The 60,865-nt window shown below is 33.6% G+C and overlaps 2 protein-coding genes across 2 annotated transcripts; both read left to right on the plus strand.

Moving 5' to 3' along the window:
- Positions 1–13,413: 13,413 nt before the first annotated feature.
- Positions 13,414–40,633, plus strand: LOC137924490 (ATP-dependent RNA helicase DHX30-like). Its single transcript, XM_068767875.1, has 22 exons — positions 13,414–13,621; positions 14,117–14,275; positions 15,152–15,353; positions 15,930–16,150; positions 16,573–16,662; positions 18,529–18,588; positions 19,913–20,057; positions 23,729–23,924; positions 24,679–24,796; positions 26,389–26,545; positions 27,942–28,101; positions 29,202–29,356; positions 30,457–30,620; positions 30,807–30,887; positions 32,043–32,115; positions 32,745–32,881; positions 33,885–34,073; positions 35,599–35,763; positions 37,257–37,458; positions 38,629–38,818; positions 39,120–39,190; positions 39,706–40,633. Exons 1-22 carry the CDS (start codon positions 13,507–13,509, stop codon positions 39,902–39,904), a joined length of 3,249 nt encoding a protein of 1,082 aa, XP_068623976.1. The 5' UTR covers positions 13,414–13,506; the 3' UTR covers positions 39,905–40,633.
- A 3,229-nt stretch (positions 40,634–43,862) lies between these two features.
- On the plus strand, positions 43,863–45,362 carry LOC137924456 (serine protease inhibitor 77Ba-like). The gene has a single exon (XM_068767841.1). The coding sequence runs from the start codon at positions 44,082–44,084 to the stop codon at positions 45,303–45,305; it is 1,224 nt and encodes a 407-aa protein (XP_068623942.1). The 5' UTR covers positions 43,863–44,081; the 3' UTR covers positions 45,306–45,362.
- The last annotated feature ends 15,503 nt before the right edge of the window (positions 45,363–60,865 follow it).

Genomic DNA, 60,865 nt, shown 5'->3' on the forward strand with positions numbered 1-60,865 from the left:
ATCCATTTTTCGTCGCCAGTCACCATCCGCTTCAAGAATGGGTCGAGTTCGTTCCGTTTTAACAGCATATCGCAGGCGTTGATTCGGTCCAGAAGGTTTTTTGCGTCAAATCATGCGGCACCCAAACATCAAGCTTTTTTTTGTATCCAGTCTTCTGCAGATGGTTTAAAATGGTTTGGTGACTAACTCCCATCTCCTGGGCGATGTCACGAGATGCCACATGCCGGTCTAACTCGATGTAGTCCATGATTTGATCGGTATTTGTCGTCACAGGTTTTCCGCCGGCTGGCTTATCCATGGTGTCGTTTTCGCCGGCTCTGAATCGTCGAAACCATTCCTCCGCGGTTCGAAGTGATAGAGTACCATCCCCCAAAACACCATTAATCTCACGGAACGTTTCTCTAGCGGATTTGCCTTTAACGAAGGAAAACTTTAAAATAGCGCGAATTTCGGCGTTACTGAACTCCATGTTTACACGTCTATACTGTTGAACGCAATATCCAAACTAATCATGCAAAGCGTCGTTTTGTAGGTTATGTCAAGACCTTTCAAATTATGTATAGTATTGCCAGATACAAGCTCTATAGCGCTTTGTACATAGCCGCGAAATCCAAAAGACAAAAAGGCGGAAGGGAGATATTTGACAACCTATTATATATATCTTTGTATGTTAATTTCATTTGTATGTATATGTACTAAGTGTATTATTCTATGAAATATATATATTTTTTAAATTTATATACCCTAAGCTGCCACTTCTTTCATGTCTCTCATCTCCATCTAAAAGCATAATTGTAATATGTATAATTTGTTTTCGTGCATTTCCTTTTTGGTGTATTTTTATTATTACTTGGTGTATAATAAAAAGAAAATAAATAATGAGTTGTGTCAGATTTGATGCAACACTAGACTTCACATCGACTCATCGAATGTGGTTTCGGGGCTTCCATTGCGGAAGGTAGTCGTAACAGGAAGTTACATCTTCTGATGACTTTTAGAAGGTCGTCTATTTACCTTGTGGGTGGACATACTACGCTGCGCTTGCCGTTAATTCTTATTATAAAACTTCAATTCTTACATATTTTTTAAAAACGCCTAAGTCAGTCACAATCGTAATTACAATCAAAATATATATCACTTGTACAGAACCAAAAACTATGTATTAATAAAATTCAAACAAAGAATTATAAACCTTTAAAAATTTTCAAAAATTTAGGAACTTAAGACATATTTATAAATAAATATTATCTGTTAAATGTGACACACAAAAAAAAACAAAACTGAGAAACGGCCGATTCAAAAATAGAACAATAATAATACGATAATGCGAAAATAATCGTTTTGTAATGGAAAACGGTACAATATAACGTGTACAAATTCGAATAACGTGGTTGCTAGAATAATATTTACGTTGTAAACCCATTAAACATTTTTCTATTATGACTTGATATTGATTTTGTTGTACCAAAAATTTTAATAATGTAGTGTACATCTATTATTAATGTAAGCAAACTTATTACATCAACTGTAAGTTATTCTCTTCTGGTTTTTCGTATATTATTGTCGTATATATTTGGGGTAAAGTTTTTGATATGCCTATAAGATATTAAAATATGATGATCAAGATGACTTTACGAAAGAAATTAATAGGACACATAATTATAATAGAGTTAACTATGGCCAGATAAACGTATACACATTAGAAATCTTTTCCGAATTTAAAAAAAAATTAATATCATAACGTTATATTTTTTCACATAGCATATATTGTTTAGCAACCACGAGTAACACAAGACTGTGCGTTTAAAAAATTAGATTTCATAATTAAATACTCATTCAAACGATATGGTATAAAAGAAATTTTAAATATTTAATGGAATCAGGCGTTACCTCATGGAAGTTCATCCTAAGTAAGAAAAGGACCAATATTTAGCCACTTCCGTACATGCAGTGGTAGTCGTGCAATAAAATGCATCGCCCGCCAGCCTACTGATAAATGCGTATGCGGCAAACAATGCGAATAACACAACCGCCACCGCCAAACTACTCAACACGTGTTTCACCCCTCCACAGGACATCTTCAAGAGTTATGTTACACCGATTAGTGCCAAACACAGAATCAACTGAGACTCTTGTTGTTTGCCGCACACGCATTTATCAGCGGGCTGGCGGGCGGTGCATTTTATTGCACGACTACCTCTGCATGTGCGGAAGTGGCTAAATAAAAGAAATTTAATTAAATACAAAATATGTTTATTTAATCTTAACACTAAAAATTAAACGACGAGTGACTGCCTAAGCCTATAACCCTCTGAGCCTAGTCACTCCATGGAGATTACTACGTAATGATCTAAAATCTCGGCGACCTCCCGTCATTATGAAATAGAAATACCTGGCCCAAACCGAGGATCCTCTGGGAGCTTCAAAATAGGCATCAAGATAGGTGCTATCTTCGCCCTGACACTAGGAAAATCAAGTGCCACTTGGGTAGCAGTAAAAGACCACTCCTAAAAAAATTGAGAACCTTCTTTACTTCTCTCTATAATTCCCTAAAATTAAGTGAATAAATATTGACAAAGACACCATCGAATCCTGCAAAGACTGCTACACAGGGTGAAGTTTTAAGCAGTCTTCTAACTAACATTCATCATTATCATATCAGCCGTTAGTTGCCCACTGCAAGGCATAGACATGACTGATAATGCGCTGCCAGCATCCAGCGACTTCTTGAGATCTTAACCATGTCATCGGTTCACCAAATGGAGGTCTAATCACATCGCGTCTAGCCGCTCATCTAACATTACAAACATATTAATAATTGTAATGTTATTTTATTTAATTTTTACTTACTTACTCCGCTGGCTCAGTGACCCAAAGTGGGTCTTGGCCTTCGAAGCGAGAGACTTCCACTTTCCTCTATCTTGCGCCATCGTCTGCCATTGGTTGATATTCAATTCGCGCAAGTCTGCGTCAACGCGATCGATCCAGCGATACCTGGGTCTACCCACTGGTCTTCGACCCCTCGGTTTTTCCAGGTACGCTACCTTCACGCTCCAATCCGATCCCATTCGCTCCAAGTGACCAAGCCAGCGGATTCGTTGAGCTTTACATTCGCCAATGATATTTGGCTGTGCTACTAAAGTCTCAATTTTGGCATTCTTTCGGAGCCTCCAAGATCCGTCTTGATTTCTCGCTGGTCCCAAGATCTTCCGCATGATTTTGCGTTCCGTCACTAGCAGTTTTTGTTCTTCTTTCAAAGTTAGCGTCCAAGCTTCACAGCTTTATTTAATTTTTGAAGACGAAAATTATATGTTATCAACTTATTTCTATTCCTTGTGTGGGCAACCCCACATATGTCATCTAAATTTATGAGTACTACGAATGACATAAGAACGTCAGTGCGACAACGACTTAATAAGTATCGGTCGAATTAATTGCGTTCTGCAAAGATTATTAATATTAATTGGAGCACTCCACAATCTCCACAGTTGTATTAATACCCTGTCCATGACTATTATTTTTTTTTCAAATGACTTTGAGTGTTTTTGCGAACGGACAAAACATTACAGATATATTTCGCACAACCAAAATAAAAGCAGCTTTATTAGAAAAACTTCTCGCAAAGAATCCAATGTTAGGAATATAAATCGCCGTTCTAAGAAACATCATCTTGTCCTAGATTACTTAATGCTTCAATAAGAAGGTCCATGACCAATGTGTATTACCAGTAATGACTTACAGTACTGAAACGTGATCCCTCACTTCAGGTCTCATTGGCAAGCTAGCCAAGTCCCTGGCCAATTAGATCATAATCATAATTAGATAGCCGTGTTTAGAATCACCAGTTGAAGTAATCCGGACTCAGATTCAGGTCTTTTTGGCCAGCTCACCGTTGCTCAACGGACTGTGAAGATGGGTTTACTCAGGAAATATTTGCGAAATGAAGTTAGGATTTAAGAGATCTGCATACCAGATCGTACTAACGAAAGTAGCCGCCATGATTGGTACACAGGATGTCTAGTTGTAGTGACAATATATTACGCAGAAGTGATGGCCGCTGAAGCCTTAAGGTTCTGGAGTGAAGTTCACGGAACAGCAAACGCAGCGTAAGAATTCCAGCCATAAGAACTGACAACCAAAGTTTAATTTGTTGAAAGAAGCTGGCTGCAGGTCGCTTCCGATCGACCTAATTGTAAATGTATAGGGGAGGCCTATATCAAAAGTAGAAATTTTACAACTAAATTGATGATGAAGATAATTTGCTAATATATGTTGAGTATTATTGTCTAGGTTTTGAAAAAACAAACAGTCTGCATGTGGGAACAATCGATAACATTATCGCAGGGAAATTCTACGTAGTTAAAATTCCAATGAATAATATTGTGAAATTGTAATTGTACATTTTACTTTTACAATCCAATAAATAGCCGGAAGAAGGATCGGTAAGATAATGAATCACAATGTTACACATCATGATGACTAACTACAATTTGTATAATTCTTCAGGTTTAATAAGTGTAGTCTTAGAACCTAGACTTAGAAGTTACTAGGACTTATAGCTTTAACAATACTGTCAAAGCGATAGATGTTCACTGCAAGGCATACGCCCCCCCCCCCTCTCCCCCAAATTGCAATATCACCGGGATTCTCAACCATACTATGTAGTCGGTCCTTCTATTGGATGACTTAATTAAGCCGCATCTATGGGCGTCGCAACTAAAGGACATGGTTCTCCGAGTACCTTCACCGGTCTAAGCTCAAGGAGGACCCCTCGTGCTTCTGTGAACCGGACGTGGACCAGACTGTGGTCCACCTGGTAGCCGACTGTCCCGCATTCGGAGGACCCCGGGTCAACTCCGAAAGCCGGTTGGACGTAAAAATAAATGAGGGAAACATCGCCTCTATGTTAGAAGATGCCAAAAGTCAAATCGTTTCTCAGTTTTTGTAAAGTAATAGTTAAACATGTTACAAAAATAAACAAGTAAAACAGTGTAATAGAGTAAGCATAAAACTGTAAAAAAAAACGTGAAATAATGTAAACAAAATTGTAAAATAGAAAAATAAGAAGGCGATGTACGAATGAGAATTAGAACGAAAGAGAAAGATAGAATCAATTGTGGAAAGAAAGATAGGGACGTTAGAGTATGTGAAGAATGGTAGTAGAGAATGAAGATGAACTAAAGGACATTTCGGCCACAATAACCGACGATTGCACGAGCGATATGCCACGACCACTACCATTTCTGACGAGGAATTCTTTAAACTGCGGCGTTGACTTTGGTACTTCTACGTATCTCCCCACTTAGAATTCAATCTCTCCATTGTTCTGTGCGTGATTTGAAACCCTCTCATAACGCCCATCGCAAATGACATCTTTGATCCGTACATCATCACACAACACACACTGGTCAAAAATCTTCCTCTTCAGATATTGTAGGACTTTTATAGCAATTAATATTAACAAAAAATTACCAAACATTGACAATAGCTGAACTTGCTGGCATAAAAGAGAGACATGAGTAGCCCGTGGTAATTCAAAATACGTGATAATTTTTGATCAGATCTCGTATGTGACTACAACATAACATGTACATCATTTAATCTAAAAATATGCGCGGTTCTGCCGGAAAGGTTAAAAGTCATAAGACCTCAAGGCAGTCGGGTTGAATTATAATGCATTCGTCAATCAAAGGTTTATTTTTTACATAAATTGTATAATATTAACTCCCAAAATCTTATAACCGGATAATCGACATCGATAATTAATAAAACAATTGCGTCTTGTGGTCATATTGACCGCAATAACCTTATCGTCTTTTTAGAAAAAGGCAAAGATTAATATTTTATGTTATGCCCCTTCATCATCAACGTTATTTCAGCCGTAGAACGTCATTGTTGCTAGTGATGACTTATGACAATGAAACGTGGTGATTACAGACCTCTTTGGCTCAGCTTGCCATGGCTATGCCCGGGATTCCCCTATTAGATCGAATCAGGTGGCAAGTTTGAAGAACTAGCAGTAGACAGGCCATGAAGCGGGAGGACAGATGGTTACTGAAGACTTAAGTTTCTGAAATTAAGACCACGGACTAAAAGGCGCAGCGTTGTACGTTTTAGATAGATGAACAGACAACCTTGTCAAGGTCATTGTAAGACGCTAGATGCAGACAGGTTTTACCCGGTCCTATTGAAAATCTATAGGTGAATCCTTTTTACCGCCAAAGTTATTTGCAGTTAAATTGAGTAAATAGTATTTCTATTTAAAAAAATGTATTTATTAAATATTAAAAATAGCGATATAGCGAAGCTAAATATGCTATTTTAACATTTTGATAGTTTTACGTTTTGTTTATACTTCCCGTCGCAAAGAAGTCGATTAATTTACAAAACAGAAATAATATTATACAAGCTATGAAGCGTACGGTCTTATATTGCCTTCTCACGGTCACGTTGACGTCACATGACTCACCATCTCTAAAGCCAGAATGACCAAATAAAACAAACTTATATCGTTTTTGGAGCTTCTACATTAATACGACGCATTTAGTCCAATGACAAAACCGTTTATTACGGTACGTTTTTAAATTTGGAACAAAAGATTCGATTGCTTAAATACAGAACGGTTGGTGTAAAAGCTATAAAAAGTTAAATAAAGAAGAGTTAAAAGCTCATTTGCTGTCTATTAATATATGATTCGCCCTATTCAAAAATCAATTGTTTTAGAAATAATAATTAACACTAACAAAGCTCAGATATCCACTTATTAATTAATAATTTTTACTATTCGTTCCTGCAGTCTGTTCTACCCTGAGTTATTGGCTTGTCTCATTCCAATAAAAAAGAAATGAATATAACATATTTCAGAGTGATCGCTTTTTATAGAGTTATCACAAAATGTTGTAAAAAGCAACTCGAAGCTTTTCGCTGGCAAATAATTTAAACTTTCAAATCTTTAGACCTTTTACACCTGTAATAAATCATTCTGTATTATCTGTGAATATAAAAAAATGTAACACACTAATGTTTTTTTTTCAACACAACTTGCCTGCTGTATAAAGTATTGCAAAATTGTTATCAAAGCAATCGGTTAAGATAGGCTCAATAAATAGTGATTCAGAAAATAAATACAATGTTGACACATTGAATTTCCACTCGACTTTGATTAAGAAATTTCTGATTAAAAAATATTACTAAGAAACTTTTAAGTCCAGTTTCAGAAAAATTATTCAAAGCTATAATCCCGTGACATTATGCTAAATATGATCAGGTTTATGTATGAACTCTAAATAGGCACGCCAACAGCCAAACGTTATATATTTTCACATTCGATTCCAATAACCTTTGCCTATTATAACCGTATACATTCCTTGTCATAATTATACTAGCCTTTATCTAAATATTAATAAAAGAATAAACCAAAAAATACTATTTAACGACTTCTCGTACATTCACTGTCTTTGGATACACAGGGACATCATTTTTCTCAATAAATTTTCATTCAATAGTTATATTTTCATTCTCACCTTTTGTCTTGCTCAATATCTTCCACATATCTTTCTTTTATTCGTTATACCATTTATATATATCCTTTCCATATTTTATTTTACTTCTTCTCCTACATAATACCGCTTTTTAAGTTTCTATATTTGTTTAATGTTTATATTAATTTTTGTTCATTTTTGCATTTCAGTAGTTTCTTTACATTTTTCCTCTAAATAATAACAGAATAAGACAAAGATAAAGTATGTTAGAAGCAGTACTAGCTCAACAGTAAAGGACTGAGACTTGTGATCGTAGATGGCGGTTTGATTCCCGGGATCTTATATAATTAACAATTTGTGCATTCATTATATAGGATTGTCGCTGATCACAAGTTTGGAAGATGGGCAGCATCGGTCTCTGCTTACAACAATACCACACTACAATCGCCTGCCTACTAAGCGTAGGGATTATGGTATATCCTTTATGTATATCTTTGGAGGAGGCCTATACCTTGCAGTGGGCGTCTATCAGCTAAAACAAGAGAAAGAAACTATATTACATTAATTATAGCCAAGTTTTTATAATTCCCCTATTGTAATATTATGGGTTACTGTGTCGGTCATCGTGATCATCTTTGAGGGGTAAACCTATAGGTGATATGAGGCACACCTTACGTTAGTGGGCGTTCTTCAGCTGACATAATAATGATGATAATATAAAAACGAGTAAACGATTTATGGATAATGTTTAAACATTCTTTCCCTAGAAACTTCTGCAGAGCCTTAAAAAATGTATAACACTAGGCTAACGGCATCACTTAACATCAGGTTAGACAGTGCTCAAATGCTTCGCTTATGAACGATAAAAAAAAATCAAAGTCAACGTTTTGTTCAGGCGTTCTAGCAATCCAAGTCATGTTAAACAGTTAAAGCAACCCAAATAACTAAAAACAGTTATTAAAAAGAGATTAATCGTAAATAATAATTTAATGGTCTTTCGAAATTTGGCCGTTAAACTGCTCTTATTAACTTTATTGAGTGCACTTAGCTTTATTGCAATGCAATTAGCACCATTTATAAGACACAAATAACAGTTGCAAATGTGACAAAAAAATTTTAATTTTCAAATTTCTTTCCATACGTTTATTACTTTTTCTATATTATTTTAAAGGAGATCTTTGAATGAATTCGATAAATGCAGGATATGACAAGAACCAAAAATAAATCTAAATCCTTTTCTAAGAAGAACTCTAACACTTTTTTTTTTTAAAAAATGTATCATATTTCGTTAAATAAATAATTTTTGTGATCTATAAATACTGGCTGACTGTTAAATGACAGCATAAAACTGAGGCGCATAAATCGTTAAACGCGCGAAACTCAATGCAAACTATCAAACGCTCGAAGTTCAAAACGAACTGTCAAATGCGCGAATTTTGCAATTTTAATGGTCATTATATTTTTAGAAATTTTTTAAGTTTTCGCGCTTTTCTATTTTTTTCTTTCCATAAAAACCATTAGAAATTACAAGGTGAATAACGTAGAAATCAGAATCGTTCTCAAGATATGGTGTGAAAGGAAATAAGAAGAGAATAAGGAAATAAGAGTAATTTTAATATACATAGATTGTTTTAATATTTAGATAAAATTAAAACAATCTATGACTAGGGGTACGGAAATTTCGTATTTACGAAATAGATGCGAATAAATGCGAAAATTACACATAAATGCGAATAAATGCGAAATGTATGGTAGTGTTCGTATGATGGATTATTAAATTATTATCGTATCGCCAGAGTCGCGACTCGCGTCAATTGAACTTGAGTGAAGTTCGTTTTGGACGAAACGGTCGATGCACTTTTTGGACACGAACTGACTCGACAGAACGAAAGCTTTCGAGTCTCTCTTGTTCGTTGCCTATCGCTTGAGTCGGGGACGTTGCATGCGAGCACTCGAGCAGTGTTCATTTGTAACGCTTTAGGCACGCACGTGTTTTACAAATTTTTTTTGTGCTCTTAAAATGGGACGCTCTAAGAAAGATTTGATTTTTTTAAATCATCTGTTGAACGGCAACATCAAAGTTATTTTGATGAAAAGACGTCACTATGTCTTAAGGACTATGAAGGAATTGATTAGACAATGAAAATTATGTTGAAATCAGCAAGCGACAAAAGTTTTAGTAAGCTTTCTCTTCACATGAAATTAAATAAGACGAACGAGGCTATCTTTCACATTGGCCAATTGTTTTCACCATCTGCGGCTGCAAGTTTTGCCAAGCTTTTCGAAAATTCCTTTTTTCCAAGGATTTCCTTAAAAGGAGCTAATTGATGGGTATGCGCACTTTCATAGGTTAATTCTTCGGTCTGTTAATATAAATGAAAACATAAGGGACATATTGTTGGTTGTCAAATGCAACTTTCCGTCCTTTGCTGAAGCAGCATTACAGAGTATTTGGAGTCCAACCAACAGCGTGGACGCTGAACGCTTCTTCAGCATATACAATGACCTCGTAACGGACCGAAGAACGACGCTTAAGGAGTCAAATGTTGAAATTTCTACAATTTTATCTTTTAATTAATTAAAATTGATTTTTTTTGCGAAATTTCCGTACCTCTATCTATGACAAATCAACCACACAAAAGAAAAATTATTTCATTCAATGCGATGCGCCATTGTACGTACTTGGCATCAACGAATGTAGAGGTTTTCTTTGTGTCAATATAACAATACGCATTATTTCCGTTAAGTCAGTAGTAGGATGCACGTCGATTATTAAGATTTTCTTAAATGTATTACATATACAGAATAATTGGAAATAGACTTATTAGCTGCGAAGGGGTGAATGCTCATTAGCTTTCACTGGCTTTGGCAGTACAAGAGTTAAAGGTCTGTTGCATTACAATGAATAAAAAATAATTAACGTGACTTATTCAGAATGATCACTTTATACAGGATGATTGGAAAGAACTTTTATTATTGCTATAGCTTTTACAACCTGTTTATTTCCTTTTGTCTTTATATAATCTCTTTAAATATATGACTGAGTGGTCCTAAAATCCCAAGGTAAGCAAATTCAGCTAAACTAATCTAAGTTGCCCACCAGTGAGAATAACGAGTGGATCTAATCATTAGTTAAAGCATCTTTAAGATCAAGTCAAATAATTTCTTCTGGTCACGCCGTAACATGAAAACGAATCTACCCTTGGCTTTCGTTCGTCTTTTTTATAGTTATTAGTATTTTGCAATGTGCGTGGCATCCAATTTTTTAAAATCCGTGTTTTTACATTGACGTGGACAGTTCTCATGTTGTAAGAGTCTCAAAGCACCAGCGTTATTTATCTATACACAATAAAATAAAATTATACATATATTATAATTATGTTGTGTTCGAATTTGTTACTGTTAGGTAAAACAGAACTAAATTTATCTGTTCGACTTCTTAATGATAAAATTCTCACGTTGTTTTTTTTTAATTATGATTCTTATTTTTTAGTTTGGACTCTACGACCTCCATAACACGTTCCATACTATTTTTCATAAAATGGTTGACACGACTTTCTCAAAAACAATTAATGAATAATGAATGAATATTTGAAACAACTTTTTGACTTCAATTTTATATGATATAACGCCTCCAATAACTTTATTTTACATATTTAGACTGACATTTCATCCTAAAAAAATATAAATTCTCATCTAATGGAAACAATGTTCCGTTTGTTTGGAAAATAAGAGAATAATTGATATCGTTTAGATTTCGCCTTTTAATAAAGGTTATATTTCGTTATTAATACAAGTGTGTTAAAATAATTTCTCGTTTATTTCAAACATTTTAGAAGAGAGTCGCAAAAACCTAGTCAAAGTACGTCATTAATAACTAATATATCTACTTCCACCATGCAGCAGCAGTCATGCAATAAAGTGCACCGCCTGCCAGCCCGCTGATAAATGCAAAATAAAAGTACCTCATGTCGCTCGGTTTGCTGACCCCTTTACTGTACTGTTACGCATGGATTGTATCACATAACAGTAGCAAACTTTTTGCCGCTCTCTCAATAGCTCTGATTTTAAAATCAATGTTGTTCGTTTAATACAACAATCAAAACAATTGTTTGCAATTCATAAATAAGCATAAGGATTAATAATAATTACACAGTTTTGTAAAACAAGAATTTTTTTTTTGGTTGGTTAGAACGGAAATGTGTTCGTTTGTGTAAAGTCTTCTTATTATGCTAAAAAAAAACTCGAAAATATTTTACGGCAACTAAATAGACTTTTAGAATATGTATAAACTTTTAAGACATTACAATTTATAAGAGCGCCTATTTTCGCTAACAAACCGCATATAAATAATATATAAAGTTTGTCCATTTTGTATGAACACATTTTATAGTTAAGTATGCAAGGTGGTTGGTTATTAGTGTAAAAACTTTAAATTGGTGAATGTATAGCTCATTTGCTTTCAATGTATGGTACACCCTATACAAGTATCAGCGGTTTCAGAAGCAATAAATATCTTACTGATGTATTGTAACAAAAGGCCTTCTTTTGAAATTCGAATTACTTCATATTAAAATTTATTATTGTTTACTACATATTTCCTCAGACTTTGTACTACTAGACTATGTTGGCCTGTCGCATTATAATAGATAATTCAAATAAATGTATCATATTTCTGAAAGATCATCTTGTACAGGTTAGTTGGATATAGGTGTTAAAGATGTAGTTTTTTTCCTGACAAATGAGCTATAGATTAACTCCGCATCATAATTATATGAAAATAAAAAATACATAAACGGTAAGTAGAATTCTCAGAATTATTTTAGTACTTATTAGTAAGTTGGTAATCGACTCTTATCACAAGTGAGGAATGAATATATAATCATTAATTGATTACGACAGGATCTGAATTTATAATGCGCCTGACCTTAATGGAGTCTCACTGAGACTGGGATTACCCATAACGTCATAAAGTAGAAGCTCAAGTCAGAGCAATGCGAAGTTTTACTTGCACCGATAACAATTTCTTGACATGTATAAATATCATTTATTTACATATGATGAAGGATTATTTTACAACAACGTTATTAAATCTCATCTGAATATTCAATTACCCATTTAATTTAAATAAGAAACATGTTTTCCTGGGAAAGTCGGAAATATTAAAATCTCAATATAAAAATAAAATTTATAGCGTAATTTAAACATTAAAATTCGATGATAACAACTAGATAAACCGTGGTTTGGCCCTCTTCGAGCACTCTCGAATTTGCTCTGCTCTAATTGCCTAAGTTCCTCTGTTAGCGGGAGACTCCCCATTTACTTCATTCACATAAGCGTCCTAAGAGCTTGACGGAGACTGAATCCGTTTGAATGTCTAACATAATAGCCGAATAGTTGCCTTAGAGTAAGCCCTCGATAAGATGATAAGTTACTGTAAAGAGGTCTTGGCTAAGAATCTTTAGTGCTACCATTAGAAACACTAAGGAGTTGTAGACGTCAATGCGTAAATAGTCAATTAGAAAAACAGGAAGATAATATATGTGCAGTAATTTATTTTAATGTTCCTTAAGTAACTAAATCTGCTCGATTTTTAAATAATGCGTACAATGTTGCTTAGTTATTTACTCTCCAAAACTCATCAAAATTTAAAAAATGGAGGAGTTAGTAAACAAGAATTTTCTCTGAATTGTTGTGGAATATAAGAACATGTATTAATATAATACATTTATTATATAACGTTTAAATACTATATCAAAAAAAATACTACAGAAAATGATGTCAAACCGTTTATGAACACTGCCATTACGATTTAAAAAAAATAAATGTCAAATTCAAATAGAAGTTCACAATATTAAGGTTCTTCAAATTTTGTTTCCACATAATAGTTTCAAACTTATATTTTTAATATGAATATTAGTGTAAACTTAATTACAACACAAATTAAATTGAAGAAGAAATAATAATAAGTATAACTTTAAAAGTTAAACATATAGGTTATAACTTCAATTTGGATTTAATAACAATGTTTTTAAGGAAGTACCTTTTTTCCAAAGTTTATAACACTAAGAGAATTTTACCAGTGAAATGCAAGATTAATCAGAACATAAATCTGGTGCCGCACTGCAAATCTTACCATGGTGAGAAATATTTTTTTAAAATTATGCAACACATCTAATTTATTTTAGCAATATTAATAATTAATATATGTTTTACTATTGAATATTAATAGAGACAATTTACTGATACTAAAATTAAGTAATAATGTACTCTTACTATTGTGTTTTAAAAGGCGGATAAAGATAAATCATAAATATAATAAAACAAGCATATTTTCAACTAGCTGTTATTATTAGAAGTATGAATGTGTAAATGAGTGTATGTAATTAGTCGTACTAATATCAATAATATATTAAATAGTATTTATTAGGTATATTTTAGATACTTATATTGAAGATGATATTGATATTAAAAGATTCTATACAGAATTTAAGATATTTTATTTATTAAATTACATCATGAAACAGTTATGATTATGATAAAATAATCATAACTGTTATAATTAATAATAATTCAATATGGGTATAAAATAATATATTTTTATATATCAATCTTTAATTATGTTTCTCTTGCAGGCATTTGCGCTTCTCAATGTAATTTCACATGGTTTATTAAACATACAAAGCCATCATATCTACGCTCATTGTATTTAATTACTGTATATAGGAGAAAATTGTCAAATAATTTATTGGATGGAGATATTACTGCTTTAGGAACATTACAGCAAGAAAAAGGTATTTTTTACAATAATTATTTGTATCCCCCTATAGGATCAATTATAGTGATGACTATGTCAATTATAGTGATGACTATGTAGTGCATGAAGAATGAAATATGCATTTAATTTTATAAAAACTAGTATCAAATTGAGTTCTGCATTAATGAAATAAATTAAAAATTGAACTTGATTTTATATTTATTTCTATGCTGTGATCCATTCATTTACTTATAGGTAAACAATTGTTCCACTCATTTTTATTTCTTGTAGTTCATAAAATCAGTAACTGTCGTGAGCAATGATCCCAATAGTAAAAAAAAACCCATGTAATGTCTTTAAATCATCATGTAATAAATCTATTAAATTAATTAACCAAAAATATTCAAACAAATTGTATTATACGGATCAGTTTTACACAGCATCTTCCGATGATATAAGGCCATCTGTGCACCTTGTGGGTGGACATCATATAGTATTCTTGCCAATCCATGGTTTCCTCTCCAGAAACTTAAAGCCCCGATGGTCTCTATTCTAGGCACTATTTGGCTTGTCAACTGCCACTTGAACTTGCCAATCATCTCGACTGTTTGTTATTTTACTTACTTTTACAGTTATTCTCATTTATATAATACAGAAGTTTTAATATTAATTTGTGAAACTCTGGAAATTAACCTGGACTACTTTGGGAACTAAGGATTAAATATATATCACAAAATTGATGTATTTTATTATCTCTTGATTTAAAAACTTGAACTTCTTGATAAAACATGGAAGCGTATTTTATGTGAAATATTCCAAGATGTGAAATGATCATCTAAACCCTACCCAAATAACTGCAACATACATAATTTTACATCATAATGATGGTTTACAATTTATTTTTTTCTCTCAGAGTTAAAAAGGATATCGGAACTCTTCCCACAACCCAGAGTGACCCTTAACGATTTAAATAATAAAACCCCAGAGAAAGTCTTTGAAATTCACTACAAACAGAATGTTATTCCACCGAAAGGCGCAAGAAAAAAAATGACGCACGGCAATGATTGGGCGTGTACATATGCATTTGTTTGGCCGGAGAAGATTAAATTTGAAAGGTAATTAACCATCTTTATATGTATACTAGCTATGGCCGCTACTTCGTCCCTGCGGAATTTAACAATACAAAATTTGTTATAAATAATAATATAATAATAAATAAAATAAAAAAAGTAAATTTGTTATATGTATTGTAAGTATATTCATATGTACATAGTTAAAATTTGTTATTTTAATGTCACAAAAAGATACTCCAAATTTTATTTATTAGTATAGATGTACTAAATATGAATAAAATATGTTATCTGTATATATAAAATTGAAATTCTATGTCTTTTGATCAATAGCTTGAAAACATTAGATTAGATTTCAATCATAATTTTATACTTTGTAGCTATTGAGTTTTCGGTGGCATGTATTTATGAAGACATTTATATGACACCATTTTCCATCCATACTGTTTACTGCTTGCAACCAACTCATATAGATTGATCGGTGTAAAAGCTGTGAATGTATAGTTCATTGCCAGACATAGCCCTTCCGTATAGATTTCCAATTTTTGATGTTTCTTTCAAAATACTATTTTTTTACTTTATATTATTTCTTTAAAATTCAATGTTTTCTTTTAATATCAGCACAGCATTATCTAAGAGGCAGGCAGCAGAGAAATGTGCCACTCTAGCTCTACACTGGCTGTATATAAACAGAAGGATTGACAATAAAGGAAACCCTATTTATGAAAAAAAAGTTCTGGACGAAATCAGAAGCAATCTAAATGAGCCAATATCAGCAGAGATTAGTGTTAATTCTATTGAGAGAATTGAACGGATCTGGAATGACTATGAGAAGGATATTAGTAAGTATACAGAGTGTACAGGATGATTTGTTATAGATGTAACCGCTTTAGAAGAGTGTATTGCTCACTCGCTGTCAATTAATGTATGGTACAGCATGTGCAAATCAATGATTTCAGAAATAATGTAAGTAAAAATAAAAAGTTTTGAAAATTAGGATTACTATATATTAAAATTAATCACTATTTATTATCTGTACCTGCAGACTTTGTGCTGCCAGATGTTATTAGCCAGTTGCATTCTTATAGAAAAAAATTATAAACATAACATATTCAGTGTAATCACTACAAATGTAATTGCAGATAAGTATAAGATATTTAAAGTCTGAATAAGCTAATCATGCTGTATAGTCCCATGCCAGACACATATATCAGTATTGCTTGATATCCGTTTTGAACAATACACATATAGCATTGTATTTCAGAACATATCTACATGAAGGCCTTTGAAGTCGCAAAACGGAAGTTGGTCACACCCTGTATCTTGACAAAGGACTCGAGTATAGATGCAGAAGGTAAATAAAAGTTTGTTATAATTTATGAATAAGTAGTTTATCTTTTTTATTGAATTCCTCCTCCTTGTGCCGTTTTCCCAATAGTGGGGCTTCAATCTTGAAGTGATCTATGAAGAAATCTATTATTTTTCTCTATCTGTTTCGGTTATCTTATCGTTTATAGAGTATGATATCGGTTATAAAGTATGATCGTGTGAAATCATGTTAATAGTTTATTTAAAATATTGAATAAAGAGTAATATAATTTCTAAAAACAAAATTAGTACCTATATATAAATTTGGGAAGTGTTTGAAGAAAAAGAAGTTCCTGTATTTTTTGTCTTCGAGATAATTACTTATATACGCAGTATTTCGCAGCATCAACTCCGTGGAGTAGCCAGCAACATAAATATCTCTATTATCCAACAAACACATACACACACATATATCACCACTATACTATATATACTATCACTATATATATATATATATATATATATATATATATATATATATATATATATATATATTTAGAGTAAGTTATATATATATATATATATATATATATAACTTACTCTAAAATCTACAAACACCCATAGATGGCAAAAATCAAAGAAATCAAAGAATTAGCTAACTTCTACTAATGATAGCTTGCTAACCATCTAAACTAGTTGGTTGACAAATTTATACATCGGCAGATTATGCCAAGCGCTTGAAATAGGCATGACATCCTAAAGCTGTATGACCAGATGGAACTCTGAAAAGAGAATGGCTTTGCTGTCACGCCTATAGTCAATAGACAGATCGTTGATTAGTGTAGAAGAATTCAAATACAAAGTTTTCATAATTACGTTTATTATATTAATATGACAGAATCAAGTGGAGTTTCTTCTTGCTTCTTTTGCATAATTATAACACCTCGCGAAGCAGAGTAGAGTCAGAAATAAATTAAAAAAAATAGATAAAAAGTTGACGATCAATAAGAGTTCTGTTAAAATATGTGTTGAATAAACGTGCTTTACCTTTATCTTTAATACAGCGCTATTTCAACCGCCCTTTAGTAAGGTCATACTTTGCCTGGATGCCTACCAAATCTCCCGTCTCGCCTTCTGGAAGATTCCCCAATCCCATATAGGGAACACATGCTCAACCACGGCATGGTTCTCTCGTGCTAGTATAATCCGACACCTGTCTTGCTGGATGGGGAAAATGCTGAATGTCAGCCTGGTAGAGCAAACTTCTAGCCTTCTACCCGTGAATTTGATTTTTTTATAAGTGAAAGCCCATTTCAAAAATAAGACTTTAGTAAGCAAGTGAAAAGCGACATGATTGCTGTGTACATCAACAATGTACAACAAATTTAAGGATTTGTTTACATGCGGCTATTTTTACTTCTTACTATTTTAATTACTGAATGTCATTTTCATCCTGAACCACCTTGATAGAGCCGATGATTAGCAGTTTATATGTTCTTTCATCCGATGTCTTCAGAGCATTAGTAATAGAGTCCAGTTGTTATCTTGACTTGATTATACCGGTAAAGTAGATGATAAAAGACTAAGTGGACGTTCGACGTGGACCCGCTGGTCTGTTATAAACCTTTTCTTAAAATATACATTAGATGATAAAACATCAGTTAAAACACCCCGTGACCGTATTGTAAAGTCGTAATTATTGGAAATTAATTATTTTAGAGAAATGTTACTTGTTTATTAGTGATATAAATACTCGTGGATTTTAATCGAACGTAAGGAAATTCTACATAAATATTTTCTATTAAAAGTGTGTTATAATTTAAAAAATATGTCAGTGATATATGCAAATATTAAAGAATTATTTTAACTATTTCCTCATATATATGTACCAAAAAATTACTTAACTCCGCAGATAGTCTATATGAAGAATTTCAAGAATCTGAAATCGAAGACGAAACCAGTAATATATCAGGTAAAATTTTTTATTTATATATTGTATTGGACTCTAAACGTTTTTGTTACGGATTATCGCTATTTATATGAATCTGGATGAGCAGTGATAGCCCAGTGATGGAGGACTGAGATTGGCGAACGTTAGTCTCGGGCTTGATATTATATTATTCACACTGCAATTTTTATTTATATGGGATTGGCACTACTCACAAACAAATTTTCAGAAGATGGGCAGTAGCGTACTCTACGTACCATAAAACAATATTGCGATCGCCAACCCGACAGCCGAGCGTGGCGATTATGGAATATTTACCCATAGATATCTTTGGTAGAGGCCTATACCTTGTAGTGCACGTCTATAGGTAGAAAACCTCTCGTGCTCCCCTGCCCTTTGTAAGAAAAGACGTTATTTACAATAAACTTTTCACTATTTGTTTTTATATCCAAGCTCCTCTTTTTACTTTTTAAGATCTTTCATTCATTCGTCTGTTGTCCTCATTATCTTTCATTCTATACCTTGTTACCTTTCATATTTAATGGAATCAGGCGTTACCTTGCAGAAGTCCATCCTAAGTAAGAAAAGGACCAATGTTTAGCCACTTCCGCACATGCAGTCGTAGTCGTGCAACAAAGTGCACCGCCCGCCAGCCCGTTGACAAATGCGCATGCGGCAAACAATGCGAACTACACAACTGCCACCGTTAAATCACTCAACACGTGTTTCACCCCGTGCAGAAGTGGCTAAATATTGGTCCTTTTCTTACTTGTTACCTTTCATCACCCTTTGCCTTCTCTCCATAATACTAAACTGTTATCTCCTTTTGACTCATTTTTATTACTGTTCCGATTACCCTCCTGTAGTACTCTAGAAAGATCTGGCGTCCTCCCTCTTGGCTAACTATCGAGGCGATGTTACTTTCCCATATCCTTTCCTGCAGTAATAAGTTTTCATAGGAGGGGCAGCAGCGTCCGATGCGTACCATGTTTCCCACCGTAGATATCTTTGAGGGTGGCCTAAGCTTTTCAGTGTATATCTATAGGTAGAAACGATGACGTGTATCTTCACATGGTCAAATGAGCACAGACTTTGTTAAGGTCGTATGTTCTATTACTCATCAGTATAAGCCTGAAACTTAACAATGTATCATCAATGTTTTTTAAAATAAGAACGCTGTAAAGACGTCATTAAGAAAATAATTTAATAATTATTGTTCACTTCTCGTTCTATTTTGAACTTTGCGTTAATATAAAGTTGTTATCTTGACTTTCCTTGTATTTATTTAATCCGTTCTCTCTCATTCTAAACTAAGCTAAGCGTTGACGTGTATTTAAATTCATTTTAGATACAAAAACTCTAATACATCCTGTATTCGGAAGACCAGTTTTTCCACCTTCAGAGTCCCAATTAGCCAGACGAAATAGAACTTTGAAGCAGAAATTTGAAGACTACGACGAAGGGTTGTCACCTTTACCTATAGATCAATATGCGTAAGTTTGATTATAATTATTTACGATAATTTTTGTGTTGAGTCACTGAAGGTAGTCAGCGCAGAATCAATCATTGTGGTCATCTTTAGAAGATAAGGAGGGCATCTAAGGGTTATATGATGATGATGATTGTGTAATATGTTTTTGTCCTCCTTTTTAGAGACTTACAGTTCGACCGTTCTCCCTTACCATTGGTAAAGCATGAACTATTTACATGATTAATATTTTTTTCTAAATATAATTGAAACGGTACTCTCTCATCTTTCTTCATTCTTCTTCGGGATGTCTCTACGAGATAGAATTAAATAGAAATGAGGAGATCCGTAGACTAACGAAAGCTACAGACATAGCCCAAGGAAATAAGAAATTCAAAATGGCAGTACGTTGGTCACTTCGCCTTAAGTTAAGACGAAGTAAAGACCATTGTCTGATAAACGCAATGTGAGACGACAGCCCGCAAATACTATTAGACATCTGTTGGGGTGATCTATATCCAGCAGTACAAGTCCTGTGACTGAAACGATGATGATGATTGTGTTATTAATGTCTCAATTTAAAATATACATAAATAAATAACGTTTTTCAAAGTGACCACTTCGTTTAACGACTTTAGCTTAACAATAAAGGTTCAACAATAAAAATTGGTATCTGCTATGTACAATGAAAGATTCGATCGCATGTTTTGATTTATTCTGTGGTCTTTGAGGCGAAAAAAAACCATTGCTGCTTTTACTAATTTCCCTCGCAAAAATATAAAGATAACATTATATGCCTAAAGCGGATTTTTGAATTCACTTCGCTAAAAACAGTGACTGGAAAAAGGAGAAGCCGCAGTCCTATATGTCTAAACCACACTGGATACCACAGTAGCCTAAGCAATACACACTGCCGAAGACCGAAAGAACGTTCCAAAACGGGCGACCACCCTAAATAGTGAGGAATACAACGCAAGGAGGAAGAGGAGAATTAATTATATTGTCTTTAACACCCTTCCTTGTGCCTTCTCCTTCTTCTTTACAGCCGATAGAAGCCTAATACAAGACACATGCCGTTTCCTAAGATTGCCACGATAATCGGTTTTGCTACGACCTTGACTAAATCGTCGGCCCCCCTAGTAAGTCTCGTGTCTGCAACTCCAGAACATCTCAGACCCAACGTCGATCGATTACACGTACGCAAATGATCACTTTAATTGATACAAAGTAGATGATAATAAGATACATTAACATATAGCATGACAAGTATGTCTCACGATTAAGAAAATGTAAAAATAAAAGAGGATGAAAGAATGGTAAAACAGAGCAAAAGGGTAAGAAAGAAGAAATGTAGTATGACAGATAGATCGGACCGAAAGAGAATGTGAAGAAAGAAAGAAAAGAGAATGAAAACAAAAAAAATTATGTGAATAAATGGAATGCTAAAAAAGTCCCTATCCCACAATAAATAGGGGTACGAGAGGCCCCCAATAGCGGGGGTCATAAAAAAAAAGTATGTCTCACGTAGTGTTAATATTAGATTATATGTCGGCATCTTCAAGAAAAACTGATAAATCTATTAGCTTCGCTATTACTTAAGTCAACTTTATCAACGTAGGCAGAATAAACACTTAACTTCAAGAGACTTAAGTCATGCGCATTATTATATAGGGTGCTTGTTAAAGGTTTAAAAGCCTTAAAAGTGTGAATGTATAGCTGAATTATCCGCAATAACTTTTAAAATCTTTACGTCTATTTCCAATCGCCTGTATAAAGTCAACATTTTGATATATGTTACATTAATTTCTAAAGTAATGAAACGCGAATATCTTCTTGCAGTACACGCTGCAGGGACAGATAGTAAACAATAATTAATATCAATATGGAAAAATCCGAATTATGAAAACTTTTATTTACTATATATTGTCATTATGTTATTAATTATTTCAGAAATAAATGTTTTGTTTTTGCATAGGGTGTTCTATACATTATTTGACTGCAATGAGTTATATATATTCACAACTTTAAAGTTTTTCCACTATCACGCTGTATAAATAACCTTCGTACGTAAATCCGGGAAAATTGCAGAGTGCGTTTTACCGAGGCGTTATTTTGCTTCATGTTTTACCTCACATTCGTCATTTTAAATAGAATACTTGTAATATTATTTTATAAAATTTCTACGAATACTTAAACACCGTGGGTTTTCTATAACTTGTAGATTGAAGTATTAGCTCGTTCACTTCAAAAATGCTGTGAAAATTTATTTTATGTTCGGATATTATTCCGTAATTGTATGTGAAAGTAAAACAACAATAAAGTTTATTTATAATTCAAATTTTAATATTTCTTTTTGTATGATAAGCAGTATAACAATCACCTACATACCTACTTAACAGTTTTCACAAATATATCTAGTATCGATTCGTTTTTCCTTTGGAGAACATACTCTACACGCTGTAGTCGAATTTACTTTTCTAATAGTGACTATTTTTTTTGAACATGGTCTCTTACTTGTCCGGAAACCCTGGTGTAATATCTTGTTCGCTCTACTCTTCTTCCAAATCAATGTCACTATCTATGCTGTTATATTTCTAGTGTCGCATTCTTCTGATGCAGTATCATTTTCACAGTAGCCACAATTTGATTTATATATGATTCATAGAAAGATTCTTCATTACGTTCCCTGTTTTTTTTTAATTATCGAATATTTTTTTACAACAAAAGTTTGGCGAATCTTATAAGCGAAAGAAAATGCTTGTGTTATGCGGAACAATTATTGCACTGTACGGTCACCGACAGAGAAAACAACAGCGATGCGAAAAAAAATGCATCACGAATTTACTCGTGGCCGATCAGAAACGTTCGGTCAACAATGTGTTACTATAGATTTATTGACAAATTATATAACAAGAGATGTAGGGTTGACCTTAGGCGTAAACCCTTTGAGTGAATTCGATGAGCAAACCTCAGAAGCAAGCATACTTCCGATTGAGCACAGCTGTCTTTGTGATTGATGCAACTCCGTGTGTATTGTGTATAATGACTCTCTTTATTCTGTCCGGGACCAAGTGATGTCGCATGGATGCGGAGGTCTTGCGAGAACTAATCATTTCTTATTAAACACTATTTGATTGTTGTCATTTAGGATGTCGAAGAACATTGAAGGCTTCCCCAGGAATCTCAGTACGGGTCATTAAAAACCAGAACGGGAAAAAATTAATGAATGTAACATGTTTCGAAGTAATCACTTAATTTTTTTATTGATGTGAGATAAGTACTTAATTTATTTTTTGGTAATCTGACGACGTTAACGTTGACGCCTAAAAGGATTTGCAGCGCGTGAACACTTAAGTGCGAATCCGAATCTGAAATGTACGAAGTTCATAGCGAACTGTCAAATGCGTAGTTTCAATATTTGCTATATTTTTTTGGAATTTTTTGGCGTCGGTTTGTGATAGTTTAGGCCGTAGGAAGTCGCTGGATGTGAGCAGCGCAAGACCGATCGTCGTGGCAATGTTTGGGCGAAGCCAATGCCTTGCAGCGGGCGTCTATCGGCTGAAAAGAAGAAGAAAAACACATCTGCTCAAAATCACAGCTCGATCTGCTACAAGAAACTTAATAATTCTACAAATTATTAAAGATGTGTTAATTACTGTTACATTTCGATGTAAAAGGAGATTATGTTATCGGCAGAGATGAAATAACGTCCAAACTGGAGGAGTCACGGGTTGTGGTAGTGGTGGGAGCAGCAGGATGCGGGAAATCAACCAGAGCGCCGGCCGCCATCTTACGCAAGTGGGGCTCCTCGGTGACAGCTATAGTTTCGGAACCGAGGCGAGTCGCGGCGATTGGATTGGCACAAAGAGTTGCCGACGAGCTGGGAGAAGAGGTACTATTTTTATTTATTAAAAGTTTAGATTAGAGAACTTTATGAGTAGAAGTTTTCTGTCTTAGTTGAAAAATAAATTTAAATTAAAAAATTATTTATGCTACATACAACAGATTGTATCTCTTATTGACGCCAAATTGGGTCTACCTCCTGTTTGAATGAAATGCCTCACAGTAAACACCTGAGAAGAACGAGCAAAAACATAGCGGAACTACCTTTTTTTAAAATAATATAAGCTTAAGTATTTAATAAGTATTGCCTGGAGTAAAAAGGCTCAAAAGCTTTTGTAACAAACACATTGTACTTTATAAAGTGATCATTCTTCCAAAAAGTTTTTCCTATAATTTTTTGGCAGTACTGCAGGGACCCAGAATTTTAATATGTAGAAATCGGAATTTTGGTAACGCATTCTCTTATATATGTGCCGTTTATTTTGAAAGTGACATAAGTCACTTTGTTTTTAAGCCGAGATATTTTTTAAAAATGAAAAGATACCGTACAATTGTACTTAGTGTTGCCATTAACTCGATTTTTTTTAAAAAAATACACTTACGCCTACTTTCAAAATATACGGCTCTTATTCGGTTATTTCTAAAGCCATTGAATTTTAAATCAGGTGTAACATACATTTGGCAGCAATTGAGCTATATATTAACCCATTTAAAGGTTTTACATCACCAAACAATTATATATTTAATAATTTGATGTGAACCAGCTATCATTTTTTCTAATTTATGGCAACCTTTACATCCAGGTGGGGGAATCTATAGGTTATCAAGTAAGGCTTCACTCTAAAGTCCCACGGCCCACGAGCGGCGTGATCCTTTACTGTACTTCCGGCGTACTCTTGCGAAGACTTCAGCTTAATCCAGGTAGGTTTTATTTATTTTACCTGTTTTACCTACAGAATTCTAACTTACCCTTTTTTTTCGTCTTAAAAAATTATCGTAATTTTCCGTCCAACGACCGAAAAGGTATCACTTAGTATTTACAAAACTGGTATTACGTCCAACGTAGCTTTTTGTTTACATTTATTAGCTTACCGATTGCACATCCGCGAACTTGACTCCGAAGCTGTAAAAGCTAGAAAAGTTAAACACCTGTACAATACAGTGAACAAAAATGAAATGTTGTTTCTCAATAATAATTCATTAATTTTTTTTTTTCAAATATTAGCTTACCGATTCCCCATTCGCGAGCCTTGACTCCGAAGCTGTAAAAGCTAGAAAAGCTAAGCGCTCAACATGCGTCCAATATAGTGAAGGAAAATGAAACAATAACAACATATTATTTAAGCGCAAAAATTTATCTTATATTAAAAATGGATACAGACACATGATAAAGTAAGAATAAAACGTAAATCCTTAATGTCGCTTTTAAAAAGCTAATCTTCAATGGGTCTCAGTTTACGCATATAATAAAGCTCCACAAGATATGTTATACCTTCCTATTCTCAGTTTTAAATCTAATACAAGAATTTTTCCACGCAAATAAATAAAATTGGAGTGTTTGTTTGTAATACTGAAATAACCTCTTTTTATTACACTCACAAAAATATAAGGTACATTTACCAAAATTATTTTTTTTTTATTTTTGTCTTCCACTTATTCCGGCTAATTTAAGAAATGGCTGGACCTATCTTGACGGGACTTATAATAGCAGGTAGCTGATGTCATGAGCAGTTACATAGGCTACTCTTATTTTACAAAAACAAACGAAAAAAAAATAATAATTAAGTATTTTTTGTTCAATTCCACGCGGCCGAAGTCGCGATCACTACTAGTTACTTAATGAATCTTATTATAGCATTCAAGAGTTTTTAGTTGATCAAAATGTGTCGATCAAAATGTTTTGTTGACTCATTTACATGATTGATATTATAATGTACATATCGAAAATTGTTAAATTTCATTTAAAAGAGCAACTGTTGAGTTTCTAGCCGACTCTTCCCAGCAGGTCAACATTCAGAGCCTTAGCTCACCCATATGATGTTAAAATAATCGACGATTCAAAAATGCTTGCTTGAGTAAAGATATTTTGAATTTGGAACATGTCGTCGAAATGGCCGTAGTAGTGAACGAAAATATCGTCGATTTAGTGAATACAATGATGACGCTGGATGTAGACCGGTCCTATTGAAAATCTATAGGGGTGGCCTTATTTTAACAGTGGTCGTTCTATTGCTATAATGATAACGATGACGTTTGTATTAGATACGTAAGTTAATTTGTACAAAACGATCTATAAATATTCGCGTTAAGAAAATAGTGACTAGTTGTTTAGAAAACCGTGTTCACGTTCACCAGTTAAATTAATCTCTTCAAAAAAAGCGGACGTGTTTATTGTTTATTTAAAAAAAGAATTTCTCACCAAGTGAAAGTCAAGTAACGCTGACCATGCTAAGTGTTAGTCACTATTATCTTCACGCGTATGTACTATAGTAATTGTATCGATGGTCTTCCAGGGTTGGAAGGATGCACCCATGTGATCATAGACGAGGCACACGAGCGCGATGTGAACACGGACCTGACGCTGCTACTTCTGAAGCAGGCACTTAGACTCAACGCGAACCTGAAGGTCGTTGTGATGAGCGCCACGCTCGACACACAAGTTTTTACGAAGTGAGTACAAGCTTCGCTTCCAAATGTAATTATAAGCTCTTTGTACAATTTACTGGTTTTTGCTCCATCCATGCGTATGTAGATAGGTCGTTCAGTAAAAGTTCGTCGAACGTACAAGAAACACTATATTCAATATTGCTAATCAATTTGGTTCTTGATTCTCATCTGGCTCGTTGCTACGATTCTTTGTTCTTTGCTTCTATTGTTTCGATGAAGTTATTGCAGCTAGCCCTAAGGCTTTTACGGCTTCACTGAGTTCACGGAGTGATAGGGTTCGTGAACTATACTAAAAATTAAAGCAATCGTGTTTCTGACCTTACATTTAACACTGTGATGGAGGTTGAGGCAGCTAAGACCAGGCTTACCTGGTCTTGTAAATGTTAATGTTTGTGTAGTGCGTATGGTGTCAGGATTAGAGGGCAGCATAGACCACTCTGCAATCTAAAGAAGGAATCTTGGCATCTATATTTTGCCGCTATATCTATACATTTTGCGTAGTACAACTCGTGGGTGGAGTGAGGTACTAACACAGGTCTGCGTGAGGTAGGTACTGTGCGAGCGAGACAGCACTAGGGCTTAATGTTTTACATACTATGGGTTAGTTAGGCGGTTCCCATAAAGGCAATGAGTCTCACTTGTAAATTTTAACATTAAGTATTATTTTAGTCCTCATTTTAAATATTAACCTCTTAACATTTACAGAAGCGCAATGCGGCTATGCCTGTCAGGAGACCAATACCTTTACTATTCCTTCCTATTACCTTGAATGCACCGTATCGTATAATAATAATATTATTCATATAGAATGTTTTAAAGTGACTGCTTTTTACATCAGGGGATTAATTTCGGAAGAGTTCAATTTGATAGAATCTTGAATTAGATTGAACTGACCGATAGCCAGTATTTGTCGATCATTAAATAAATTTCATAATCATCATTTGAATCATACGTTCACTGGGTATAGGGCTCCCCCATAGACCTACAAAAGGACTAATATCGAGCGTTCCAGCGTCTTCCAACGACCATAACAAAGTCGTTTGACCACCTTGGTGGTAGACGGTCTTACACTTCTCTTGTCGGTTCGTGGTTAACTTATTTATTACATTAAAAATTATAAATGAAAGAAACTGTTACAAAATTATGAAAAAAATCTTGAAATATCTCTGCTTTTTTATTTTGTACATCATAGATTATAAATAAAAAAAAAAGCTATAAGGTACAAGAGGCGGTCTTATCGCTCGAGGCGATCTTTACCAGACAGTCTTTGGACGGAGATTAGAGGCATGAAGGAGAGGATACTTTCGGGTGCACATACTTACAAATACATACATTACCATACAGACATACATATACTTATTTACATATATATATTTAATCTTTTGTATAAATCTTTCAGATATTTTGATCCCTGTCCGGTAGTAGAGGTACCGGGTAGAACGTTCCCCGTACATGTGTCATATCTGGAGGATATTCAGAAGAAATTTCAACTGTCACTGCCGCAAAGCATGGAAAATTGCGAAAAGGATGATGGGAAACCACATGTTAATTGTCAAGAGGTAGGTATGTCGAGTTGTTTGTACTTACAAATATTGGGTATTGCTTATTCATTAGACAGTTTATATCTAATATAATATATAAACAAGTAAAAGGGACAGACGGTCAAAAAGATTAAAGGCCTGGACAGGCCCCCGCTAAGTAGACCGACGACGTATTCAAAGTCTCGCTAAGTAGATACAGGCAGCGCAACATCGGTCATCGAGGCAATCGGAGGCCTATGCCTTGCAGTGGGTGCCTATCGGCTGACATGATGATGAGGTATTTTTAATACTCACGTAGAGTTATAGCTTACACGCTTTAAATATACAAGCATTTTTGTAAGCAAATGAAAGAGACGGATGATATTAGAGGATGTCAGCAACAGCAAGTTGTAAAGGCGAGTTTACATGAGGCTAATTTTTTTATAGTATTGCGAATAACATTGCATTTATTTAATGTTATAATATTGAAATTGAACATAAGCAAACTTATCAGGTTGCACTATAATTTCTCTTCGGTAGTATAGTGGTAAGTGTCTTGCTCCCCGCTTTTTATTCGGGAGACTGGGATTCGATTCTCCGCCGGGGAGAATTTTTATTTATTTGTAGGATCATTTCCACGGAAAATTCTTCTCACGACCTTCACTGTAATACTATATAAGTTTTTCTGCAACTGGATATTTTCTGTATGAAATAAATAAAATATAATTTTATTGATGCAACAGTTACATGAATTAGGCAAAATTCATGTAACTGTTGCATCAATCAAAAAAGAAGCGCCAAAGAGCATTAATTGATATTATTTAACATATTAATGTGGTGTTTTACGAGTTCTATCACTTCTCATATATCGACAGTGTATAGTCATATTGTTTGCTTAAAACTTCTCTAGAAGAGTCCCTAGCTATATATAATACACGAACGGCTCTATTCTGTACAAAGACTGTGTTGATATCAGCACCATAGCCAAAAAGTAATCCGTAGGACATAATGTTGTAAAAATATCCAAAATAAACCAATATTCCTTACACATGTCACATTATTTCTATACGTATCTAACTTCTTTGTTATACTATCACGATTTTAATTATGCAGTATTCATTGTGCAGCTGTCTTTATAGGTCGTAGACGTTATAAAGGCAATCGACAAGTCGGAAGCCGAAGGCGCTATACTAGTGTTCCTCCCGGGATGGGCTGAGATAAAACAAGTGAAGTTGCTACTAGACGAACTGTTCGCAAATTCGACAATACATATGGTGTTGCCAGTACATTCCAGGTAATTATTTTTGAAAAAGTCTGCTAGATCGTTGACATATATAGGGGTAATATTATGAGCTTGAAAAATTATTGCGTTTGGCAATACTGAGAGCAGACGTCAATATTAAAACATTACACGGCAACGGTGTTGCCAGTACGTTCCAGGTAATCATTTTGGTAATAAAGTCTTTGGTTGATCGTTGACGTATATAGGGGAAATATTATGAGCTTGACAAATTATTGCGTTTGGCAATACTGAGGGCAGGTGTCATTATTAAAACATTACACGGCAACGGTGTTGCCAGTACATTCCAGGTAATCATTTTAGTAATAGTCTTTGGTTGATCGTTGTCGTATATAGGAGAAATATTTTAAAGTTACTATACTCTTGCGTTTGGCAATACTGGTAGCAGACATCAATATGAAAACATTACACGGTAGTGGTGTTGCCAATACATTCCTGGTAATGATTTTGGGAATAAAACCTTTGGTTGATATATAACATATTGAAAGTATTTTGAGCTTACTAAATTATTTTGTTTGGCAAAACTGAAATCACAGGTTATAATTGTGAGAATTCACGCGCGGCATAGTCTGTTCGTGCAACGACTCGCTCTCATTTTAAAACATGCTGAATTAAATAAATATTTCAAAAAATATTAATGAACTATTAATGAAAATTTAGTTGTCAAATAACAAAATAAATTCACTATAGAACAATTACAAAATTATCTAATAAAATAAGATTATTTAATAATGAATGTGTATTTTTATCGTATTCTGTTTTTAGTGTTGGTTTTTGCCCTAAACCATTTTTATTTTATCCTGTCTAAGTTATAAATATGACTATAATACATTATATCGCACATAGACTACCATTACAATATATCATCAACAAATTGCTAAAATAGTAAATTTAAAAGAGAGATTAGTAGAAAAATTTGTTTGATAGAATTACGTGTTATTCTCTATTCCGAAGTACTTAAGCTATATATTTTATATTATTGTAAATTCTCTGATTCAAAATTTAGCCACTTCTCTGTAGTTAAAATACCGTATTTTAGTGTTGTGGGACAAGTTTTTAAATTACTTGTCAATATATATTAAATATTTTTTAAGGTTATCAACAACAGACCAGACGAAGATGTTTGAAAAACCCGCACCAGGAATAAGAAAGATAGTCCTGGCAACCAATATTGCAGAGACTTCTATAACCATACCTGACGTGGTGCATGTCGTGGACACGGGCGCCCACAAGGAGAACAGAATAAAAGAGGGAACAGGTATTATAAAACTCAAATAGGGACCTCCTTTTCTTTTCTTTTTTTTTTTTTGGGTTCGGTATGTTCGAGATTATACAGTCAGGTTTCTTATAAAAGCTTGCTAGTTCATTGATATTTTTCAGTAACGTGAAATAAGATAAATGAACCATTTGAAAAATTGTTTGTGATATATGGATTTAATTTTAGGCACTGCAAGTTTAGAAACTGTATGGGTATCGCAAGCCGGAGCTAAGCAACGCACGGGACGAGCGGGGAGAGTGCAGCCAGGTAAACATCACTAATATTATTGTCAGTTTTGGAAGATGATATGAAAGAAATTAAATCTAGAAACTTAGCATAAACTTAACCTAAATCAATCTATGTGTCTCGAAATTTATTTGGAGTATATATACTAACGTATAGACTGAACTTAAAGAACGTATATATACTGAACGTATAGACTACTCCGATATATCCATTTAAATATTACGCCAGTGATTCTCAACCTTTTCAATGCATGAACAATTTTAAAAACTAGCGTCACAAATATACTATCTTCTAGTCGTCTAAACTAGCGTCAAAAATAAGCAATAAAACATAATGTAGCACATGCTTTTATAAATGTAAAAAAACAAGATAAAATCCTTTCTTATGTACCAATTTGAATCTTAGTTTTGCCACAGTTCGTCAACTGCTGGACATGGACTTGTATAGATTTCCAATAGAACCGGTTGGTAGTCTGCACGCAGCGCCTTCCAAAAACCTTAATAGGGTCGTCTGTCTACTTTAAGGGTTTTTGTAGAGCGTTGGGAAATGTTTTCGCATACTTGCTCTAGTATGGTTATGTGGGAATTGCACCGACTAAAACCTTCACGTTTCACCATCATCCCCATGTTGCAGCAGACAGGCTAACCCGTCTCGGAGAAGAAAAAAAATCTCATTCTCTTCCTAAATAAAGGCGTACCAGAACCTAGCGCCCATAACTTCTCGTACCTCTCAACAAAATTAGTATTGGACTACTCCGAGTCTATCATCCAAAGACCAATGGGTCTAAGAGAGCTAGTAAGAGCCCTTTACAGCTCTCTACTACGGAATTGGTCTTTGGATCTACCGCCAACCTTTATTATGACTCGGAGGACGATGCCTATCATCCCGCTCCGCTCCTGTGCATCGTAATACCAACACTCCTCTTCTTCAAGTGTCCTTAAGTTTTATGACCTTATCTTCTAAGTGACCTCTTCTCCATAGCCCTTCTGCTCGTATCTGAAGTGAGCTTGTTGAGCCCATTTCATGAGCGTGACCTACATCTCTAAATGGCCATTTAGATTTCTGACTAGGCCACGGCTACTGGCTGACCAACTGTTCTAGAACATACTATGCTAATCTGATAGTCAGTGACAGCGTCTAGTCGAACAAATAATAATTTGTAATAAATCTTTTCAGGCCAGTGCTTTAGACTGTACACACAGAAGCGTGAGGAAAGCTTCACTCCCTACACAACGCCGGAGATATTAAGGTAAGATGAAGCTATTGTATAGCTAGATCTGGCTATCTATTGTCTCTCTGTCTTTTGTAATAAAGCTACCGAGACCGCTGTACCGCTTTCTAGAAATAAACGTCTAGGTAGGGGTCGAGGAAGAAGTGTCTTGTCTGATCGGAGAGGCTGTTACACTCTTCTTTACCTCTCTCTTGCTTTTTGGCTGTAGGGGAAAAATATGATCTTAGGTAGAGGCTATGGTGTTTAAAGCAGAGCCGTAGTGTAGCCTAACATAGACGCAGACAAATTATTCGCTAGTTTTTTTGTTCCCTAAATCTAGTCAATATATCTAATCCTACCAAATATTCCTACTAATGACATCATAAGATACACGACATATATATAGAGTATTATAAAGCAATTTTTTTACGGCTGATGCCGAGAGGTATTCCTGAACTATAGGACACAACATGCAAACTCAAATATAGCCATGAAAAAAAATTCTGTTTGATATACGTACATGTATATATATATATGTATATATATACACTTTATTATATATATATATATATATATATATAGCCACAAGACAAGAAACGTAGACAAACTTTAAGCTATCTCAAATATTTCGTGTACATGATGTCCTTGTTTATTATAATTTTTTTCAGAGTACCTCTTGAACAAACTGTACTCAATTGTAAGACGTATGCACCAGATGATAAGGCTGAAAGTTTCTTGTCGCAGCTGCCGGAGCCGCCCAGCATAAAGTCCATACAATTGGCTGTAAACGACTTGATTGACTTAGGTAACAAATAGGGAATATATCAATAGATAAGAAATATTAATGACTAATACTACCTTTGAATGGCCGGCAAATAAAAAAGTAGTGAACGGGTGATCAAGCAAGGTGTTGGAAATATTAGAGGGACCGGAATGTACTGTCGTTTCTGTCGACATATTTTACATAAAAACCGATTGATTTTTAACTCTCCGGCGTTGAAAAGATTGTTGATAACGAAGGAGAATGTATTGATTAGAAATAAAAACTTGTCAAAAATGTAGTCATGTGAATTTAACTTAAGAAAGCGACAATACTTTCTGGTCCCTTAATAGATGTGCATACATACAAGAAATAAATTCTCTAGTTCTATTTTGATCACTCGTGTTAACAACACCTATTAAGAACTTTTATCTACCTTCAATAAATTTAAATATAGCATAAAGGAAACTTTCTGCATGATTTTACAATTTCAATAAATGTAATTACAAAATCATTAAATTGGACATTTTTAGGTTATGTTACACATAAACAGAAGATGTCGTATTTTCGCGACAAATTACATAGTGTTCGTTTTGACACTGTGTCCTTATCCAATCACCCTGTATAAAGAGATCACTGTCAAATATGTTACATTAATTTTTCTCTTCGTTTTTTTATTACTGTTTTATCAATAATAATTAATTCTTCATTCTACATATGTGTGTGTGTGTGTGTATGTATATGTATAATAAATGCAATAACCCTAGCTAATAATATATCAGGGTGATTGCATTTATTTGTAATTCTACTAATTTCGAGGTATTCTTAATTGTCACACAATTATACATACGATTTTGTAATAAACTTGTTGAATATGTTTCAAATTGACTCTATGTAAAATGCATTTTTACATGACTTTAAAGTTGTTAAACAAAATGTTTGCACGGTTTTTAAAAGAACGCGTCTGTCATTTAAAAAGAGTTAGGTGTACCATCTTTCACATGAGCGTCTAAGTAATAGGAACATGACTAATATTTTTACTATCAAGGAGCATTATCACCTTCGGAGAAGCTGACGCGGCTGGGCTCGTTGTTAGCCGGCATGACACTTCACCCGCGCCTTGGTTGCTGCGTGCTGCACTCCGTAGTCCTTGGCAACGCAGTGGCGGCCGCAAATATGGCGGCCCACTGCTCTGCCAGCGTCGAGTTGTTCAGAAACGCAGCAGACAGGCGAGATGGTGAGTAAGAAAAAGACCAATATTTAGCCACTTCCGCACATGCAGTGGTAGTCGTGCAACAAAGTGCACCGCCCGCCAGCCCGCTGATAAATGCGTATGCGGCAAACAATGCGAATCACAAAACCGCCACCACCAAATCACTCAACACGTGTTTCACCCCTCCACGGGGCATCTTCAGGAGTTAAATTCCATTAAATACCAGCTACCGTGACTACATTTCGCCCATATTCCCAAAACTGAACAAAAAAAAGTGAAGATTACGTAATCATACGTCTCTTTCAAGTCTAGACGTTGTACTTAATATGGAATATGCAAATTATTCCATTAGTAAACTCCCTGAGCATCTTAAATTACTATCTGTCTACATTGATAGACGTAATTAATCCAACATTGTTTTTCTTCCCTATCGAAAAGATAAATTTTCCTAGACCTCCATTTTCGCATCGTGAACCCCCATTTTTTGTCACGTCAACGTAGACCCCGTCGAGTCTACCGTGGACCCCTGGAGTCCACCAACACCACTGCTAACTAATGACCTAGATCATAAAAATCAAACAGGCCGCACTTGCAACAATAACTACCACATACCATAAACCAAACATATCTAGGACCAAACAAAATAAGACTACACAGCCCATAAACCTAACAGATCATAAAGACCACACTTACCACATTAACTACACATAAAATCTACACCAACCATAAAGGACAACATATACATAGACCGTAATTTACCACAAAGACAATACTTACATAAATACTACACAGACCATAAAGACCAAACAGACCAAACTTTCCACATGATCAATATGAACACGCAATAAAGAGCACATAGGTTATAAAGACCCAATAGACTGCTAAGAGATTACACAGGCTACAAAGACCAGAGAATGCAACCCTCAGAGTGGTTTTATTTTTGAGTTTTTCTGTTCGATAAATAATTAATTTTGAATTAAACTAACTATATCGCCTTCAAATCTGAGAACATAAGTAACGCTTGTGTATTTACTGTGCGGGGGTAGATATGAACAACTTAGTAACCTAGGTAGGTACCTAGATGAAATAATTAGTTTAAAATAGATTAATTTAGCACCCAGGTTATAATGATAAATTAAAGTGGTTAGCCATTACTTCATATACGTTATAATAAATATCGTATAAAAAATTATATCAAAGTTTACAGGTTTTTATGTGTGATGGGTGGCTCGAAAAAACCTAGACGGCATATAGAAAGACCTTTAGACCTGATATGACGAATAAACATATATAAAGTAAAAATATTGCTTGTCTTAATACTTGTCATCACTTTTATTATACCATCAGTCCAATATGGAAGAAATTTTATTGTCCGAGAGGCTACCTCTAAAATTGACCCAATAAATATATTAACTGAGCCGTGAAAATGTTTATTTCGGGCCGCACGCGACCCGCGGGCCGTGTTTTACATCCCTGCTAAAATATGAATGGGAAATATCCATGAAATCTAAATATTGGTATACGTTAATTATAATTTATTTATTTTCAGAAATTCGCGAAATAAAACGTAAATACAACGAGCGTTCAGACCATGCGGCGCTTCACTGGATACAGGATGAATTTGAGAGGAACTTGGAAGAGTTGGGGTGGAAAGGTGTCGACGGCTGGTGCAACGAACAGGGCCTGATCAAGGACAGGCTTAACTATGTTAAATGTAATTAAGTGCTGTCAATATTAATAGGATTACTTCGTCTTCGTTATTTAGGCCATCGGACGACCATAGTTGGACATAGGTCATAGATATAACTAATGAACTATCATCGTTTCAGCCTATATACGCCCACTAAAAGGCATAGGCTTTTCCCAAAGGTATGTATGGGAGATATAGAATAATACGCAAGCCACGCTTGGAGGGAACGCTGTTGCTCATCTTCTGGAAACTTGTTGGTGAAGTGTGGCAATTCTATATAATTAATGCACAAAGCGTGAATTATATAAGATTGTTTTCCAGGAATCGAACCCGCCACCTACGAACGAAGCTCTTAGTTCTCTAACTGTGCGCTGATACTACTATACTACTACAGAGATGTAAAAACAATTGATTCTCTTTGCGTATCATTCCAAATAATCCAACCCCGCAGAGTGTGGTTATTTTTAATATGCCACATCCTGAAAATGGTAGTGTTCATCTAAGTTTTCAAAATGAAAGATAAAAGATGAACGCATGTTATAGGTCCGCGGGAAAAATTAAATTTTAATATATTATGAAACAACAACGCATAAAACAAATCCTTCTATATAATAAAAATATAAATGAATTGATTAAAATTAGAGGAACGTTGACCGCCACTAAGATTTAGAAGAAACATAAACGCTTAACACAATAGTAGTGAATAACTTAACACGTGTACATTCTACCTGTTGCATAAGTGTTTTTAATTTTTAAAATTATTATCATTTATATCTAAATATATAATGCCAAAACGACCCATACTAAAGAAAAATATGCCATTCGAAATAGTTAAATAAAATCTGGTGAAAAGTCCCTTCCATCAAACGATGCGATGTATGAAATGTAACAAGGTATGAAAAGGAATGAAAGAGCTACGGAAAATTGAACTAGTGAAAGATTTAAACACGGAAAAAGATGAGAGAAAAATATAAATTATTGCGGAATTAACTTATTAAGAAAATATTGAGAGGCCCTAAAAACGGGCCCATTAAAAAAACCTAGGCATTTCCTAAGTGTTCCTATAAATGGGAAATAAATCAAAAGATAGCGCGGTGTAAAGTACAACGGACGCCATCTAGTATCAAATATAGGATCTTCATACGTATTACATTATGAGTTCTTTGTTATTTTTTAAAACCAATATTTTTTGGGTAGGCGTGTGCCATACATTAATTGATAGCAAATAAGCTCTTAATTCAAGTCAGCCAATAGCTGCACCACTGCAAGGCAAAGACATTCCCTAAAGATTGTCACAATGACCAGTCTTAGGCCCCCACTAAGACTGGTCATTGTGACAATCTTAATCCTAAGCCGCGTCTAACGTCTAACTCGTGGTCGCCAAACGAGAAATTCAGTCCAAACGGCCATAGGCTGCACGAGTGATGAAGCTATAGCTTTCACCCATTTAAAACTTTAACACCTATAAGCAAACACCCTGTATGTTTATATAATACAAGAACTAATATCATTTTCAGCGGTATCAAATCTCCACCTACAACAGCTGCTGAAGTCTGGCGCGGTTGAACCGAACCCGGACGCCGAGGAACTAAACCGGTTCTCGGACGTGGACGAACTGACCGCTGCCTTGCTGCTCTCCGGGTCCAATGCCTTACTGAAGACGAGGAAACAAGTCCGGACTAAGGGCAAACTCAAGAATGTCGTGGAACTTGTTACAAGGTGACAAGGATAAGACCATGATCTTTCTATATCACTAGCAAAAATGGCTGCAATGATAGGGAAAAACGTAAGGAAAGGCTGGTCTTTTTAATCAAGATATTGTTTGAGCGAAAAGACCGGGTGCAGGAGGAAAAGGTGCAGAAAGCCGTCGACCGCCTATTGAATTTGACATGATAGAAGTCAACCAGTATGCGGATATCCTCCTAATCCTCTCAACTCTTCAAAGGAACTTTGAGGAGTAGAGAAGTAGTAGGAAGGAAAAGAAGTTATCTTGTTTTAATCTAAGATTATGGAGATTTAACTTCTCAGCATTTAACTAATACTGCTTTGGAAGCCGGTTCCACAAACGAGCTGAAGTTAGTTCTAGACAGCTTAGTGAATTTCTGATTGAATGCGGTTTTTTCCCTCAGAAAATTCATTTGAGGAAATTTAGGAACTGATGATAGAAATCTGTCGATGAACGTCCACTGCAAGCCGTAGGCCTCACCTAAATATGGTCACTATGACCGGTTTTGTTCTACCCGCATCCAGTGAAATAAGTGGTAGTTTACGATGGGCCACAAAGTAAGAGCCAAGGTCACCTAAAAAGCCATGGAAATTGCTTTGCTCGAAGTTTCGCTTCATTACATGAATTTTCACTCTAAAGTAGAAAAAAACCTTTTTCGGAATGTTTATAGTCTTTGCGGTATATATATGCTTAATGAAGTCACCGTTCTAGTGCGTTCGCGCCGTTTACGAACAGCTTGACAATTTCTTTTTAATTAAAAATCGAATAAATAGTCAAAAATACACCACGAGCCTGTACACGCAGCGTGGGTAGGCCCCCCATTAGATGAAATAAAGACATAGTCAAGGTCGCAGGAAGTCGCTGGATGGGGCAGTGCAAATATCATGTGTCATCGAGACGACCTTTGAGGTATGTCATATACCATGAAGTAGGCATCTATTGGCTGACATGATGGTGATTCAGTCATTGCAAATACAATCGAAGCTCCCTCCTGGAGCCTTCGAGTTTCGCTACCTTAAAATAGGTCCTAGGCTACATGAAGCAGAAACTTCAAAAGCCATTTGTCAAAAAAAAATGAATCTGTATTTTTTTATGTTCAAATTATTCAAAAAAAACCATCATTGTGGGACTGACCTATTTAACAATGTTTATTCACCAAACAGTGGAGGTGATAAGGCTCACATCGGCAGCGAAAGTGTGAACTACGCGATAAAAAAGCGCAAAGGCACCCACTTGCTCACATACTTCGGCGGTTATCACTCCACGGAGCGGCGTGCGCTGGTCGTACACAGAACTTCTCTACTCTCTCCGCACACAGTCCTACTCTTCTCTAAAGGAAACGTGCAATCACAGGTAAGATTCTTGCACAGTCTCTTGTTAATAATAAAAATAAAGTATTGGAATGAATGCTTTTGTCTTTATGCCAGATTTTCACATTGAATGTCATAATTTTGTTTGAAAGAAAAAGTAATGAACCAGATCGTCAACTCGACCCGCAAACCGCAAATGTCACGTATATTCGAACAGCCACACACAGTCTCCGAGCTAGTTGTTTATTATTACATATCCATTTTTTGGGCAATTTTTCTGAACATCTGGTACACAAACAATAATATTCCTCATACAATTTTTAATTAAATTACCTTTTTCACAGAGCACAGAAGATGATGGTACTAGCATATTGAGTCTTCCGCGACACCGGCTTCATATTCACGTGCCGTCGAGGTAATAATTTGTTTTGTTCAAATATTTCTTCAATTAATAATTATTCCTTGACATTTGATAAGATCTACGTCTACCCAGGAAGGTTCTCAAATGTAAAGTATAATTTTGAAGGTTTCAAACGCTGAAATTCGTGGTGATTTAATATGCATAATTGATTATAGGTGTAAAAGTTAACAAATAAACTTAACATTCACCTATAACCTGTCATCCTGAAAATGACATGACTTGACTTGAATCAGTTTACAAGCTTGTATAATATTTTTATATATACATGTATACGACAAATTCAGACGATCTTTTTTCTAATCCCTATCTTTAATATTCTTAATAAAATAGTTACCAAATTTAAATGCAAACATTACTATCACATAACATGTAAAAAATCATACTACAGTGAAAATCCTTTTGACTGTTTATTTGCTGGAAATATACGATCTATCATTGTAACGAAATTAAACACCTTCTTTCTAGCCACTAATCAAATACTTTATCAAATAATTTTATTTTATTTTCAGCCAAATCGAGAGCATTATTAAAGCGCGAGAAATGCTCTGGCAGACCTTCCAATATTACATCGAAAGAGATTTAAAAGATATTAATTATGACGACCATGTGAACGTATCTAGATTTAAAACAAGACTCGTGAAGGCCATTGGTAGGATATTGGTCGAAGCTGATGGTGCAAAGGAGATAGAGAATAAAATTCCAGAATAATAAAAAATTAAACGTATCTATTTATTTTATATCTTATAAATCATGCAAAATGCCACGTATTCCCCAGAAATGGGGTGTTTTCATCAGATATTCATTAACAAATTAGCGGAATTAATATCCGTAATATTAAACAGTAGAAATACCAGAAATAGTCACATTACATATACAGGGTGATTGGTTATAAGCTACATGTTCGCTTTTTTAAAGCTTCTATGCATATGACCATTCGCTCTTTATATCATTACCATAGTTGTACAAGTGGTCTCTCCATACAATTACATAACTATAGGAACCATTATAATTTCATCTATAAGATGTCCACTATTGGACATAGGCCTGCTCCATAAATAACAGCCTGCTTCCAGCGTTTCCCAATAGCCAGGTTTTTCACACTAGATTTAACAGATTTAATATAAAAGCTTTCTCTACCTGGGAATATAGCTGTTGTTGCTATGTGAAAAATATTCACAAACAAATATGTACAACTTTGAGGTAATCATTTTTACATGAGCTATATTCTATATTCTGAGATAGGTTATTAGGTTGGCTATTTGGTCTTAAAAAACTATGGAGACGGCTTAAATTAGTTGCTAGATTAATAAACAGACACGTAGGCAAGGACAAACATGTACAGTAAGCAATTTCACTTGAATAGGCAGGTACAGTTTTCTGTATGGGTTCCTGAATTTATACAAGTGCTTTCTACATTAGACGGTTATTCTTTCCGACCTGTGGTTTTTTTAGTATTTTACAAATTCTTATCAATACGATTTATTTATTTAAATCATATGATAACTGGTGATTTTTTATGAATGAAAGTTTTAAAATCATCATTAAAAAAATACCAAAACATTGAAGGTACTTGTAACTAGTAAATGTATAATTTCATTGTACATTGTTATTGATGTTTACTTTATTTTGTTTTATTAAATTATTATTTTGTTTTATTTAACATTTCCTCTAGTCAATCCAATTATTTATCCACGGTGATGCTATTCAAAGTTTATCATAAAATACATGTTGTTTAATAAAGTGTTTAATGAGATATAATTTGTATTGTAAAGTTATTCTAAAAACCATAAGACTGAATAAGGTAGTGATAGTGTTAAATTATCAAGTATAAAAAGTCACATCTAAATATTTATTTTATCTGAAAGGAATTACAAAGCATTACCGTGGTGCCTATTTTTGACTGGTATTATTTTTATATTATGTTTATAACATATGTATATATATAATTATCTTATCTTATATTATTATACATTATATTAAAGCGGATTGTTATTAAACAATGAATAAGTAACTTAACGGTTTGTACGGGTAAATAAATTTGCACAGAAACCTGTAAATTTTCAGAAAATAGAATATTTATAAAAAAATAAATTATGCTATTAGTTCGCGCGTTTGACATTTCGCTTTGCACTTCGCGTTTTACAAATCAAACTATGCAAGTTTTTATCACGATATAACAGCTACATCGGTCAGTATTTATTACAAAATTTGTTTCACGTTTAAACAACAAAGCAATTACTGAATTACACGTGATAAATAATTCGTAACATCGAATTATTTATTTGTAATTAGAATGCGTCCGGTAAAAATTAGTAGCACAGTACAGTACTACAAAAAGTAGTAGTAGCAGTACAGTCCAATCGGAAGCTTCTTTGCTTGAAGTTAAAAAAATGATAAAATAGCTAAAAGATTCAAATTGAAAAGTAAAGAGATTAAAAATAATATTTTTTCCTCGTCCTCAGGATTATACACGTGTATACGTGACAAAATCTCAAATTAAATTTTAAGTTCTCCGAAATGTCAAAAGAATCGAAAAACCGGAATAAAATAATCAGAAAACTGTTTCACCTCTCACATGATATTAATGTTTAAGAGAATGTAATAAGGAAAAAAATAATTTATTAAGATTTTTTGTTAGTGACAATCATAATTAAAACCATTTCTAATGTTTTTGTTTGAGAAGAGTTTAGAATTAAATGAACCGATTACAGAATTCGGTATCAAATTATTTTCTTTCTTATATAATCTTTATATATATATATTTAATATAAATATATAATAGGCTATATTCTAATGTTGATGCGTGCTGTTAGCCGTTTTGGCTTTTACAGCTTCATCGGACTTCATAACTTAAGCTGTAATAAAATAAGAAGCCTGGCTCCGCTGCTCTACCAAAATGAATCTACATCATGTTGTTCGATCGAATAACCGTGGAGCGTTATCCACCACGCTAGCCAAATGTACTGTCAATATATAAATCAAAGTTAATGGCCTCTATTTCACCTATTGAAAATAATAACTAATGAAACTAACTTAACTGTCTTAAGGTGACGAACACAAACGGGAGGCTCCGCTGATTTATGTATTTTTAAAACCACAGGAACATCACATTGTAACGATCGTGGCATGTTATATTTGAGCTTTCTCAAAATTAGCGCAAGGATTGAGTTTGCCGCCATTTTCGCAGTAAATTATTGAGTCGAACCAAACTGTATAGTTTAATGTATGTACAAACGCAACTTTATACTATTCATTTTTTTTAATCAATTACTGAAATTTTGGTCCAGAAAGTGTTTTAGCTTCGTTAACATTAAAAAGATTATCATATAATACAAAGAGAAACGCCAAATATACTGCGAGTCTAAAAAATCCATTTAAATATAAATATAGAAACAGCGCGTGAAAACCTTGGAATATCAATTTGACGAAGTAAACAAGAATTGCTAATCATAATATCAGCAGCTTATACTCACAAAAGATTTGTCTCTCTGATGCATAAAAAATTGATGACTAATCGATTACTGAGCATGAACATCAAAGAGAGTGCGTGAAATGAATTTTTGAACATCAACAAGATGCAAAATGTTTGCATAGAATCAACACAATCTAAGCGATGAAGTACACACTTCGATAGCTTTGTTAATCGCCTTATTTAATGAACGAACTGCTTTCTACAAAGGCTAAGCATTAGTTGTTTTTGAAATATCGTTCAACAATGAAAACATGTTATGTCATAAACTACTCCATTTTTACTAACCCTAAACTCTCAGCAGTCAAATTATTTTTTTAATAAATTGCTATAAAAATGGCGCGAATTCTATATATTGGTATACCTTAATTTAAGCTTTATCTTCAGGCTGTAAAGAGAAATAAAAATATGTACCTAATTAAATATTTAACTGTCTTAAACTACACGTAACCTCGGTAAACGTATGGGAATCCCTAACGAGGCGTTATTAATGCAGCCACACAATCACTGAAAATATATATGTAATTTTCCTGTATCTTTTCTTTCACATAATTTTATTATCAATAACAAATAATTTACATGGCTATGACGTAATCAAATTTATAAAATCCGAAACTTATATACGTACATATTTAACATTATTAAAATTTGTACCAATTTTGAACCATTAATGCTTTTAACGACTTTAGTTTTACTTAAAAAAGATTAATTTAGAACATAGCAAATTTATAAGGATGTCGAAAAATATTAAAATTTCGTAGATTAAAATAACGTTCCCACTGGAAACCTATCAATAAACATATTCAGCTTGTTTGGAAACTCCAATAATCGCGTTAAAATTTTATAACTGAAATATCGAAAGTGTTTACGTATGCAAAATAAAGGTATCGAATAGTATTCAAAGGTAATTTAAAAACAATTATTTCGTTTAAACTTTACAACTTATTTCAAAGATTTTAATCTTTAATTTCGCGATCCTACTACTTTTATATCGCATAAAAATATGAGTTAAAGATACATCCACAGTTTAATAAAGCTGCTAATAAGACTATTTCAAACCAAATATGAAGAATATCAAAAAAGGTTCAAGATTATTCAAAAACTGCGGTATAAACAAAGTTTTTATCTGCAATTTGTTACTTTGATCTGTCATATGCAAATTTCTTTTGTTTGGCTTTTGGCTGTGCTTGCCGAACTGTAAGATCATCTCGTATTATTTATGTAAATATTTATCAATAAAAGTTATCATTAGTGGGGACCTATTACATATTAACCGTCGGAGCACGCAAACCGGTCAGTGAGTCGGTTTTCCTCGTCTAACGTGACCCAGTCGCGGTCATCTCTCGATCGTGGAAGTCGTGTCGAGCAATGATATTGTGAGAATTTTTGCATTTATCCGAAGTTAAAACTAATAAAATGCGTCTTTTTATATTAGTTTCGTTTTTAATCGTATCGTGTTACAGTCAGAGTGATGTTAATAAAAATAGTCTTCATAATGGACTCACCGAAAGAATTGGTAATTTCTCCATTGAACTTCTATATCATACAACTACAACGCAAGGACATGTTCAGAACTTGGTGATGTCTCCGTTTACCGTATGGACAGTACTGGCCGTTATAGCAGAAGGTGCTACGGGTAATACATTAAAACAAATTAGTCACGCTATCCGAGTTCCGCCAAAACTGAGATCCAAAACAAGAGAAGATTTCCGTCAAATCGCTCAGTGGCTTCAAGTCAACACCACAACAGTGGACCTAGAGAAATTTAACGCCATCTTCGTCGATGAACGAAAATTGCCACTTAATGATTTTATCTCAATAGCAAATCAATATGATACTAAAATGGTTAAACTAAATTTCACGGGAAGTGAAACTTCCGATTTAATAAACAGGGCTATTGAAAACGTTACACATGGAAAGATACCACACTTAACAGACAGTGGTGATTTTGGTGAGACACAAATGGTTATCACCAGTGCATTGTACTTCAAGGGACAATGGACTGTTCCATTCAACAAGAGCTTTACAGCGATGCAACATTTTTATGATAGTAATGGGAAAAGGATTGGTGAAGTAAACATGATGTACAACAGGTATCACTATCCATTCTCAAACATTATGGAGCTGAATGCTAAAGTTATTGAAATACCATATGGTAAAGAAAACCGACTCTCTATGCTCATAATGCTGCCTAACCCTGGAGTGTCTCTACAAGATATGTTCTTAAACTTCAATAGTGTACCATTAGATATTATCTTTGAAAACTTAAAGCTGTCCATAGAGGAGTATGGTGATGAGGAAGTTGATTGTTTTATTCCTCGTTTCAAAATTGAATCTAGTCTTGATCTAACAGATACCTTAAAAAATCAATTTGGTATCAAAGATGTCTTTGATGAATCGAAAGTGCGTTTACCACATATGTCCCGTATACCAATGTATGTGACAAAGATTTCACATAAAGCTGCAATAGAAGTAACAGAGGAAGGGACAGAGGCAGCTGCGGTCACAGCTGCAGAATTTACCAACCGGATTGGTGTTGCAAGATTTGAAGCCAATAGACCGTTCTGCTATTTAATTATAGAAAAAACCACAAACTCTATAGTATTTGGTGGATTTTATCAACATCCAACATTATTTTAATTATCAGACTTATCTACAAGGGTCAAATAAAAATAGAATTTAATTATTGTATCTTGCTTATCATTCCAAAGTTAATAATATGTTTTTTATATCTTACAGATGAAAAATGACACATTTAGCATTGATAGCTTCTGTAATTTTTCCTCATCTTAATTTTGGATACTTATTTTTGTCTTAAAACTTGTAATAACTTACAATAAATTACTTACTAAGCCAGTTTACCAATAAGACAGAATTAATTGTTATAAACTATTATAAATACCTTTTAAGTAAAAATGTAAACCTGTCTGATTTGACACTTGTGAAATTTAATGATTGTAATATAAGTGCCTTGCCTTTTGTAAATTAGAACCAGTTCTAAGTTATTCATAATTTAATTACTTGTATTTCCAAAACATATTTTTACTTGCTTGTATGACTTTTTATTTGCTTTATTTAAGGAACTTTTATATTTATCATCATTTTCAAGTGTTGTTATTATTTGCTAGTTCGCTGAGTTTATGATGACTGAAAGCTGTGTTTGCTTATGTTGGTAAAGGATCATCTATGATGATTTTTAAATAATGACAAAATCTATTTTAATTGGTTTCTATTTGCTTTCGCTTATATACTTATTAATTCTGATAAGCACAACTAAATTAAATCTTTAAATTCGAAAAAATTTTAATTACTTTTAATTTATTTATTTCATTGAAGATGTGTAAAGAACTACATTGAATTTATATCAAGAGATTAGTTTGTCAAACAGTTAAAATTACTTAATAAAATACTTATTTATCATTTACATGTAAGTTTTATATAGATCTGTGATAAATATAGAATCTTCATTTATATTTTTTAAGAACAGCCTTTAATAAATTATATATGTTACCTATATCTATGATGTTTTAATTGCGTCGCACACGTCATCACATAAACCGATAGACGCCCGCCGCAAGGCCTGCCTCAAAGATATTACCAGTCTAGTTGCCCGCATCCAGTGAATTCTGGAGACTTTCTCTATGTGGTTGTCCATTTTTTATTTATACAATTATATGTATAAATAAAAAATGTTCAATTTTATGTTCCATTTGTGTTGCTTGTCAAGTTAACTAGTCTCGCATCTAATTTTGGACCTAATACAATTGTATGTATAAACAAAATAGAATTAAAACAATAACATAAAAGTGACATCTTTAGTCTAATGACATTCCGCGGTTATAGACAAAATGGCTGTATTGGTTGCGATTTAGTTTTTAGTAAAGGAATGTCAGCCGACACGAAAAAAATGCGTTATTTCCTCAAACCACTATAATTTAAATAATTGCACAGAAACTTGAAAATTTTCAAATAATATTATGACTATTAAAACATAGCGAATTTGGCAGTTTGCTTTGAATTTCGCGTTGATTGGCGGCAAATTTATACTGTCAGAATTGATCGATCACAAAATTACTTTTTTTGCATTTTATCAATAAAATAAATGGTCACTCTGAAATATTTTTTTATTACAATATTATGATTTTTAGCAGTACAAAGCCTGCCGAGACTGTTTTAAAAAAAGTTTTAATAACAAAATTAAATGTAATTATCTAATTTTCTCAACTAAGTTTATAAAATTAAAAAAAAACAGATTTAGCGTGATGTCCGCTATAATTGGTTTTAATAAGATGACACTTTTCTTGAGAGTGATTAGCAAAATTTTTATTAGTTTTTTTACAAAATCTCAGATCCTAGTCTATCCTAAACAAAAACGTTGATATAAGAGACGACGTAGTACATCAATAAAATATTTTATATAACTTCAAAATATGTTTATAACGATAAGTAATAATCTAATATACCTTATACAGTAAACGTAGCCGTGAGGCCGTGGCCTGTGTTTTTTTTCGTACAAGAAATTGAGATAACTTATATCTGTGAAACATGTTAAATAACATGTTAAACATAGGTTTAGAAGCTCACACATACATTCCATAATGATCGAAAGAAAATGGTCAATGCATTTCAAATGACAAATCAAGCCGTTCCTTCGTAAAATATTTTAATAGCCCAAGGTGAGCTTGCTGAGGAAGACCTCAAGCTAAATTACTTTAATTAGATTTAGGCTAAGCGCGTTCAGCTCTATGTTAAGTCAAACCAGATGAAACAATAAATGGTAATAGGTAAACCGTATTGTTTCACAAAAATATACAATTTCGCTACGCTTACGAGAAATTGTAGGGAAACAGGCATATCTAAACGGCTGAAAAAACTATGAGATATGAGACTTTTCGGTAGTTCAGCGTAATAATAAGCTATCGAACATGGAGTACTCTCAATACAAGCCGCTTCTTACGGGTCTACGGCTGAATTTATGACGATACGAATATTTTTAAAATCGCGTGGTCAAATAACATGTACAACTATGGTAATGACATACAAGGTTATTGATCATAAGCGTGAATGTCTCATTAGTCGGCAAACAGCTTTAAACCTTTCGCACTTATAACCAATCATAAAATTAGATTTGTTGGTATTTCTACTATATCACTTTGAAGACTCGAACTGCGAAGAGATTAATATAAAAAAATATATGTTACATTTGAGGGGTATGATATTAAAAAGGTTGGGGAACACTGTCTATAGTTCCTTTTTTAAGATGAAATTCTAGAATTTCTTCAATAATAAATAAATCTTATAACAGCATTTAAGAATTTTTAGTGGATCGAAATGTGTGGAACTTGGTTTATATCTAATAGATTCAGGCGTTACCTTGCGGAAGTCCATTCTAAGTCAGAAAGGGACTAATATATAGCTATTTTCGCTATGTATGGAACTTGGTTTATGTTACTTCCGCCATTTACTTAATAAATGTCAGATGTAACTGTTTTAGGGTGTGTATTGTTGTAATCAAAACTATCTGACTATCCGACCCCAATTTCGGACGAATACGTGTCACTTTACCCTGAATTAACAATGGTTGATTGTCATTTAATGTTTTTATATAAACGATGAAACTAACCCCACACAAAGATTGCACAATGCGAGAGAACCGGACGCGCTTTGTTAAATTGAGTTTTGTTTAAATAAACACGATAAAATAAACAACTATTATATTCAAGTTTTGATTATTCTCTCTTCACCGCTGCATGTTCAAAAATTTCTTCAATTCAGTTATCACAGGCGTGGGGAAGACAACTCTAATTATTAATGCGTAGCTAGATTTTCCTGATGTATCCCAACGGCTTTGCAAGTTGAAGTGGCATTGGGGACGCCGCATAGCGCGCAGAACATATAGCCGCAGGAGTTTTAAGGTTCAGGAGCGCAGAGTACGACGTTTACTCACAGAGTAGACATACGACTTTGTTAAGGTCTAAGAGGATGGATGTAGACTTCTTCTGTAAAGTCCTATTGGATATCTGTAAGGTGGAGAGGGGAGGGGAGAGGAGCTCTGTGTAACAATGTACATCTTACGGCTGAAATTAAGATGATACCAGTGTTTTTTTCACTACTTTCTCTCAGCACTAACACTTTTCAAAGTGGTTGAGATGTTAATCGGGCAATAGCAATCGACCAAGAACAAGCCTAGCTCCACTCGGAGGTCCTTGCGCCAGGTCTTTCGATAGATCCTCTGCCTATGCGATCTAAAACATCGGCTGCCTCTTAATCCGGTAATGAAAATAATAAGTATAGGCCCACGCCGAGGCTCCCGCAGAAGCCTTCAAATAGATAAATAAATACATGTAACGTATATACGAATGTTCACTTTGTACACGTTCATTGGAAATAGGTGTAGATATCTTTTTGCTTACAAATGTTATACATTCAATCCTTTAAAAATCGAAATCTTAAATCCTCTTCCTATCTTGGAACCAAAATTTATAACATCATTAATAGTTACGGTAAAATGAAAAGAAATTTAATTATTTTGGTAAAAATTAGATCCGAAATTCACTTTACAGACAATCAAAATGCCATTGTATAACAACCATAACGTATCAATAATATAATGCGTTTATACCTACTAAATAAGTCAGTAACTTCTTATAGCAAAGCGTAACGATCTCACGTATCGAATATACGCCAGCGGTTGTAAACAATTTTTTTAATACTAACAGGGCATTCACCTGATGCTAAACGATACGTGCCTCTTTTATTCTCATGGAAATCCTACAAAGTGTACTCTTCTATTGTGGATATAACGAAATCGTTGTCTCTATAGATTCCTTTTGGCTAAAATTCCACGATCTGTTTTGACGCCTTTTATTTTTTAATGGAATGGAAATTTGCGGAAGTCCATCCTAAGTTCTTACTTACACACATTGACATATCTCTGTGTTTGGCACTAATCGGTGTAACATAACTCCTGAAGATGCGCCGTGGAGGGGTGAAACACGTGTTGAGTGATTTAACGGTGGTAGTTGTGTAAGTCGCATTGTTTGCCGTATGCTCATTTATCAGCAGGCTGGCGGGCGGTGCACTTTGTTGCACGACTACCCCTGCATGTGCGGAAGTGGCTAAATATTGGTCCTTTTCTTTCTTACTTGACGGCTTTTGTCAAAACTCCGGAAATGGTCACCCGTACTACCGCCTACTGGCTCGGCCCAGTACCTTAGCCCCCAAAGGTGGACTTATAGGGGTCTACGGGAGACTCGACGGGGTCTATATGACTAACTACGTGACAAAAAGATGGGAATTCATAATTATAAGCGGAGGTTCAGGAAAAATTATCTGCTTTCAGTAGTAAACTAAAATATTGGTTTTATAAATACTTCACGTATAAATATAGGAAGATAATATTTTATAAAGCTCAGGGACTCTTACTGCTAAAAATTGCATATTCTACTAGACACAATGTATCGAGACATGCAAAGCTACTCTGCTACGCTAGTTCACATGCATAGAGGAACAAAATATGACTTGTGGTGTATGTGCTTGTACTATTAACAAGTGGTTGGAACTCAGCTGTCACGCAAATGTACATAGGTGGATCTAATGTCCACATTTCTTATCGAGTTTTGAATGTACGGTAGAAATGTATCTTCATAGAGTCCACAGGAACCAAAAAAATTTTTAAGCTAAAAAAATATTGGTAGTGAGGCACTAGGCTCATAAGTTATAATAAGGACGTGGTGATATCGCTTACAACAGAAACGTTTTACTTTGTCATTTATGCGTTTAGGTGATGGTTGGAAACTGTCACCCCTCCACGTATTTGCTTCTCAAAAATTAGCGCAAATGCAAAGACGATGTGCCAGTGGCGTCCGAATTCAAATCCTCGTATTATTGTATCCACAGAATATTGTAGCTAGTGGCCAACAATATGAAGCGTTCTTAAGTGAACGCTACTCTTACATTAACGACGTCAATTTACACGTCAAATATAACGCGAGTGTCTTAGAAATAAGACCGAGCAACTACAGCTGCCACACTAGAACCTATATAATATGTTTTAGCCCTATTATTAACCGATCGCGAGACTATTTAAGTGAAGAGAGAATACCCATGTTGTCGTTCAACAGGAAATAGGTTGAAAAACATCGTCACAACGTATCATTTATACGCCGCGCGACTGTAGAAAGTGTGAGATATTATTCACGGAGGTTTTTAAATAACTATGTAATTTTGTCTATAAAAGCCTTAAATACTAGTACACTTTACTGCCAAAGACTTACAAGATGGAATCTCAAGGAAAGGTTATTCTAAAATAAAAAATACTTGTTTAATCATCACCAACTGGGCGATCAAAACAAGGTTTTTGTTTTATTTCTATAAAATTTAATGCGATACATTTAAATATTAATTTTTTATGACTTTTTTACCATAAAAGAAACAACTTCGTATGAAAATATATAACATCGCCTTTAAATTGTCAATAATCATTTGCTAGACTGCGCGTCTGTTTCAAGGAAAACTTGTTTACAATATATAACATAGACACGCACATCTAAATGTTATATTTAAATACAGGATGATTTATTTTACGCTTTAAATAAGTTAATACATCCTATACAATAAATGATTTTGGAAATAATCAACAACGAAATGATAATATATTAAGAAAAGGTATTTTTAAAATTCGAATTACTACATATTAAATTAATTATTGTTTATTTTCTGCAGTCTTTGTACTACCAGAAGTTACTGGCATGCAGCATTTTAATATAAAAATCAATTAATGTTACATATTTCAAAGTGATCACTTTATATAGAATGATTGTAAATTGGTGTAAAAGCTTTAAAGCATTTTGCTGGTAAATGAGGTATATATATTCCCCTATTTATACTTTTATACTATTTGCTTATATACCTATAACCAATTGAATATCACCTGCATATTAAAATAAGTTTTGCTCGGAACAAACTACCTGATTACTTTGTAATTTGGTGCGAAAAGGAGACATTGTTAATTTATGCAATTTTTATTTATGAATAATAATAACTCGTAAATATTCATAGCTTGTTATCGATACAAATTTTATATAGAAAATATTAATGCAGATATTTAAGTTTAAATTCAAAGTTTAAGTTAAAAGGTGAGCATTATTAAAGTAAATATTGACATCGCTTACTTGAAGTGAATTAATCTGTGATGTAAACATCCCCTTCAAATCTTTTATAAACTACATGACCATCCTCTCTATTTTTCCTTATTAACCAAATTCATCCATATGCTAGAAAGAATTGCTGGAATGAACATCCGTTGCGATAAAACCACCCTTGGTAATGTTTTGCCTATCTCGTCTGATGTATGATTTCTTTCCCATGTCCTTTGTCTGTCCTTTTGATTTACATCATCCTATCATCATTTCAGCCATAGAACATTCACTGTTGAACATAGACCTCCCCCATAGATTAAAAAGTAAATAAAGTAGGAACGAGAACCAGTTCAGAAGATATATATATATATATATATTATCTTCCGCGTCGAGTTTTCAGCCCATAGACGCCCACTGCAAGGCATAAGACTTCCCCAAAAAAATATATAGGGGGATATATCATAATTAACACATTAACACATTAACGCTAGGCAGGCAGGTTGGCGATGATACGCAAAGGACGCTGTTGCTCATCCTCTAGAAACTCATTTATCAGCAGTGGAATGAATTACGATGGCAAGTCTCATTTCTCCACAGCTGGGCTACCACTGCGCCACTCTTTTTCAATATCTCCTTAGCAATACTCACCAGTAAAGTATACATGTGGTTTTATACATAATTGTGCTCAACAGACCATCGCCGTGACAACCGGTACCTCACTAACTTGCCAATCATTTTAATTCAAAGTTGATTACATTCATTCACAACGGCGGAAGTTAATTATTTTATTGTTAGCTTTTTCCGTTATGCTGGTAATCATTGACCTTAGAACTATAACCAGTGTTGACCGGTTTACGCTTGTTTTTATTCAAAAGGTAACTTGACGATGTGAATCAAGCTAACAAGGCTACGTGTCAGCACGTGTAGTTCGCTACTTTATTACAGTGCTACCGAAACCTCTGTGCCGCGTTTTAGGTATGACCGCGGGGAGACGGAGGGAACTATCGGCCGCTCCGTTCCGCAATACCGTCGTCAACGGCTCATCTTTTTTCCTCAACCCTCGCCGCTATTTCCTAAGGCGCGGTACAGCGGTTTCGGTAGCATTATTACAAATCATGCTCTTTCAAATATTCAAGTACTTACTTAAATATAGTCAAGGTAGTGGAGAGTCGCTCGATGCAGGATCAACCAGTCATCATGTTGGTGACCTTTGATGGAGGTCTGTTTTGCAGTTGACCACTGTCAGCGGACGTGATGATAAACATAAATATAACAGTGTCCCGGATTTAAAGTACTCAGTAATTAAAGTGAGAAGCAATACAATGCATCTTCGTAATTAGAGGATGGTACACACGCTAAGTGACGTTGGAACAATGAGATATCTAGTTTTTATTGTAATATAAGTTGTTTTACTAGTTAAACAATGAGTTTTGAGAAATATATGAAAGGTTGCAGCATTGATTGACATGTATATTATCCTGTACAACCTTTCCAAATATCAATGGTTTTAGAAATAATCATTAATGATAATATAGTTACAAATGCGTTTTCAAAATTCAGTTTACTTACTTATATAAATAATATAATAAAATAAAGTAATTTTTGCTTTAAGTCCCTGCAGACATTGTACTTTTTTCCTCTCGTTACCCTTGCTTTTTGTATGTGCATGGACGTCACAATATCTGGCTAAATATTTTTTTCATTATTAATATTTTTTATATAAGTTTCTTCTTTCATCCTTCACAATTTCTTTTTCATTTTCCGAACAACCTTTTCAATTTCTTTCATTCATCACATTTTGATCTTCTTTCGCACATCACCTAATTTCCTTTATCTATATTACTTGTTAAATTTAGTTGTTATTATAGCATCTTTTATATTTTATTTTCTTTATTAACTGTATTTAATTTACAAATTTTTATTTGTAAATTTAACACACTTTATATTTGCTAGAAGTTCCTGCTGCGTTTTAATAAAAAAAAAAACAAGTTATTGTAACATATTTCTGAGTACTTACTTTATGTACATATATATACATATATAGAGATATACATACAAATATATATATATAGCATTCACCACTTTAAAGCTTTTATTCGTATTACTAATCACCCTGTAGACGCAGGATCAAACTACATGTATATTATTCTGTACGTCATAGACGTAGTTATTGTAAAGAATAAGTTCAAAAAGTTTTCAGTTAAGTCATGATAAAGCTTGGAAGTGAATTGCTCCAAGTATCAATAGATAAAAACTATTGAGTTTTAAGGATAGCTGAGAAAGTGATCACATGAGAATCCCGACTGTGTTTGTTGTAGTCTTTTCTCTACTTCTGGAAGTATTAAGAATTAAACGATGTACTGGGGAGCACAAAGTTTCACTCAAATAAAGTTTTAAGCATTCTTACCATGACATTCAAAAGAGATAACTGTAACTGATTGAAATGAAGCAATTTAACGACATCCTTCAACTTAAAGCTTCATGGGTACCAAACGTACCCTTCTTTAAAACAGCCAACATACTCGTAAAATCTAAGATTGCGTACAGTTTATTTTGTACTAACTTTTAGAAATGTCGTTAACAAAGAAGAGTATGTCATTCACAAGCTGTATTATCGCTTACACAATTCTTTAAATATTATTTATTGACGCAGAAAGTTACTAATTTTTAAAGCCTTGAGAAAGGAAGAAACTTTTTAAGTATATCCATTTTTCTTATATTTATTTATATTCAACATATTTAAGCTTTTCATTGCGATTTACGATCGTATGACTATAGTTGGGTTCCCGGAATACAAACTACTAATTCACACTTTGTGAATTATTTATGTAGGATTCTCACTGTTCACAAACAAGTTTCCAAAGGATAGGCAAAGCTGAAAAAAAAAAGAAGAAGAAAGGCTTGCCAATATTAAACGTAGAACAAACATTTTGGAAAATTGTTAGCTCTCTAAAGTTTAAAATATCGTTTCAAAGATATCTATGGGAGTATATACCATTATCGCCACACTTGGCAGGCGAGTTGACGACCGCAGTATGATTTTATAGTATGCAGAGGGCGCTAGTGCTCTTCTTCTGGAAACTTGTCTGTGAGCAAGGGTCAACCCTACATAATTAACGAGAAAAGTGTGAATTATAAGAGATTGTATTCCGGGAATCGAACCCGTGAACTACGATCGTAAGTCACAGTTCTCTAGCGCTGAACTATGACACCGCCGTTCACATTACGTCATTTATTAAAAAAATCACGTACGAAATGTATTAAGTAATTTCCCTTCTCCATTTGTTATAGCATTTTTGACACATATTTAATAGATAAATATACAATGAATTAAGCCTTTCCAATCTAATATTTACTTATAGATGTTTTTTGTTGCAACCTTTTGGGAAATACCGACCCTGGTATTTACGCGCTTTATTGGTATGAGTCAACTGTGACGTCAGAGTTGTACAAAGAAGTCTGCGCCAAAGCGTAAATGAATCGTGCGGTCAATGACGGCCATTTTGTTTTTTTATTATTTAATTTACTTCAAGATTGTGCATAGATATAGCTGCACGAGAGAGCCAAACCACTTTATCGTACAATTTAATACGTTTTATTAATTGCGAATCTATCTACTTTGATCAATCTATAGTATATATGTAAGCTAACATTGTATGTGGAGGTAACATTGTAACATAAATATTTCTATTTCAGTCGTAGAATATTCTCAAAAGGACATATATCACTCCCATAGATTTCCAACAGGACCAATTGGAAGCGACCAGTATACAATCATTCGACAACCTCAACGAGGCTATCTGTCCATCTCAGACAAGAGGACAGTTCCCAAGAGAATTAGAACGTAACAGCACGGGGGAAGAAGATAAAAGAAACAGTTTTCAACCGTCAATGTTTTCGCAATAATATAAATAGACTTACTATACTATATTTGCTAGGCAGTTTTAATATAATGTGCGTACATCTAACTTTTATGTGGAACTCTTCACTTGTCGTTCCGTGATCTCTACTACAGGATTTAAAATCCCCAGCGGTATGTACTGCCCGCTATGTGATCTGCCCACTATCATTGCAATCATTTAGGCTACATCCTTATCCTCCAATCGTCTACAGATCTCCTCATCCCTAATTAATAGACAAACAAAAGTAACCGAACGACATGTTTGACATTATTATAAACAATATAGAAAGCTCTATAAATAAATAAACCACTTTTTCCAAACAGGTTCAGAGAAAACATATTTATTTATTAATGAAATGTTTATCTATGCTCGACCGTAAACAAATTGCACCGCACTGATTCAGGTTTAGTGAGATCTAAAGTAATAAATAACTTCATACATTTAACGTAAACAGGTGTTTAAAATGCATTTTAAACAAGCTAAAGTACAGGTTAGAAAGTAGAGAGTCAGTGATATGATGATATGAAGAAAATCAAAATCGATTTGACAATTTACGTACAATTGAAGAAAAATAAACGAACATCATAAGTAACCAATATAGCTAATTAGCAAGTCGAAGTGACAATGGTTAGACTAAATAGTGCGCAGAATTGTTGCCTGTTTGTGCCTTAAGATTATGGAGTAGAGGCCACGGACTGAGGCAGTGTAATACGTCCGCCCACAGGTGGACAGGTGACCTTGAAAATGTCGTCGGAAGACGCTGGATGCAGGTCGTTTCCACCCGGAACTATTGGAAATCTATAGGAAGGCTTTTGTGCAGCAGTGAAAACGTCGGTGAAATGTTAAAATTAATAAAATAGTCCTTAATTCTTATTCTTTATCGTGTCTGCATGAACAAAGGTGGACCTCAATAGTATTTACTTTACGAGAGTATCACTTCATATGTTTTTTTAGGACTAAACTCGTAGAGAATTTGTATGCTGAGGAGGTGAGGCAAGACGTGTGACATCAAAAAAGGTCATCAATTTATGTAACGAGTTTCCAAAGTAACTTTGGTAGAATTGTTTGTGAATATTTGTATAAGTAGCAGAGGTATCTGGTTGTTATATGCGAACATCAATGTATTGCAAGAAGGCTTTTCTAAACCTGCTACTTGCTACACAGTCAGCTCCGAGCACCGTATCCGAACTTTCCTATACAAGCCGATAAAATTCGCACCCGCTGTTAATCCATGAAATGCAGAAAATTCTCGTGTCCCTGGCTAAAACCATCAAGTGATTCGTTCCTTTATAATATATATATAGTTTTTTTTTTTATCGTGAAGTAAAAAATGGAGTAAACCAATGTGACAATATAACAACTTTTCATAATTTTTTTTACAAAAATTATCACTTATAGACGACTACTTTTCTTATTGTGAACTAATTAAACGCTAAATCGCTAAAGTAATTAACATAATTTATCAATATCATTCTTAATTATGTATCACGTTTGAAAATCCTGACGATCGAAATAACATTGAACAAGTTTTTCCCCTTTTTGGCGATGAGGAAAATTTATTTCCTTTGTTTACTATGAGAACCAAATGTAGTATGTAATTAATATTTTATATAACACAATGCCAATGTAATTGCGATGTACTTACACTGCCCGTGAAATTGTAAATTGTCCTTTGCAATGGATTAGTGTTCATCTTCGTTCGTCAGAACTATAAAAAAATAATCCTTCATGAGTATGTGTGTACGCATATATAATAAAGTTCCACGAAATATCTTGGACCTTCCGATTTAAATCTAAAATAAAAATATATAATTAAATAAATCTTATTATAGCATTCAAGAGTATTTAATTGACCGAAATAAGTGAAACTTCGTTTGTTGACTCTTTTACAGGATTGATATTATAATGTAATCACGTAAAAAAATATTTAAATTGCATTTAAAATAACAACTGTTGAGTTTCTGGTCGGCTCTTTTCAACAGATCAGCGTTCTGAGCTGTTGGTAGCTCACTGTTGAAATAATCGACAATTCAAAAGCGTAAATAAATGCCTACTTGAATAAATAAATTTTGAATTTGACTGACTTCTTTCCTTTTCTCACCAAGTGTTAAATGAACAATGCTACTTTGGAAGCCCGTTCCAGGAATTATGCTACATTCGCTTTTGACAGGCTTTAATCTTTTATCAAGCTATGAAAAGATTTCTTTGTAATACCTTTCGCACCAAATTATTCCTCGCATAACATTTATTGACGTCAATTATGCATATGATAGTGTTCGTCGACATTCTTAATGAATTTAATTCCAATCATTTCGTTAAATTTAAAAAAAATTTTTGTGGGTGTTTTGTGTATGTTTGTATAATTGTAACAATTACTTTATTTAACTGTTAAATTTTCTTATAATTATTTTTACTATTTTAATAATAGAGAACTGTTACAATTGTCTGTAATAAATGAAAAATTTAAAAAGTTACGTTCTTGGTATAATATTTTTTAATAGTCCAATCAATAAAACAAAATGTGTATTTGGTTTTAATAAAATAACGATAGACATCACATTTATTTATTTAAATCCTTTGGCGATTTTGATTACATTTTGGCTGTATTAAGCGTACTTAATTATAAAAACTACATTTAATTATACGTAATAATAATTATTAAATAAATCATATATGACTATTCATAATAATTATGACGAGGAACATTTATAAACGAACTCTAGAAGCGATTATTATCTACTAAGTTTTAACAAATATTACTACAGTTTTTACGAAGTATTTACATATATAATCACTTTTACTAATTACATTACAAATATAATTTACAAAGCTTCCAAAAAAAAATTAGATTTCTAAACACTTTGGCAATGAGGTTTTCGAACGGTCGTTGTGTTTGACAGCTTGGGATATCGGGCGGGTAATATTTTACATTACCATGTCTTCGTGTGTGCTTTTTAAACATTTTATTATAGTAGGTATTGTATCATTTTGTCTTGAATTCCTTTGTGTATTTTGTGACGTGTTCATAAATTTCCTGATTTCTTTTCAAAGGGTGAAGATAACGATTTTCCATAACATTTTTATTCTACGTTTAAATTTGGCAAGTCTTTCTTTTTTCTTTCTTCTTTTTAGCTGAGATATCTATGGGGGATGTCTGTCGCAGTGTGGGATTATGATATGATTATGATGGGATTATGATTTTATCTCGCGAATTGAACTCACGACCTATGATCGCAAGCTTCAGTCCCCTACCGCTGAGCTACCACTGCTCAGGCAAGTTATTATGGTGACAAACGTCAACTGTTTTTGGTCTTGATTATATTTAAATTGGTTGGAGAATCGATATAAAGAATACGCAGAAAGGACTGCCGATATATTATACACATACTGTGTATTGAAAAAGGTTTTAAAAAGGCTACAATCTATAGTCTCATAAACAGGATAACTTCAAATGGGAAACAGTGAGAAACAAATGTAAAATGTAATCCCATGCCTCATTTCGTCGTTACTAGAAGATTCTAGAAGACAAAATAAACGAAAACGAAGTCATACATATTCCAAAATTCGCTTCAATTATTCCGATCACTGGCAATAAATATTTAAATGCTGTGTAAATAAATTTTAAAAATTTATTTATAAATTTTAAGACAAAAGTAAATAAACATATACAGGATGATTGGTTACAGATGTAGAAGCTTAAATGCGATAAATGCTATTAAATAATGTGTTGTACATCATATTAAAAATCGGTGGTATCTGGAGTAATGAATAGCGTAATACTACACAATAATTAAATAAATGCAACATATTTTAGAGTGAGCACTTTATACAGGGTGATTGGAAATAGCTTTTAAGCTTTTTGTTGACGAATGAGTAATATGTTCATCCCTTTAAAGGTTTTACTTCTATAACCAATCACCATGTATATAAAGGCTATATCATAAATGATTTTTAACACTAATTAAAAAATCAAAACGGACGATGTTGAAAATAACATAACTTTATGAAAATTTTAGTGAAAATTTTTGTACATGAAATTAAGATAAAAATTCTCTACAAAATTTTTGTCTTAATTTCATGTACATATGTTACAAGTTTTCATAAAATTGAAAGCGGTTTTAAATCCATGTGACAAAAATTTAAAGACATCTGCTGATTTCTCTTTTACTGTGATAATTTTAACATAAACAAATGTTAATATGTTTATTTATAAAATAAAATAATTACGCAAATTGCCACATTTATTTACATATTTTTAACTGACAACATTGATTAATGTCAAGAGCGTTGTATGTCGATTAAAAAAAAAACATTAGATTCGTATTTTAAAATAATTCGAGGCCTTTTGTTCCATTTTTAATAATAACGCATAAAGCTATTTACATTATAATTTACAAAAAGTAAAGATTGCGAAAATACTTTAAAATAAATATACAGTTATTATTATTGTTATATAAACTTATTTTATATCCACTTACTACGTTACCTAACTACTTCTACAACATATATTAATACATGTAAAATCTAGTATTTATAACAGACATTTATAATTACTTTAAGTATTTTTTAAACTTATTTCACGATCTTTATTAATAATGGAATGTAATAAATTATTTATCTAACACAAAACAATTTTATTTTAAATAAAAAATGCCGTGCTGTAATAATATAAAAACAAATAATTTTTATACACATTCGGAAATATTTTCCTATAAAACTCTTTTTTGACGTTTTATTTCATTTTATTTATTTAAATTACACATTTTACTAAAAAGGTAATATTTGGCAAATGGTTTCCTTGCAACACTGACACTTGATGTATTTTTTATTATTTTTATTTAATTAAACAAAACTTGTATTTTTGTGTCACTAATGATTTAAATAAACATACACATTTGATATTTTTACATCACACATGGAAGAAAACCATTTATACTATGGCTAAAACTTTTTGATACTTGACAATTTAAATCATGTATTTTTTTATAACTATTGCAAAATTGTGTTGAATAAGTAATTGAATATATCGTAATTTTAACAGATAAAAATGTTAATTTTGTATGTACTATAACAATAATTTGTGGCTATATTCATTGAATAATTCAAGAGCAGTGCACGACGTCTACCTCCAAGTTGGACAGATGACTTTGTTCTTTGT

The sequence above is a fragment of the Battus philenor genome, unplaced genomic scaffold, assembly GCF_028537555.1.
Source record: "Battus philenor isolate CCGP_79_NKW_IND1 unplaced genomic scaffold, ilBatPhil1.0.hap1 SCAF_24, whole genome shotgun sequence".
NCBI classification, from domain to species: Eukaryota; Metazoa; Arthropoda; class Insecta; order Lepidoptera; family Papilionidae; genus Battus; species Battus philenor.

What these genes read in the sequence shown, in the direction of transcription:
- LOC137924490 (XM_068767875.1), top strand. Translation starts at nt 13,507, where the DNA reads ATGTTTTTAAGGAAGTACCTTTTTTCCAAAGTTTATAACACTAAGAGA. An exon ending in GCACTGCAAATCTTACCATG is followed by an intron (nt 13,622 to 14,116) that starts GTGAGAAATATT and finishes TTTCTCTTGCAG; the next exon opens with GCATTTGCGCTTCTCAATGT. An exon ending in AAGGAAACGTGCAATCACAG is followed by an intron (nt 38,819 to 39,119) that starts GTAAGATTCTTG and finishes CCTTTTTCACAG; the next exon opens with AGCACAGAAGATGATGGTAC.
- LOC137924456 (XM_068767841.1), top strand. Translation starts at nt 44,082, where the DNA reads ATGCGTCTTTTTATATTAGTTTCGTTTTTAATCGTATCGTGTTACAGT.